At 41.6% G+C, this 72,089-nt stretch overlaps 1 protein-coding gene across 1 annotated transcript; it reads left to right on the top strand.

Annotated features, from left to right (window-relative positions):
* Positions 1 to 24,646: 24,646 nt before the first annotated feature.
* LOC148023206 (translation initiation factor) lies at positions 24,647 to 59,947 on the top strand. Its single transcript, XM_087695191.1, has 6 exons — positions 24,647 to 24,975; positions 25,048 to 25,371; positions 58,747 to 58,793; positions 58,906 to 58,992; positions 59,180 to 59,309; positions 59,396 to 59,947. Exons 1-6 carry the CDS (start codon positions 24,780 to 24,782, stop codon positions 59,452 to 59,454), a joined length of 843 nt encoding a protein of 280 aa, XP_087551317.1. The 5' UTR covers positions 24,647 to 24,779; the 3' UTR covers positions 59,455 to 59,947.
* Positions 59,948 to 72,089: the final 12,142 nt, after the last annotated feature.

Genomic DNA, 72,089 nt, shown 5'->3' with positions numbered 1-72,089 from the left:
GTTAGACCTGTCACCCTGACCCACTTGCACAATTCTCTCTTGTACTCTGCCTTAGTACCATTGCAATCAGTGGTGGTAAGCACCGCACGATTGGCCATGAAAAATGCACCGTCCTCATCAAGCGAGTCCAATAGCTTCCAGCTACCAAAAGTGCGGTGTCCCTGTATTCAATTATGCTACGTCGTGCAGTCACAATGCAAAGGATGTCTCATATACCTTCACGTGTACTTCTTCTCAACATGGACAACTTTGCTTCATCCACGCATTGTTACGAGAAACTAGCCTGCGGTCTTCTAACTACGTAATATCTAAGTATGCACGAGCACTCACATAATATCTGCACCGGAGTATATACACAGTTTGGGTCCTCAAGTGCAGGACAATACTCCAGGCTTGCTTAGAGTTCGACCTATCTCCCAAACTAATCAAAATATGTCTTGTGCACGATAAGAAGACTAGCACTACCCCTTAAGGAGAGACCACATGAGAGGTTTTCCAATTGCATGTATTGAAGACTCCAATGAAGGTGTTGTTCGCTCTTCATCAATACTCAACTCTGAATTCCTATCCTTATCACCCTGTAAGCCTTCCAAGAATCATCATGTACAGAATCCCTAAACAAACCACCACTTGTACTCCATCAGTGCAACCCCCTCAAAGAACAGCCCTACCATCAACTCCCATTGCCCTACCACCTACCACTTAACCCACCAACGTGCCCCCAACGACCATCCTCGTCACCACTACCAACACTCCATCATGGCAACCACAGACGTCCTTGCCACCCACGTCTTCGGTGCATGCTAACGCCTGCTACCTACGACGGTGAGTGCCATGGGACTGGCACTCGTCTAGGAGGGGGGGTAATGTTAACCCTCAAATGAACAAAGTTGGAAAATCCAGAAAAGCTAAAGCAGAAGACAAAGACAAAGGCCAAGGCAAAGAGAAATGGAAGATAAAGACGCATAAGGAGAAGAGTCCTAAATAAGGGAGAAAGGCACACAAGGAAAAGCGCAAGTCCAACTTTTGTAAAAGAGTGCAAGTGCATCATGGTTTAATTCAAGGAGCACCGGCGGGCTCTCACCCGTGCAATTTGTAAATGTAGACGGGCGGTGGAAAGGAAGCTAGGAAGATAGAAGCACAATGGGAAAAAGGGCCTAGGCTACGGCCCGTCATGTAAAAAAGGGGAAAAGGGGATGACCGCCCAAAAGGGATTTAGGGTTTTGTATATAAAGTTGAAAAGTGAATGAGAAGCTCATTCTTGTGTGTGGGCAAAAGTAGCTCTCTTCCTCTTCTTCTTTTTCTTGTTCTTGCTTGCTTGAGCTTGTGCTTGAGAGAGGGAGTGTGAGAGTGTGAGGGAGTGGGTGTGTGAGGGTGAGGGACCAAGGAGGAGAAGCTCTCCATCTTCTCCTCTCTTCTTCTCTTCTCTTCTCTTCTCTTGTCTTGCTCGCAGCAATGGAGCTTAGAGCTTGGAGCTTGAGGATGGAGCTTGCTTGAAGCTTGCACTTGGATCGTGGAGCTATCGGAGTGCGCGGGAGAGGAGATAACTCGAACGGCATGGAGGTAAGCTCCCTACACCCGTAAATATGGATGGTGCGTCAGTTATGTGAGAGGTAGCCATTAGTGCTCGGCTTGGAACGATTGAAACAATAAGCGGTTCGTGGGTCTTGGCGGTTGAGTGAAAGCTCCCACACAAAGAGTAGCATTACAAGAACTAGCTACAAGTATGTACTCCCCATCGGAGTCATCAGTCTACATGACATTTATCTCCTCGATTTTCACACTGGGTTTTGCAGGCATAATGCTGCAATCGGAGGACTTTTCCTATACTTTGTCTTTCCCCTTCTCTTTGTGCTTCTCATTGCGCAACTCATGGCAGTGTGGGCATATGTGACCCTTCTTGCCCCAGTGATGACATGTCACATTAGCATTTCTTCCATGAGACTTGTTGCGCAACTTACCACATGACTTAGACCTAGACTTTTGTGAGTTTCTGCCACGTCCATACCATGGTCATTCTTTCCATTACCAGCTCCTTCTCTAACAGCCAAAGCATGCGATACACGAGAGGTATCCAAGTTCTTACAGTTGATCTCTTCATGCAAAAGAGCACTCTCTACATTAGGCAAGTTCAAAATAGTAGCAGGAACACATTAGGTAGTGTGGAATGCATCCCATGACTCACTCAGAGTCCCAAGAAAAAACAATGCAGTAACCTCATCATTAAAGATAATGCCCTGCGAAGTCAAGTTTTTGAGAATAGCATAGAACTGGCTCAAATGAGCAGACATTGTCATATTCTCCTTCATGCGTAGGTCCATAGGCTGCTTCTTGACTTGCTGGACTTTTCTTGTCATAGAGGTTCTTAATTTTATTTCAAAGCTTCCAAGCACTCTGTGCTTCCTCAATCACATTGTAATGCACCTATTCAGTGAGAGACAAGATGAGGGTGGACTTGTTTAACTTATGAAGCTCATCCCATTCGTCATCAATCATAGTTTCAAGCTGTTCGCCATGCATCCTTAGTGGCTTGATATGAGATTTCTGCACCAATACCTGCCAAACTTGGCTCTTCCAATAGGCATAATTCATACCATCAAGCTTAGTGATGTTGAAGATAGCACCATCAATGGAAGAAGATGCCATACTGCAGTCCAAAATGGTGCAGACAATTCAAAACTACTTGATGTTTTCTACTGGAAACAACCAAAATACCACCAAAACCAAGGCAAAATGACCACGAACTGATAGCTAATGATGCTGCCCACCAAGAACCATCAAAAGTACATAAAATCAAGATGATTCAACATGAAAATTCCATGTCAATCCATGCACAGTCCATGCATAACTGCTTGCTGTAATAAATTACAACAAAGTACAATGAGAGCAAATTATAGGCAAAATGAATACTCCAAGTCAACCACTGACTGTCAAAGCATAACCAACATCAAGCGGACATAAATCAACATGTGATATTCATACGGACATCAAGCAAACACCCAAGCATGTCAAATGAATCCGTTAGTAAGCTGGCACACTGCTTGTGTAATAGGGCAAAGTGTACACAACACTGGCATGACCTGACACAAATAGGTGTATGCTCAAGAAGTGCAAAGCCAAATCATCCCAAATACATTTGTGAGGATCACAGTATATCAACCATGCAGCATCCAAGTGAAGATCCCAGTCTCAAGTATCCGAATGCTCAAGTAGCATAAACCACTCAATGTCTGTCAAGTGTATTAAGATGCTCCCACCGGCAAAAAAGCCATAAATATCAAGCAAAGAAGCTCAACAAGGGCATATGATAGCACCAGTGCCAGAAGATCCGGGATGAAGCATCAATAAGACCTCATGAGCATATAGGCCATGTAGCATCCGTACATAGCATCCATAGACATCAAGTACATCCAAACCGTAACTCTGGCAAGCTGAGAAATAGCCAAAGTAAGCTCCGGGCAATCAAATATCAAGCCAAAGCAAGGCTTAGTAGCATCCAACTCCAAACAATGTAACGGGCATGTAGTAGTGGCATAGGCCAAGCATGTCAAGATCGGTCAGACATAATCAAAGTACATGCCATAAGTACAGCAGAGATGAAGATCCAAATGCTATGTGAAGCAAGATCAAGCTCAACCAATGATTTGAGAGCAAATACAAGCTCTATGTCGATCCCCGAGAGTCACTACATCAATGTATACATCCAAGACATAGCGCCCAAATGCAATAGGCATATCCAAACATAAGCAAAATAGCTTCAACCCTAAATATTCCAGCAGCAAATAAATGTTCAAAATTGAGTAAACAATGGCTCAATCCAAGGTCAAAACCATAGACAAACCATAGGCATACTTTCCCACATGTATAGGCACCAATCGGGCATAATCATGCATCAAATGACTATGTAGCATGAGCATAAAGTGTAATGGCAAAGGGCTGCCCTAATTTTGGCTGCCTAGGGACTATGTAAAATAGTCAATGGCTGAGTAAATTTATCCCCAAAAGCATCTCACATCATAGGTATACATTCCCCTAGCATTCATGGTGCATTCGAGACCCCAACCAAGCAACCAATGTCAATGCCAACCAAGCATAAACATAAAGTTCTGATGTAACACTATTTGTGGCTACTTGTGGACTTTGGAAAATAGTTCTAGACTGAGGTAAATCTGTCCACAAATCAATGCCAATGATAACTACCAATGTTGAGCATCAACAAGGGGGTGTTTTCAAGTGCCAAATGAAGTATTTTCAAGCTGCCAATGAGTACCAAGGGAGGGATGAAGTAAAAAACGAATTTTTTGCAGGTCTTCAAGCTGGCCCAAACTGATGCACCATCTTTGTGGACTAGAACGTCCACAACCACTATAGTAGGATCTACCCCTATCTCTAGGCATAAAGTCTCCAAATCAAAAGAGCTTTGACCACATGCAAAGCTATCTCCATGAACATATGAAGATCCTCTAGCTCTAGATGAGCTACCACAGCCTCTCTCATGATAAAACACACTGTCTTGGCTTGCATTTTTCCCACTTCTAGATGTACAGTGGCAGGTACTGTCAGTGTAGTAATACACGGGCACTATGTAGAGGCGCCTTTAACCCCAACATTTGATAATACAAATTATGGATTCACGATCACACAATGGACGTGTATGAAGTTGCATTAAGATGCTTTGAGGTTTAAATGGGTTAAAAGTTCATTCTTCTTCTCATTTTCACATCTTACTTTCATTACTTCCTCCATTCTCACATCCCTAATCTCTGTCTCTCCTCCATCCTACTCTCCACGAGCTTGCTTGGCACTCACCAACCAAGCCACTTGCCATTTTGTCCTAGACACCATGGCCCAGTGCCTAGAGCACAAGGTGGATCCTCCTCTGGTGCAACAACAGGTGCTCCCTCTCAACCACAAAGACCACTATAGAAGAAGAGGAGATGGAGACCAAGGATTGTTGCCCTTCCAAAGATAAGGAGAATCCAGCATGGATATGACATTCCCATCCCAAAAAGATCCTTCCAGAAGATGGTTCGAGAAATATCACAAGACATGCAACTGAAAGGGTTGGGAAGGTTTTGGGCACAAGTGCTTGATGGCCCATTGCCATACAAGTGGACTGCTATACCATGGAGGTCTTGTAAATAGTTGCAGAAGGCTTTCTCACATCAACTTGTTTGATGATACATAGCTAGTGGCCATCCATACAAAGCGCATTATAATCATAGATAAAGACATCAACTTTATTATTTGGCCTCAACATGGCAAGGGGAGTGCTCCGCAGGTTTTGCCATGAGTGCTACAATACCATCATATCTTGAAAAGCCAAAATGTTTTATATACTATGTAACATCGAAACACACACACACCCCTCATGTAATGTGTACTCAATTCAATTGGTTTAAGTAAGTTTTTTTTTTCTTGAAAGGTATGATGATTATTTTTTGTTTAATGTATGTGCACATCAACAGTAGTAATAGGTGCGGATATGAGTTACATTATCACCTACACATGATTGTGAGTATATGCACTACAAATTTATATAATTAAATAAGATTATATTAACATATGAAAATGCATCATTAACATACCACACATTATCGTCACACTTACATAAACCACACATATATTCAATGAATATGTATTTATAGGGACAAAGCAAAATGTCTTATATTCATCAAGAAAAATACGTGTGATGGCTAATAAGAATGATAAATACAAAGAGTTGATAGCCCGTAAGAACTCTTATTCATTCCTTATCTTTTTCATCAATGGAGAGGAGGGGCCAGCTTTTGATAAAAATAGAAGCTCCTTCTTTGCTTTAGCTCTTCCTTGAAGAGAAGCAGATTTGATGCTTTTGTAGGCTCACCTAATGTAGCAAGCACATATATTGCTCCACCATGCACTTGGTCAAATAAGGGAGAGAAGCTTTGATCACTTTACTAGTACCACCTTCTCCAAGTTAGATGTCAGAGATATCACTCAAAAAGGTCCAAACTTGATCAAGTCCTGAATTTTCATGATTGTTTTCTCTCCTCATGGTGAGTAGTTCTTGTAAAAGACCAGGAAGTTGGAAACAAGGTTGCTAATGTACTCCTTTAGAGTTGAATCTTTCTGTCAATCCACATGTCAAGTTTCTCCTTGCCTCGATGTAAATACATCTATATATAGTATATCTTGAATGGCATGGACAAATCAAATAACATAATTAGTAATAACTAACGTAGAGTTATCGAAATGCAATGAAACTTAACCATAGGGTGCATTGGGTGCCCATGAGTCTAGTGATGAAATCTAGGCAAAAAATGATGTATGCAATTACCTTCTTAGAAGTCTAGCATCTAGGGCCACTTTACAGGCATCATTTTTGCCAAGATTTCATTGCTAGACTCTGAGGGACCTGATGCAAGCTATGGTCAATTTTCATCGCATAAAAATGTACGATATGTAAAAATCTCACCTTTTCAAGATCATCTTATACCTTTGTTTCATCGTGTGTTAATGAGGCACCTCTCTGGGCAAACGGATCCACAAAGTCCTTGGTAGGAATTTGAGGCCTTAGTCCAAATAGATCATGCTATAGTAATTCAAACTCAAAAGTCGGCACAAGGTAATCTTCTTTAGATAAGGTAATTTGCTTTTGTGTTTCTATGATGGTACTCACTATATTTAAGATTGTGTCATCATATCTTCTAGCCTTTTCCATCATCGGATGCACATCCATGTAATTATAATCGATGAGGTCTTCTATTGAATCCTTGACTAGAACAAATCTTCTTCCTTCATTTCTAAGTATTGCAGCACATCCGATAGAAGCAACTACTACACACCATCTACTACAATGGATGGTAAGGAGGCGAGGTTGGGTTTGTTGACTTGTGGCTCTTCTGAAGTGGACAACACCGTGAGAGCCTCTGCCACCATTTGACATTTCTCTTGAACATTTATTTGCTCTTCAATTGACTCTTCTCCCTTGTATGTGATAGCAACAACTTATTAATTTGTATATTCATTGCTCTCCTCCTCTATGGGTGTATCCAACACAAGGAGGTAAGTCGCTATAGAGGTGAGCTCAATCGCCAAGACCCATGGACTGCTTATTGTTCAAGCGTTTCAAGCGAGCACTAATAGCTATCTCTCACATAACTGACGAACTATCCCTCTCTACGAGTGTAATGAGCTTACCTTTGTTGATAAACACGAGATCTAGAGCATGGCAGAAGCTATGGAGGATGGAAGATGAATGTACAAATCATGATGACATAGACTTAAATAGACTAATTGTTACACAAGTGAATTAGGTTCCAAGATAGATTAGCTTGGACTCATAAACACATTCTTTTGTAAGATGGACAATGACATTGACAATGACTCGAACTGATAGTTCCATCTCCTTGTTATGAGTGTCAACCAAGTACATGCCTTTATAGCTTTTTGGATAGTACCATTTACCTCACTGTGCATATGGGATTCTGAACATCTCTTCCTAGAGCATACATCATTTTCTATCTTCCATACAAAGCCACTTATGGGCCAGCCTCTTTTGGGCAAACATCTAGCCTCTATGGGCATACATCCTTTGATTTATCAACACCCCCTCTCAAATGATGAGTCTCTACCCTTGCTGGATTTTGCCCCCCTTGCATAATGACATGGTCCGAGAGACTAGCACTTTGGCAGCCTAGTCAAGTTAAGGCTTGAAACTTTACATTTTTGATAGGGTTTTTTCAACATCCACTATGGGAAACAAGATCCACTAAGGGAGATTCATTGTTGTCAGCAAAACAGAAATTTCTTTATCTTTTTCATGCTTCCTTGGCATCCTTTGCTTTTCTCGATCTTCTGGGTGTCTTTGATCTTCTGGGACTCCTTCTTGGTCTTCATGCTCTTCATCTTTGACTTATTCTTCATTATCTTGTGCTCTGGTCTTCTTTGTGAGGTCCTTTTGGTCTTCTTTCTCAATGAGTTTGAGATGGGTACATTTCTGTGACTTGACATGACTCGTTAAACTATTACATAAATCTTGGGATACATAGCTTTTGGGATAGACTCATGGCTTGACATTACATTGAGTTTTCTTCTGAGATCATATAACATCTTGTCCTTCATTTTGCTTGCTTTGTCACTCTTTACTTTGCTTGCAGCTTCTTTGACCTTGACTTTCCTCTTCTTGTCCTTCGACTTGAGTCCCTTTCTTGCTAGTAAATCACTTGAATGCTTACTGAAATGAGGTTGTGCTTGCTAAGGACTAAGCAATTCTTAGTAGCAAAGACTTGAGTTTACCAAGATTGGGCCATGGGAAATGAATCTTGAATGTTAATGGCTATGGTGTTGATGCTTGTGGTCCTCAAGACTTCAAAAACTTCAAGAACTTTCTCTCTTTGCTGATTAGATCTTGCCGAACAAGGCCAGTGAATCAGAGTGGCATGAACTCCACTAAGCTTGGAGGAGTGAGAGAATAAAGTGAAAAATGAAGCTTTAGGAAGTTAGCTATGGCTCCCTATAATTAGGGTTAATAGGCCCCCGACTGGTTTTTCTCCATTTCCAGTGCACAAAGTGACTATTTTGGTGAGTTGCTTAGTGAGTATGAAGCTCTTTGAGTGGGCTTCCATTGCCCAAAGGTCATAGGAACAATGGCATGTTGTGTGCCTGGTGGCAACTATACAACCAAGACAGGCGCAATTTCAAACAACGAGGATGAAATCATTCAATGGTGAACCGATGAGTAGTCAATGTCATGATGCAACCTAATGAGAAGTTGCGCCCTGAGCTTGGAAAGAATCCCCCAGAACAAAGCAATTGAAGATATTCCCTAGTTTGAGAGAATCAGGGGCTCCAAGATGGGTTGGTCCTACTTTGGCTATGGCAGACAGGTAGAGAGAGTGTGATTCAAGTGAGGAGATGAAGTTAAATACTTAACTTGAGCTTGGATTGAGTTGGAAAGGGACTAAGAGTGAGAAGAGACCAAAGAAGCAGTGTCATGCTCAACTAAGCTCTGATACCATGTTGATAAACACGGGATCTAGAGCATGGCAGAAGCTATGGAGGATGGAAGATGAATGTACAACTCATGATGACATAGACTTAAATAGACTAACTATTACACAAGTGAATTAGGTTTCAAGATAGATTAGCTTGGACTCATAAACACATTCTTGTGTAAGATGGACAATGACACTGATAGTGACTCAAACTGATAGTTCCATTTCCTTGTTATGAGTGTCAACCAAGTACATGCCTTTATAGCTTTTTGGATAGTACCATTTACCTCACTATGCATATGGGATTCTGAATATCTCTTTCTAGAGCATATATCATTTGTCTATCTTCCATACAAACCCACTTATGGGCTAGCCTCTTTTGGGCATACATCCAGCCTCTATGGGTATACATTCAGTCTCTATGGGCATACATCATTTAATTTCTCAAAAACCTTGATACTTGATTGAGTTGCTTCCTCTCTCAAGCACTCCAATAGCTCCACGATTCGTGATGCAAGCTCAAGCATCCTCAAATCTCTTCCTCCAAGCTCCATCCTCCATAGCCACATGTGAGACAAGAGAAGAGAAGGGAAGCGAAGAAGAAGAGAGGAGATGGTGGAGGGCTTCACCTCCAAGATTCCTCACCCTCACCCTCACACGCTCACTCCCTCAAGCACTCACAAGCAAGCAAGCAAGAGAAGAAAAGGAGAGAATAAGAAGAGTCCACTTTGCCACACACCAAAGAATGAGCTCTCATTCACTTTTTGAACTTTATATAAATGCCCTAAAATCCCATGGGTAGTCATCCCCTTTTTTACATGGTCGTAGGCCCTTTTTTCCATTTTGCTCCTATCTTCCTAGCTTCCTTCCTATCGCACATCTACCTTTACAATTTGCACGGTCGGCACTCTTTTATAAAATAAATCATGATGCCCCTTGCACTCTTTTACAAAAGTATTGAATTGCGCTTTTTCTTCTACACCTCTCTCCTTGATTTAGGACTTCTTTGCACTTCCTATGTTTCTAAATTTTCCTTGGTGTGCCTTCATCTTCCGTTTCACTTTTTCCTTGGCCTTGTGTTTTGCTTTAGATTTTCTAAATTTTCCACCTTGTTTGTATGAGAGTTAACATTACCCCCTCCTAGATGAGTGCATGTCCCATGGCACTGATGCAGAGTGGTTGAAAGGAGGGATGGATGTAGCCAGATGGCTTTTTTTGAGTTTGTATACAAGCTCATCTGGGGGTTGGACTAGCCCTTGAAGTTGGGGTGGGTCCCTCTTTGATGCTAGCCTTGAGGAGAATTTTCCTTTGAAATTGAATATCGTATTGGACAAATCCGTGCCTGGAGGTAGATTGGTGGGTGGATCCATCTTTGAAATTCAAGATGGTGTTAGAAGGATCCCTGCTTGGAGATGATGGGTGGATGGATCCATCTTTGAAATTTAAGATGGTGTTAGATGGATCCGGCCCTCCATGACTACCTTCTCCTACGATGTTCCAAATGAGCTTCTTCATTCACTTTTTGACTGGGGCTACCTCGATCTCTGCCTCTGCCTTGGTTTTTCCTGCATGGGAACATTGTCGCATAAGATGGCCCCTCTCTTAGGTGGGTATTAGGTTCGAGACACTTGTAGTTTTGAGTTGATGAAGGTTCAATGAGAAAGGGCGGACGTGTGAGGCGATGATGATGGGGCCACAAAGGAATTGGGCTTGGGAAGAAATGAATCACCCAGTTAAGGTGTGTAGTGGGAGTTCACACTCAACAGCCAAGACCCACGGACCGATTATTGTTTCAAGCGTTTCAAGTGAGCTCTCATAGCTATCTCTCACCTAGCTGATGCGCCGTCGATCCTCTCGGGATGTAGTGAGATTACCTTGATGCCAAAATGAGTTGCCTTCTCTCTCGCACACACCGGTAGCTCTATGATCCTAGATGCTAGCTCAAGCATCCTCAAGCCTCCTCCATCTCCAAGCTCCATCCACCATAGCCGCGCATGCGAGAAAAGAGAAGAGAAGAGAAGAGAGAAGAAGAGCTTCACCCTCTTAATCCCTCACTCCCATATACTCACTCACTCCCTCACACTCTCACACTCCCTCTCTCAAGAGCACACACACAAGCAAGGTGAAGAGAAGAAGAGAGGACTCTTGTTAGCCACACACCAAAGAATGAGCTTCCATTTACTTTTTGAACTTTATATACAAGCCCTAAAATCCCAAGGGCACCCATCCCTTTTTACATGAGCAGCTATTGTGGCAAGGTCCCTTTTCCTAATTCTCTCTTCTTGCTTCATGCCCTAAGCATATACCCATCTATTCTTTTACAAATGGCACAGAGGGAGCCTCGTGCTCTTTTACAAGAGTTTTTTGAGTTTTTTGAGGTGCCTTTCATTTAAAATTAAGCTTTTTGCCTCAGCTTAGCTTTAGAGGCCGCCTCTACGCCTTTGCTCTTTTTCCATCCTTTTTTCACTTTTTCCTTCATTTTTTCGCCATCTCGAATTGAGGTTAACGTTACCCCCCTCCAAGACGGGTGCCAGTCCCATGTTTTCGATTGAGTACTAAAACCCTTCCAATTGAAATTCCTTACATTCAAAGTATCTAGAATATATTTTTGATTTTAAAGATTGGGCAAACCATTGATGAATTACTTAGTCAAGGTGGATTAGAGTTTGCATGAACAATAATCTTTAAAGATGTGTCTTTAGTTCTGTAATATACACATATACACTAGACAAACCTACCTTGATTGTTCTCTCTATGTATATGTGTGTGTGCATGCATGCATGGGCATATGTGTCTCATTAAGAACTTGTTTCTATCTCTCTCTCTTATTCAAAAACTATTGCCACTAAAAATCTCTCTTTTTCTCCCTCTCTCTCATTAATACATATACATATGTATGTGTGCATATTTCAAGTCTTAACACTCGTGCACACACACATGCACACACATGTGATTAGTTTAAAGAAGTATAACTATATTTTATAGCCTATGAATATTAATATTACAACAACATGATGTCAAGTTATCAAAGACATGCACAATGAGAGATCAAGATGATGCTCTCTCTCTCTCTCTCTCTCTCTCTCTCTCTCTCTCTCTCTCTCTCTCTCTCTCTCTCTCTCTCTCTCTCTCTCTCTCTCTCTCTCTCTCTCTCTCTCTCTCTCTCTCTCTCTCTCTCTCTCATTAAGTGTATTGATTGAGTATCGAATTTATACTTGTTTTCACCCATCAGTATCTCCTCTTGCCACCACAACAAATAACACAAATGTGCAAGCTTTACTGATGAGTTTTTATTTCTTAACCAATATTTAATGAGGTTGCTAGAGCCATGTATAAATAAAAATGTTTAGTGAGTATTTGGAATGGATGCAAATGTAGACCTATTTATACACCAACCCATGCTTACCGGAAGAGAACTTATATCTCATATTTGGAAAGAGAACTTCTCCAACATCGCCCATAGCATGACCAACAAAGCAAAGACTCTGCTAATTCTTAGAGCAAATGCGTTTCATTTTGTTGAGAAAATACAAATATACCTTGCTTTGCTTAGCTATAATCAAATTTAAGATTATATTTTACTATTATTGTCTATCAGTTTGTGAAACAATAGTAAACTTGCTAGAGGTCAATACAATACAAATTTGTATCCAGATTACTTGTTTTGTAAAAATTGTTTTGTATTGTAAATGTGAGAAAGAGAGAGAGCTATATATTAGTAAATAGAGAATGGTTCATTACAACACATGTCATAATCCAATATAATACAAGCTCTATCAATTTGGAGTGCTTGCATAAATGTTTCCATATTGCAAACATGAGAGAGAGAGAGAGAGAGAAAGAGAAATATTTGTTGGAATACCTTTCATGATACAATATAATACAAATTCTATCAATCTAAAGTGCTAGCACATTATTTTTGGATTGCGAGAGAGAGAGAGAGAGAGAGAGAGAGAGAGAGAGAGAGAGAGACTAAGAATGTGTATTGTGTGAGAGGACACAAAGACAGAGAGAGAGAGAGTGTGTGTGTGTGTGTATGTGTGTGTGTGAAGGTGGTAGCGAAGGTAGTGATGGCAGTGGTGGTGGTAAAGCTAGCGGTAGTGGTAGTGGCGACGGTGGCAGTAGTGGTGGTGGAAGTGGAGGTGGATACATCTAAGGCTAGAATAAGTGAACTATGTAGAACAAGAATAGAGGGGTTGCCAAAAAAAAACTAGCTCAAATGCTCACTCAAAGAACTCGCTTCTTGCCCTTCCTTAAGGGGGCTAGCGGCCCCCTAACGGGGGTTCCAGGGTAGCCCCCCTAGCCCAACAGTAAATAGAATATTTCTTAGAATATTCCATAGTCGACTAGGAAAGTTTCATAATATGGTCAAAGAGGCCGACTAGACTATCTTCCTTGTGCTATAAAAGGAAGACCCCTCTAAAGCCATTGTCGATTTATCTTTCCACCAAATTGGAGTTCTTCAAGTTATCCTTAAGCTCTTTGCCTATCACCTATCTGGATCGCCATCTTAGCTTCAAAGTGAAAGTACATGGGTGGACAAAGGCATTATCTATATTATTTCATTTAAAATCAAAGCAATTTCTATTCTTCTCATATTTGTTGTTTGTTCTCTACTCCTTACTCAGATTTTGTCTGCCATGCCATATAATTTCTACATAGCCATTGTTGAATTTAAAAAAATACTTGAAAATATAGGTATTCTATTAAATCTATTGGAATTGAGCTTACAAAAGTGACATCACTACCAATAATGCTTGACAAATATTATCAAAGATTGTTATGGAAAATAGACTTGTCATTTTGTGGATTTTTTATAAGTTTATAAGACTAAGAATGTGATAGGGATTAACTTACATAATGTGAGATCATTTAGTAGATATTATTAAAATTATATGATTTTATGTTTATTTATGTGTGAATTTTCATTGTATATTTGCCACATAATCATGACTTGTTACACACATATGACATTGGTCGCATTATGCTTAGTAGATATATGGAAGAGAACTAATATGTTTAGTGTTATGGTGAACATATCATTAGGTAGAATCAAGAAATTTAATGTTTTTGAAGAATTATCAAGTAAAAATAATTTTTAGATAAATCTATATAGTAAGAATAATGTATAACATGACCATCCTCTCTCAAGTTTGTTCTATCTCTTTAATCCTTTAACAAAAAACTCATAAGTCATATCTCCCTCAAGCATGATCTCCCTTTTAATTATGTCATTGCAACTTCAACACCGCGCCTCTCTTGATCACTAATGTAGTCCCCAATCTCCTAAAAAGAGGCCACATTAGAATCTAATTCTAGGATCTACACAAAGTTAAAGTGGAATTGATGTTTGGCATCTCTTAGCATGATTAAGAGTCCCTCATCACCTCTTAGCCCTATCTGGACCTTAACCTTGGGAATATTAAATCATGTTTTTCAATGCATATCTCCCATTTGACATCAAGAGGACATCCAATGTGTTTGATTTAGCCCATATCCTTTAGAGTGAGGTACAATTTGTGCTCTCTTGCAAAAATGTCAATACAATTTGAAAGGTAAGTTAGGGCATAAGATTTTTAGTGAAAGAGATGCAAAACATGATATTGCAATCGAGAGGCACCCTAGAATCTTCTATTTCTCAAATAAAACGAGTACAATCTAGCCTCCTCTATGAACCATCATTTTGCTCATTGTGACATGTGATAGTAGATTCACTATCTATATCCAAGGAAGTTGATGCTTTGGGACCACAACCTCCCTTTTATTTGTCTCTTCTTCAATCATATGAGACGATTCATTTATTCTATCCCCTACTTAATCTATCATGTTTTAATTCCCTAAAATGATGGATGTGTCAAAATCCAACTCGCTCCACATCCTTGAATGCCCTAATTGATAATAAAATAAAAGTTTCTATCATTCCAAACTTTCATTGGCCTTCATGTTGACACAGGTGAGCACAAGGGTGTCATCTTTCCATCTCATCCTAGATTCAAAGAAAACATCATAGCAAGAAAAGGGATACTTTGAACCTCATCTAATCCCAACATGGTCTTTGGCTAAGCCAATACATCATGTTTAAATCTTCTGGAAAGATTGAAGAACATCAAATCCATTTTATCATTACACATGCCTTGCACATCCCATAATATTAGCACAAGCTTTCTTGATGCCCTCTTGGATCTAAACATCATAGAAGTTTATGTCATAATTCATTGAGTCATCAAGTGCTCCATAGATGTTGTTTTAGAAACAAAACTTCTCTCTTGTCTCCAATCTTGATCTTTATCTCAAATTTTCTTAATATTCTTCATGACATTATTCTAAGTACTTTTAATTGATGTGTTCTTTTTCCATTATGAATCATATCTCCTTTGGCAGTGCCCTTCTACTTTTCCTTGTTGGTGTTCTCTACTCCTTGGTTTCTTTTGGGGCAAGATTTGACAAACTATCATGAGTCCCTTCTACTCCTCCTCATTGGCATTCTTTACTCCCTAGTTTCTTTTGTGGTAGGACCTAGCCAAGTGTCATGGAGCCCTTACCACACATAATAAAATGCAGAAAAAGCTAAGAACTTAACTTTTGTAACTACCTCGACAACATTCACATCGAAAATTTAAAAAAACTTTTGTAACTACCTCCAAAATGTTCACATTGAAAAGCTAAATACTTAACTTTTGTAACCACATCTAGAACATTCACATTGAATAGCTTTGGTAGCTACAAACATTTTGCTAACTAGAAAATATATGCAAAATGGGCATAAAATTTTGCTCATCATAGAAACATCTTTTGCATAATGGTTCTTTGTAGTTATGACTCTTGTCAAAAATTATTTATGAAGTAATGTAAAAGCATGGGCATTAGCTAGTCCACACATGTGTCACCCCAAGGCTTACTAAAATATTGTGAAAGGAAAAGGGAAATGTCAAACACCTTTATTATCCCATTTTGAAATTGAAGGGTCTCTAAGATCTTACTCCAGTGTATATAGTTGCAATGTTATAATGTAAGAAAAGGAAAAGGTGGATTTGTGCCATGGTTTTTGAGAAGGTAGTTGTTAAGTTGGTTACAACCTCTCTCTTTCTTTATCTTCTATGTCACTATTCATTTACCTCTCTCCCTTGTTTGGCACAATTGTTGTTCATTCTCTCTTATGCTTTCTTGCTTCATCTGTTTCATGGAAGAAGAGGGAGAAAGTGAGGATGAAGACATTGATTTATCTTTTGTGTGCCTTCTTCCTTGTGTATTTTGAGGCAATGGTTTATTATTGACAAAGAGTTTATTTCTTGCAAGTTTTGTGGCCAACAGGCTATCTATAGCCTCTACTTGGTTAGTTGAAGCTTTATTTTTGTGCCATGGTAGGGTGCTCTTTAGGTTCTTTACATCTATTGTAGAGGATGCATGCACACTTTTGCATGCATGGGGTCCCAAGAGATGTTAGGAACATGCAAGACTCTCCTTATAACTTTTGACAATGTGTGCATTGTCTAACCATCAAGAAAAGAAGGGGGGATATCCAAACTAGGGACTCTTTGAGTACATTCTCAAGAACAAAATTTGCAAATTAGGGAAGCACATAAACCTAATCCTCTCAAGATCCAACAATGCTCCCCAAAATGAAGTCTGGCAATATAGCAAATCCCACAATAACAAAAAAGGATCCCTTACCCATGAAGTAGTACTATTGGAAAGAAGCCTAAGGTTGATATATGGGAAAATCACATTATGAACTCCTTGCATGGAACTCACCCTATGAATAGAAATAGAAGCCACCCACCGCATACTATGCATATCTTTGCTCGAGTTGGGAGAGTGAGAAGGAAGCAAGAGCCTTGAAGACCCTTTTATTGGTGCCCACAACATCTTTTTTCCTTGAGTTATGCACTTGTAAGCTTTCTCAAATCTCCCTTCTTCATAGTTCTAGTGTCATCAACTTGATCACCACATAGACAATAGTAACAAAGTTATACTCCATGGGATCCACCATTGTTTTTTTTCCTTTCCCTCCATCACCAACCTCACCTCCATTCATTGTGCAAATATAGTAGCATCAACCAACCTCTTTAGCAAAGAACGCGAGTACATGAGCAAGCACAGGTGTAGTAGGTAGTAAAACTAAATTTGTGCACTAGAAGCATTAAACACCATGATGGCCAACTACTATCCTTGTCAACAATAGTGTATCATCATCTCTCCTCTTTCTCCAAAGAAGTCTTGTGCTAGACTCCAAACTCCAAAATCCACATTTACTACTTATTAGTTATCACACATGGTGAGCTATGGAGTTGCTTTCTCTTTGTAGTTTTTCACTATACTCTAACCTAACCTCTCTCTCTCTCTCTCTCTCTCTCTCTCTCTCTCTCTCTCTCTCTCTCTCTCTCTCTCTCTCTCTCTCTCTCTCTCTCTCTCTCTCTCTCTCTCTCTCTCTCTCTCTCTCTCTCGTGCACGCACACACACACACACAACCATTTTGGCATGCTTGTCTTGTTTTCCTTAGAGATGTTGCAAGAGAGGGACACATGCCTCGGAATAACCATCTTGCATGCATCTACATCCCTTACTATTAAACTTGGCATGCATAGTTGCTACTATGCCTTATGTCTTGCTAAGTCATTTATTTTAGCAATCCAATGATTTTTACTTCTCCTTGTGTGGTAATTCAAGAAATGAGCTAGCTTGTTACAATTATTCCTATGATGGCTTGATATTAGCTTTATTAGTTCTTGAGAGGGAAATCATGTACAATCAATTCCTCAAGAGATGAGCTAGCTTGTTACAATTATTCCTATGATGGCTTGATATTAGCTTTATTAGTTCTTGAGAGGTAAATCATGTACAATCAATTCCTCTAGTTCAAAATGCTTAACTTGGATTTATGTTTTGGGTCATTCACATAGAAACAATTCATGTTGAGGCATATCCTATCAAATTAGATGAAATTAGATGATGAGTTGAGCAATAGGCACACCATATCAAGGTACTAGAGAGAGATGTGGAGAGGTGCAAAATCTTAGCCTTGAAAAACAATAAGTTACATGTGTAGAGAGAGTTCTATTTCATGCAAGCTCTTTTGCTCAAATGGAAATGTGTATAGTTAAGGGGTTGGTGGTCTAGTCATAGGTCTTGAAAAGGGAGACCCATCGCAAGCATTTTCTTACAAAGCAAGGCTTTTCTAGATGGTTATAACCCTAAGAGAAACTTGCTAGTCCATGCTAAGAAAGGATTGCAAAGATGGATGCAAGTTTGGGATGGCATGAAAGCTCACATCAAAGACAACCATTAGATAATTAGCAAGTTCAATGTGAATGATAGAGAAGCTTGTTGCTTGTAGGAGATTCTTTGATAGAAAGAAAGAATCATGGACTTCATCTGTGGGGCCCATGATTCATCTCTCAAGTTTTGGGTTTATAATAAGGGAAGAAGATTGACTAAGTTGAAAGGGAGGTGTGAGTTTAGCAACTGATTACCTTAGATTGGGGATAAGGCAAGGATGTCTTGGTATCGTAGATCCTATTGGGGTAAAGGCACTTCTGCCTATGCCTCCTGCGTATTACTACACTAACAATACCTACACACTTGTACAGTGCAGGTGGTGGGTGCCCATCACTGTCACTTTATTCTTTATTCTTTTAATGACATTTGAACAAGTCCAGTCACACATTGCGATTGTTGGAGTTCCCACATATTGAGTCTCTCTCTTACTCTCTTGCTCCATCCGCCATAGCTCACTCCTCCATTTCTCTTAGGTTTCTTGTGCTTTCACTCGAGCTTCTCCCTTCAACTGATAGTAGAGCCAAGATCAAGGAGCTTCACGTGACATTGTCTCATAGCTTGGATTTGAAAGCTTCGACATCTCACCATTGGCAACCATGGCTTCAGCTTGAAGAAATAACCATTGCTTCTCACTCACTCCCCAACTTCTGTAAGCTTCTTCCCAAGATTGAGGAGGCTTGTTTGAGCACACATGGGTGCTTCTTGGGCTCCATTCACTTTAGCTTGAAGAGTAAGCCATCAATTCAGACCAATGTGTTTGCACCTATTTCCCAATCTAAGAGGACAACAACTCATCATTACTTGCCACTTGTTCGGTGGTCTCTAACACTTGATAAACATCTTGGAAATCATATAGCATCTCCTGGGCATTGGCATTGCATGTTTTGGACACCATTTGGAGCTCCCAACCTCAGTTACTTGCTATAATATGTAGGAGACATAATGTAATATAGGTCTAAACAGGGTCTTCTTTGTCATTGGGCCTCACTCTGAACTCTACTAATGCCCATATGCATATGCATTGATGCTAGGATATTTGACACATGTCTTGATGTTGAGAAACATGCGGGATCTAGAGCATGGCAGTGAGTTATGGTGGATGGAAGGAGAAGTGTGGACTCATGATGGAGAAGACAAAGACACTGTTTGTTACACAAGTGAATTAGGTTCCAAGATTGAGACTTGGACTCATAAACACAATCTTGTGTATGTGGACAATGACATTGACACTTCACTGAAAAGAAAAGAGTACTATCATTGCATTAAGAAAAGGATGCAAGTACAATGCTTTATAGGAAAGTAGGAAACTACAGTAGGCACCACTGTGCATATGGGATAGGTTAGCCTGCATGTCCTTGGCCCTGAAGCTCCATACAAAGAGGCTGTTTAGTGAGTGTAATTGCTGAATCTCAACACCCCTCCTCAATCACAACTAGAAAGGCACAAAGTGTGTAGAGGTTGTAATGAGAACCACCTGCAAAGTGTGGGCACACCACAAACATGGTAGACACCAGAGGCTGTCGCAGAAAAGGCTAAGTGTGGGCACCAAAACATGATGGACATCCAGAGGCTGTAACAGGGGCCTCACAAGGTGTACAGGGACTATAATGCCAAGTTACATGAGGAGTTTACAAAGCTTATGGCAGGAAGCATTAGGGCAAGGAAGTACAAGGCTTTTAAGATAGTCTATTAGAGTAATGAGAGTAGAAGGACTGATGAGTCTTGTCCTTCCGATCCTGGTGGTCTTCATCTTCATCTTCATCTTCATCTTTTGATCCATGGTCTTCTTCTTCTTTCACAGCTGCAAGATAGGCCTTTTGGGACCTCTTCCTAGCATGATAGAACTTCTCAGTATGTCCAGTCCTTTTGCAGAAGTCACAGAAGAGCGGTTCCTTTTTACCTTTGTATCTGTTGTTTACATATAACATTTGTTCATCCTTTGAAGTGCTGGGCTCTTCTTTGCTTTTAAGTTTCTTTTCTTCTTCTAACAGAGAGGCTTTAATATCAACAAGTTGAGGATCAGGCATATTGGTTAGAGTGGTTGATACATTATCATAGGCAGGAGGCAGACTTTTTAGTAAGACACCAATACAAACATCTTCATCCATTTTTAGCTTTATTCCTGCAAGTTGAGTAAGCAGGCTTTCCATGTAGTTCAGATGGGATGCCAGGGATGTATGAGGCTTCATATCAAGTCGGAAAAATTCAATTAATTGACCATACTTAGACGACTTTGATTGTGCACCAAATAGGGTATCCAATTTATCCTAAGTGTCATGGGACGTGTCACAGGCATCCACATGATGAATGTAGCTGTCGTCCAATTCCAGTTTGATGATGGCTTGTGCCTTGTCATCATTCTTCTGCCAAGTAACTGCAAGGTCCGCATCTCGAGGTTTCTTCTCTTTGCCATTTGTGATGGCCCAAAGACCCTTCTTCATCAGGATGAGCTTGATGCGGGTTTGCCAAGTGTGGAACTCGACTCCTTTGAATCGAGCATTTGGAGAGTCTTTTCCCATGTTGAGGTTGCAAGATCAGCAGCAAATCAACACCAGAATTCTGAGATTTTATCAATAGAAGAGCAGATTGCAATGTGTCAAGAGACACAGTTAATGACAGTGTGAAAACACACTATGTCAGTGTTGATGTTGAGCTTGATTCTTCTTGTTCAGGATCGTTCAGTCATTCTTCAATCTTCTCAGGTCCTTCCCCTCCTTGATTTGATGCTGGGTCAATGGATTAGAGTGGGCTTTAGCTTGATTTAGTGTCAGGAGTGAGAAAAATGAGGAAAAAAAGAAGCTTGAGAGATTTTGGCTATGGCTGACAGTTTAGGGTTTCAGATAGAGGCCTGGTTTTTTGCAGATTGCAGGAGCTATGGTTGATCATTTCCAAAACTTTTTTTATGGAAATGAAGCTTACTTCAAGCTCTTCAAAATCCCTATCCTCCTCATCAAGATCGCGGCCTGTATGGCGCGCGCAGAGTGGACGAACAGGCATGGCGCAGTTTTGGGCAGCGATGTCGAATGTTTGCAATGCCAGGGCTATAGATCACCAATGTGGTCGATTTTTGTGCCAGGAGGGAGCGCCCTAAGTAGAGGAAGATATGTCTAGAAGAAAGTTCATGAAGATATGCTCTACAGAGAGAGATATGAAGGCTCCATGGAGGGTATGTCCTGCACGTCACATTTGAAGACTATAGCAGTGACTGGGAATTTTCACAATGCTGAGCTTCAGATAGCCAAATGTCATGGATTGATGTGATACAGGGAAGCTTTCTGAGTAGGGGAATACTTTTCCAGAAGGAAGCTCCAAGAGATTTGACCTGTGGAGTGAGATATAAGCAGCTCAATCTGACAGGGTGCTGATGGCTATGGCTGCCATGGAAGCTTAAGTGAGGGTAGAGTTGGGAGATGAAGTCATGGGATGGAACTAAGCTGACCAGAGATTAACATGAGCTGAGAGAGGGCAGAGGAGAGCTAAGCCGAGCTGAGCCATGCCCGACTAGGCTTTGATACCATGTTGAGAAACATGCGGGATCTAGAGCATGGCAGTGAGTTATGGTGGATGGAAGGAGAAGTGTGGACTCATGATGGAGAAGACAAGGACACTGTTTGTTACACAAGTGAATTAGGTTCCAAGATTGAGACTTGGACTCATAAACACAATCTTGTGTATGTGGACAATGACATTGACACTTCACTGAAAAGAAAAGAGTACTATCATTGCATTAAGAAAAGGAAGCAAGTACAATGCTTTATAGGAAAGTAGGAAACTGCAGTAGGCACCACTGTGCATATGGGATAGGTTAGCATGCATGTCCTTGGCCCTGAAGCTCCATACAAAGAGGCTGTTTAGTGAGTGTAATTGCTGAATCTCAACACTTGAGATACTTTTGGCTTGACTTTGAGCTCAAATTAGGTTTGATTTAGCATAGTTTTGATTGTTGTATAGTATGGGTAGCATGTTGTAATACACATAGGGACAACATACAGTTCATTGTTTGGAGCTCTACTAATGCTTATATGCTCATATATTGATGCCAAATCATTGGGAGTTGTTATTTGATATCTTAGAATGCTTTTGGGAGCTTAAAATAGCTCAATTTTCACTATCATTTGAGTGTTGTAATAAGAAGGTATTACACCATTTTATCAATGCACCGTATGTCTCTTGCTCTCTCGAATGCTATTTAGGTACTCTATCGGATGCACTGATATCTAACATGGATGCAATATGCTTGCTTATGCTTATTAAGAGCTCTTGAGCTATGATTTGGTCTTGGTTACATCAACATTGGTTGTGATTTATGCTATTGGCTACTACTTTGGATGCTACAGTAAGAGCTTGAAGAAGATATTGGGTCTTATGCTCCCGAATGTATGTCACATGTATCTTGGATGTCTAGATGCTATACACATGATGTATTGAGCTTCTTTTAATCATCTGGCATTCACTCTTTGCTCTAGTTGGGAGCTTGCAAAAACATTTGGATGTTACATAGAGCTTTGGATATTTGCAATTGAGCTTGAGCTTACTTCAATGAGAATGTGGGACTTGGTTGAGTTATGTCTATGCTCTCCAATTGCTCTTTGATTGTAGTTGTTACCAAGTGGGTTGCTTTGAGCTCCCACATCTTGAGTCTCTCTCTCTCTCTCTCCATCCATCATAGCCCACTCCTTTATTGCTTTTGCTTGCTTTTGCTCTCGCTCGGTCCTCTCCCTCATATCCAATGACTCATTGTAGGCTTGGAGAAAGAGAATCAATGGATATTGGAAGGCAATACTACCTAATATGTCAATGCCTTATTATGGAAAGTCATGATGCAAAAACTTCCTACAAAGAATAATATCTCATAATAATTGACAAATTTGATGTGTGATGCTAGTTTCTATTTTAGCATAAAATGCAAAGCAAGTTTTGTTGGGGGATGGAGGGAACCCTAACACTGAGTCTTATTAGTTGTGGGCCCTAGTTAGAGGATTAACTATGAATAAAAATTGACTTGTTAGAAATTGAATTTTGCATGGAAAAGCTTGGTGCTCTAATGGGTGTATAGAGGATGCTTTTTTGAATCATCTTCTAGAGTTGTTGCATGTTACTAAATAAGAGAAGGCTAGTTACACATTGTGACTGTTAGAGTTTCCACACATGGTGTATCTCTCTCTTACTATCTTGTTCCATCCACCATAGCTCTTGCTTGGCTTTTGCTTTCGCTTGTGTGATTCTACTCAAGGCTCTACCTTCCAACCATGTAGACAATAGGAAGTCCATCTTTGGGTATAATTTTTAGCTATGCTAAAGGTATTATCTATTGGATGTCCAAGGTGTAGAAATGCACAGCCTTGTCTATTACTTAGGTTGAGTACATTGCAGCCACTATGGAGGCTTGCAAGGAGACCCTATGGTTAGGCCGTTTGGTTTGCAAAACTTGGTATCCTATGCTACATTTGAATTTGATGAGTGCAATTTAGTTGGCCCGTAATCCAATCTTTCGTGTTGTGAAGACAAAGCACTTTGAGATATGGTATCTCTTTAATAGGGAGGTGGTAGAGGGCAAGTCAATTGAGCTTGTTAAGATACCAATGGATACAAATCCTACAATCTGCTCACTAAAAGGCTCCCAGTGGAATGATATACCTTCCTTAGGAGGTTGATGGGTGTAGGATGAGATGACATCTTTCCTCGTCCAGTTATACTCTATATACATGTAGTACTTTTCTCATTTTTTCTTTTACTTCTCACTAAGGCACATTCGCCTCTAAGTGGGAGGGTGTGGGGCCTAAAGGCACATGTGTCTAACTACCCACATTTACTCACTATACATTATATCCACACATCTCTACACTATAGGTAGTGGGTGCCCATCACAGTCACTTTATTCTTTATTCTTTTAGTGATTATTGAATAAGGGAAGACTAGTCACACATCGTGATTGTTGAAGTTTCCACATATAATGTCTCTCTTCTCTTGCTCCATTGCTCCATCCACCATAGCATTTGCTTGGCTCTTGCTTTTGCTTGTGTGCTTCTACTTGGGCTCTATAGTTTAGCCCCATGTTTTGAGTGGCCTATAGGGCCTCAAGAAAATTCATTTAGGAAATGTACGAAGGTGAGGTGTGTATTTGATGAGCTTTGCCTATCAAAAGGATGGAAATGATTATCATCCATGTCTAATATGATTCATTGTGTTTGTGTCAAAAAAGAAAAAGAAATTAGTAGTAATTCTAAAACTTACATGATCTCACATCCTTTCACCTTCTCTAAAGCATGCATTTCATTTAAGACAAATGCTAACAAAGCAAGTGATTGAGGTTTGTTTGTGTATGTAGGCGGCAGGCCTATTCGCAGGTTATTGTTCATCTTGGCCTTCGAGATGTGGCTGATGGCACATTCATCCCAGACCCACGAAGTTTTCTTGAGGACCGAGAAGAAGAGGCAGTTTCAAGGAGCGACGATGCACGTTAAGGACCCTGACGCATGAACGCTTGCTTAATATTATTAGAACGTTCACACCATCAACTTCGACATGGGCGTTGCAGTTTTTGAAATTTCAGACTGTTTTTTCTTTGTGTTGCTAGAGGGCAGCATGGCCAGAGCCAGGAAAGCTGCTACCACTCGGAAGCCATTGGCACCCAAAGACACTAACATCCCGCAGCCCACCGGGGCGCGGCAGCAGCAGCAGGACGTCCATCAGCAGTTGATCGAGGCCAATTACAGAGAAGGTCGGTCTCAAAATTTACCCTCCAGTCTCCGCCACAGCTTCCAGCTCTGACACTTTGACATGCATAATGCAGCCGAGAGGCGCATCGCTGCCATAAGGGCTGTGCGCGATGCAGATGTCGAAGGGTTCCTGACTCAGCTCAGGGTTGCAAGGTCCATGCTGTCAGAAGAGGTGCTTTCCATGCGCATTGGGGATTTTGTTAAGAAGTTTTGCCCTGACAGGGCGGTGAGCAAGTCCTCAGAGAGCGGCATTATTGAGCTTAGACCCTATCACCATGCTTCCGCTGGTCCTGACTGTGCCCCCAGTGCTGCAAGCAGTTTTGAGTTCCATGATAATCATGTGCCACAGAGCCATGTCCAGCCTACACCACTCGGGTTCCCATTCTCCAGCTCAACAGGCACGTTTTCCATCCCCTGCAATTTCTCTACACCATCCATATAAAAAAGTACATTATCGAGTCATACAGTACAAGAATTACCACAAAACTTTGTTGCACATTCAGAACTGCAAAAGGGTATGCGTGAAATTTGGAAACAATACTTCATAATTTGGGTTGCTGTTGGGCATTGTTACCTACATTGCCTATGCACCCATAACGTTTTTTTAAGTAGTGGAGCATGTCAAAACGATTTATGCCTGCGATATACTATATTGGGTGATGCCATGAATATTATTTCCACCTCTCAGGGCATTAGAACTCGGTCATATGATGCTATGGATAACTGCACCTCAGCTTGCTCTTATTACAGGGTTTCAGGTTTTATGTTGGAACGGAAGAGAACTGGAAATGGGCTAGCAGCTCCAAGATACAGTGACAGAAGTATCAAGAGCATATATGTCTACGTGATTATTAGGGGTCTGTGGATTAGATACAATTGAGTCTAGGCTAGAAATTAGGTGTCCAACATGACTACTAGAACTGTACCGATGCGAAACTGTAGCCTTGTGGTGACATTTGTTTTTGTGGCTCCATTCCGACTTCCACCCTCTGTACAGTTCCTTGCTGTCATTTAGATAGATTTTTGAGGGTTATTTTCACCTTTATACCCTGTTACATTTCTCTGACTTGTGCATTTAGGTGGTAGGCATCTTCTTATTGATATTAGAAGAATTGGGCAAAGGCTCAATGGCGATCCTTTAATTTTGCATGAATGTTGACCACATGGTAGTAGCTCCATTCCAGGGGCAGGCCATGGAGGCTAACTTTAACGGCATGGAGGTGGCTTCTGTATACAAGAGTAGACTCCAGAGGGACAGACTTGTGGAGGTTAATCTCATGGAGAAAAACCTCTGAATGCCAAGAGATTACTCTACTTCAAGGTCAAAATTGATTTGCCTTTGATAGATCCTGACTTTGCAAAAAAATTGTGAAAACCTAATGGTGCTTTTAGTTTTAGACTTTAGTCCAGTTCTAGTGCCAAGGTTGGCTGGTTCCGATTGAGCCATGTTAAGCTATACAGAATCAGTCTAGAAGATTTACTCAAATTAAGGGTTATTTTCTCTTGCTCTAATACAACCTGAAATTTATTCTATTGTAAAACTCATGTAAATTAAAACTTGAGAGTTTTGGTGAGACAAATGGCTTGAAAAGTTCTACAAAAGGGTATTTGGTTCGTGGCCACTCTTTCATCTTGTACCATCCTTGATCATTCATCATCGTGCCCAGCTATCATCAGCTTTTGCCATTATCTCATTGTCATCAGCCTGTTGATTTGCTGTGCCCAGCCTTCATCAATGCAAACCCCGCAATCTCAGTGTCATCTCTTGTTGCCTTGGCAGGATGTTGTTGCTATTGGCAACATTAAAAAGGTGCATTACACATTAATGACTAGACCTTCATTAGCTCATTAGACAGCTCCAATATTCAAGTGCACTTTGAGTGTTCCAGTGTCCGATACGCAAACTCCCGCACTTTTCATTACACATTAATGACTAGACCTTCATTAGCTCATCAGACACCCCCAATATTCAAGTGCACCTAGAGTGTCCCAATGTCCCATAAGCAAACTCTTGCTTTTGGCTGGTTCCGCTCTATAAATAGAGAGTGTGCTAGGTCACTTGTATCCCTTGTCATCTCTTTCACTTCAGTTCCATTGTGTCCCATTTAGTCTACAACATCACATGGCTGCCAGCTCCTTCTCATGTTGTTGTTTTGTCCACCTACTTGCTCAGCCTTCATCATTTGGTGGTTGTTGTAATCATTGGTTCCAACCTGTTGTACTTGCCTTTTGGAGTTGTTGCCATCATCCTCTTGTTGCTGCACCAACTCTAGGTGGGAGCCACTTGCCTCAGGGCAAAATGCAATGCACTCAACCTACACAGTGTGAACACAATTAGAAACTAACTGACTAAGGTGGAAATGGAAAGGCAAACGCACAATGAATTATTAGAGCTCCTTTGTCTTGGTCAAACTTTGATGGGGCTCACAACCAACCAAAAGATGAACAACATGAAATACAAGAGATGCTAACACCCTCTTAGATCTTGAGAGTGGCTTACGACCTAAAATGTGCATGTGATGAAGCGTGGAAACCTAGGACAAAGGCTTCATGAAGATGTCCACTGCATTGTTTGCCATAGGAACAAGGCCAGTGTGTTTCAGTGCACCATAAGCAAAGTCCCCTACTTTTGGTTGGTTCCATCTCTATAAATAGAGAGTGTGCTAGGTCACTTGCGTCCCTTGCATCCTCAGTCTTTCCCCTTGAATGGTTGCTATCTTCTTCAATTGGCAGCTGCCTAGCTTGTCGATGCCATTAATTTGCTACTGTTTGAGTCGCCCATATGCTTTTGACCTGATTTGGTGGGATTTTTGTGCCGTTGTACTTGTCTTTTTTGTACCATCTCCATTACCTGTTGCCACCTAGTCTATCTTGGTGTCACGAGCTCTTCCAGCCTGTCAGCGTCAACACCAACCTGTGTTTTTGCTGTTCTAGCCGAGGTCTGATTGTTTGTCATCATTTGCAGCAACTTGCAGGTTGTTTTTGGATTTTCCGCACCTCTCTGCATCATCCTTTGCTCAAACTAGTGGTTACAACACTCGGGATTTGTTGTTTGGTAGGCTGCAAGAAAACAATTGTAGATGTCTTGCCTTTGTTGAAAGCACCTATAAAACACAAAATCTGTTGATTTTTGCAGCAAATAGCAGGCTGAAAATTTGTGTTCTCAGCATTAGGGTGGTTAAGCGATGATACCATGTGAGTGTGCAATGGAAGAGGAACACAAACACAGAGAGAAAAGAAGAGAGAAGACATCACGAGAGAAAGAGAAAACTGCACTGAATCTGAAATGAATGCCGAAAACAATGGCGGACTGATCAGTCTCTACATGCAGCCTAGAGTGTAAGTGAGGGCACTGGATTAGGCTAGAAAATGATGACAACATTGAAGACGGTGATAGTGAGAGAGACAGAGTGTGCAGCCAATAGTCCTCGGAGAAGAATGCTGCAATATGTGAGAGCATTTGCACAAGATAGGAATGAATGATTTGCCCCAACCAGCCAATGGCTAATAAATAGCCATAAATGCCGAAACCTGGCCAATCAACAACCGACTGCTGCCAACTAGCAATTGCAATAAATGCAATGTGATTGCCATTTGGGCAGCAAAAATGATGACATGTCAACTACTGGGTAGAATCGATGCAGTTTTTTGGAGCTGATCAATGCCATCTAGGGCTGATGCGGGAAAGAAATGCACACAAAACTAAATGACAAACATAGTTGGAGCTCCTCTTGTTGAGAAACCGCTTCTTTAGTTCACACACTTCATTTTAGGGTTTCACACCAATAGCCCCAAAAAGGGTTGGTGTCCACATTTTGGCCACTTTTTTAGTGAGTGTCCACACAGTGGTGTGCCACCCTAGATAGCTTATGCCTATAAATAGGTAGCCACTTCATTCATTCTTCACTACTTGCTTGAGTCACCACTACCACTTCCCTTCTCTCACCAGCCCCTTCCATTATCCTCACACCCCTTCAAGAGAACATTGTGGTTTGTGGCTCGAGGCTGCCTTCACCCTTCATCATCTGCTTCAAGCACCTTGTTTCATCATTAGGCCTTGCGTTTGGAGCATCTTCTACCTGGCGTCACCATTGTTTGCTTGGTGTTAGCACCTAGCTCCTTTAGGCTTCACCATCACTTGCGTTTTTCAGTCTGGAGGCCTTCTCCTTGCCTGCCGTCATCATCTCTAGCTTGGCGTCAGCATCCTAGTCTTTGACAACGGTCTCCATCACCGAGAGTTAGTGATTTCATCACTTGTCTATTATAGGGGTTGCTAGGATCTACGTTTTTGTAGCTTTGCTTCTTCTCCATCACCTGGTGTTACTTGTCTATCACAAGGGCTGTTAGGTTTTGGGTTTTTGTAGCTTGGCTTCTCCTCCATCACTTTGCATCATTTGTTTATCATAGGGGTTGTTGGGACTTGCATTTTTGCAGCCTCGCTTCTCCTCCATCACTTGGCATTACTTGTGTGTCACAAAGGTTGTTGGCACCTACGTTTTTGCAGCTTGGCTTATCCTATCATCTGGCTTCATCATTATCCACCTAGTGTCAACATCTGGACTGCTCTCCTTGCGTTTGATAGCTCCGACTCTTTGGGATTTGCATTTTGCTGCTGAAGTCACTTTTCGACATCAGAGGACCGCAATTTACTCCCTTGACAGTTGATGATTATCTTCCGTGTAGTTATCGTTTGAGCTTTGGCTCCGATATATTAGCTTTTCTTCTCATAGCATGATTTTTTTGAGTTTCTCCTCTCTTAGTTTTTGCCGTACACACTTTGTGTTACTTCTCGCAAAAAAAACTCTTTGCATTGTCGCTTATTTTGACATGGTATCAAAGCATACCTTTATTTTTGACATGGTATTAGAGCGTAGGAGCTTAGAGAGCTAAAGACCTTGTTTATCTGAGAAGGCAAAGACAGGTTGCGGATTCGGCATCATTTGCTAATTTTTCCCTTCATTTTCATTGCGTCACCAAGGGACAGAGATACTTTTCTCTTCCTCTCCCACCCACCCCACTCTTTTATAGGTTGACTCTTGGGTGTTATGACTACTCCACAAGCAGATGGACAGACCACTGGGTGCTCTTCTTCCGGCATTACCAGCACCTCCACTGCTGCTTGCTGCCATGGATCTTTGCTTCCTACCTTTCTAGAGTATATGTGTCTACTCCTAGGCACTCGTTGTGCCACCTCTTCCTTCTTGGCCATAGAGTCTGTTCTACATTGGCTATGTGCACTAAGTCCTTTCAAGCCACATGAGGATCGATTGGTACCATAGCCTCCTCGCGGTTGCCGCAATGCACTACGGAGGTTGCTTCTACTTCTTTTGGGGTTTTAGGAATGCCACCTTGACAATCCACGGTTTTGCAATTGTCTTCCTCGAGAGACAGTGATTGTTTGCTATCGTTCCCTCGACAGTCCATTCCTTCGAGAGGCAGTGATTGTTCGACCTCTTCTATTACTTCGGCTCTGCAGTCCCCTCCACTGAGAGAGATTATTGCCTACCTGCGCCTCACCTCTCCCCACTCTTGACTACTTAGGTTTGAGAGGCCACCTTTGGAAGTTCAAACCCCAGATATCTTCTTCGGCATGTTCGACGGTACTTTCTTCGTCATTTGATGATTCGGAGTTCGTGATCCATGAGTTTTTAGATTCCCTCTCTCGTTGAGAGGGATTCAAAGGGGAATGTACTTTTTTTGCCCTTTGAGGCGGCTCCTACTTCTTTGGCTTTAGAGGGCCCCCCTCTTCCACCACCCTTAGAGGAGGCACCTCCTCATCATGAAGTTTGTCACCCACTGTTTGCTCTTTTGGGATGGTTGTCCTTGAGCAATCATTTCTCCTCTTGATACCCAGGATCTTCAAAGATCGCCTAGATCTAGGCCTTGGAGGTTCAGCCGCAACTTGGTGATGAGACGTTCAAATTTCTTCTAGCATGAAGTTACGGAGCTAGTGGCTTCTCTCTCGAGGTGGAGTTGGGTTCTATAGTTCACCATCCCATTTATTGTTCCTTACTACAGGTTACCTTTTAGGTGGAAATCTTGGATCTCCGGGATTCTCTTCTTTTTCTTTGTATCTCTCTTTGCTCCTCTTTTTTCATCCGTTTTTGGGCCTAAGAGGAGGTGTTAAGAAACCACTTCTTTAGTTTACACACTTTACTTAGGGTATTGCATTGATAGCCCCAAAAAGGGCTAGTGTCCACATTTTGGCCACTTTTTCAGTGAGCCTCCATATAGTGGTGCACCACCATAGACAGCTTATGCCTATAAATAGACAATTACTTCATTCATTCTTCACCACTCTCTTCGGTCACCACTATCACTTCCCTTCTCTCACTAGCCCCTTCCACTGCCCTCACACTCCTTCAGGAGGACATTGCGGTTCGTGGCTCATGGTTGCCTTCACCCTTCATCATTTGCTTCAAGTGCCTTGTTCCATCATCAGGTCTTGTGCTTGGAGTATCTTCCACCTGGTGTCACCATCATCTGCTTGGTGTCAGTACCTTGCTCCTTTAGGCTCCACCTTCACCTACGTTTTTCAATTTGGAGTCTTCTCCTTGCCTAGCATCATCTCTAGCTTGGTGTTAGCATCCTAGCCTTTGGCAAGAGTCTCCATCATCCAGCATGAGTGATTTCATCACTTGTCTATCACAAGGGTTGCTGGGACTTGCGTTTTTGTAGCTTGTTCATCCAAGACAGAGACATTTGACCGAGAAATTGTGGACATTGTGTGCACTTGCCTCGGAAATTTTGGGGCTTTTCATGTACAAGTGAAAATTTGCTTAGTTGAGCCAATTTCATTGAAATTTGTGCACATTTGAACCTCGAAATTTGGGATTTTTGCAGAATTTGTGAAATTTCTGCAACACTTGCCTGTATTTGACACTTGCGATGATGTCTTAATGCAATTGGGGTAGATTTATTGCAAAAATTTTGGGGCTTTTCGTATCAATGATGTATTTTGAGCCGATTTATGCTTTGACAGTGAAATCACAGTAGATTCATTGCTGAGTGGGGGAAATTTTGGACTTGGGATGTATTAAATGTTGTAAAGGGGTAGCTTCTCTCGGTACATATATTGCTGAATGCTCATTATGCAGTGAAACAATGGTACATAGAGCACTTGGGTTATTGCATTTGGGTGTTATGGTGATGTATTATTGAAGTGGGAGTTGCCATTTATGCATATGTATCAAATTTGGTTCATGTACATGCTGTAATCAGTTTTTGGGACTCAAATTGCAGCAAAATATCTGTTCTTGGACACCTTTGGAAGTACAAGTGCGTGTACTTGTTATATTCTGCAACCTTGCTATTGGTTGAAAGTATTCAGTATTTTATTGCAGTTTTTATTGCTAAAGATGGTTGGCAGTGCATCTACATTTGACACAAAGAATCTTTTTGAGATTTGTAAATTTGAAGGCAATGGCTTTGATATTTGGAAAGATCATATGTAGGGTATACTTTTTTTAAAGGTTTGTGATGATGCCTTGGTAGATCATAAGCATGTTACTTTGTGAGATGAGGATTGGGCTAAAATGGAAAAGAAAGCATCAAAATGGCAGTCATAGATGATACCTTGGTTGATATCAAGGGACTCACCACTGCTTATGCAATTTGGGAGAAACTCAAGGCTATGTATGAGAATACGACTCCTGTCAATCCGGTACATCTTATGCGAAAGTTGGTCAACTTGAAGCTTGATGAGTCTAAGCCTGCCTTAGAGCATTTAAATGCATTCATTGGTATTTTGAGTTAGTTACAGGATGTAGGCTTGCTGACTTTTGATTCTAAGCTGAAGGCTATATTCTTGCTCATGACTTTGCCAAATTCATGGGAAGCATTGGTTGTGTCATTGAGCAACAACCCCAACTTAACATTTGATGGTGTACGTGGTTCTATTCTCAATGAGGAGATTAGACGCAAGGCAAGTGGGGGGAATAGTGGATCAGTCTACAATGTAAGAGAAAGATTTGAAAAGAGGTCAAATACTGTAAATAATAATAAAAATTGCAGCAAAAGCAAAGAAAAATAGTAAGATATCACTTCCTATCATTGTGGATGCAAAGGGCATAAAAAGCCCGATTGCAGGTGCTATAAAAAAAAGCAAGAACACAAGAAGCAGGTTAATGCATAAGGCAAAAAGAATGAGAAGGATGGTGTTAACGGTATTTTGAGAAGGCTACAGAAAGTACAATCGACTACTATTTCGAATTATCGACATCACCACATTATCATGGTTGTATTACTTTGTGAGAGCCAGGCTCACTCCCATGCAGATTGTATCTACTACCCACAGTTGTCTTTGATGCACCTGCAAGTGTCGCGCGGGTTGCGCACATAGATTCCTGATTAGATTAGCATAGACTTGGTCTATTTAGGCTAAGCTTTAAGCATGTTTCAAGGATTGACCGGCCTAGAGCCTACTAAGTGGGTAGGACGCCTAAGAGAGGGTGCAAACCCTAATTCATAGTTGTGGAAATTGTCATGAGGACATGTATTTTTGAAACCTCACTTAACATATGGATTAACTTTTAATCACATGATTAAGTAAATGTTGCACATGTGAGGTGCCACTGGGGTTAGAGTAAATTTACGAGCCTGGGATCCGAGGAAATCATGAGATGTCAAAGGCAAAAGTTGCTATAAGTTATGCCGCACATGTACTTGGTGGTATCTGGTGCCAGTTGTTGGCCTAGGTCATTCATTTGACCATAAGTGTTAGTTGGTGACACTAGAGAAGTGGTATTTAATGATATCTAATGCCAATCTGATTGTCAAAGATGGCACAGAGACACTCCAGAATGAAAGTTGCCTAGCTAATTTAGTTATTGGCTAGTCAAAATATTTTCAAGGAACTGAAATAATTATTAGATTAAATTTTAGTATTTAAAGACTGAAAATTAGTATTTAATTATGGCTAATGCTGAATAAACCATTTGGGAAGGTTGCCTCTTGTAAAAAATGCCCATGCAAGACTAAAAAACGTCTTTAGAGGTTGGAGAGGCATTTTTAGTGGATTCAGCTTACAAGAGAGAGGGAGAAGATGCTGTTGGTCTGATTTGCAGCCATTGGAGGACCTTCTGAGGCAGCCAAGGGCTGGAGAAGACCAATCAACAGCAGGTGATCGCATCTATACAGGTTGTTGAGACAAGGCAACAATAGTAAATGATTGATTTTCTTCAGTTCTTTGCATCTACAAGCTATTGTGGCAGGGCAACAATTGCATTTGACTGATTTTCAGTCATTCTTTGCGACAAAACTCTGAATTTTCTCTCTCATCTCCCAGCCATTTCACAACCTTGCTCATAATGACAGCTTTAGTCCAGGCTCCATTGGTGCACAGTCTGGCTTGCAATCCTGTAAGCCAAACTTCTCAAGAAGTTTGCCAATGTATCTTGATTATGATAACCCAATACCTCTAGCATCATGTATGAATTGAATGCTCAAGTGATAATGCAGAGACCCCAAGTCTGACATGTCAAAAGTTTGCTGCAAATTTTGTTTAAACATTGAAATCTGATCAGCATGTGTCTCTGTAAGCAAGAGATCATCAACATATAGACAAATGATCAGCATGGATCTCCCCTCTTTACATATGTAAAGGGTAGACTCAGGTGAGCTGTTTATGAACCCTTGGCTAAGCAAGAAAGCATCTATCTTTGCATACCAAGTTCTAGGAGCTTGTTTCAAACCATATAAAGCTTTTTTCAGCTTGCAAACCAAGTGTTCCGATCCCTCAACTGCAAAACCAATGGGCTACTGTACATATACTTCCTCATGAAGTTCTCCATGTAAAAATGTAGTTTTAATATCCAATTGATGCACAGTCCATCCATAATGAGCAACCAAAGCAACCATAGACCTGATGGTGGTCATGCGGGAAGTAGGAGCAACTGTCTCCTCATAGTCAATGCCTTTCTTTTGTGCATAGCCTTTAGCTACAAGCCTTGCCTTGTATTTGTCAATGGATCCATTTGCATTCCATTTCAGCTTGTAGACCCATTTTGTTCCAATGGCTTTCTTTCCAAATGGCAAAGACACTAAATCCCATGTTTGATTCTTAGAGAGAATCCAATTCAGCTTGGATTGCTGCTATCCAATGCACACTCTGTTGTGCATGCTCAAAACATTCAGGCTCCTCATCATCAAGGGTGATTGCTGCCATAACAAACTCCATGGTATGTGTAGTATCATGCATACGAGCTTGCCTTCTAGTACGACCAGTCATGGGTGCATCCAGATGACTATCTTTCTTAGTCTGTAAATACCATCTAGACATTTGTCTTGTCTCCTAACTATGCATAAGCTCTTGCTGAATTTCAGTTTCAGCACTTTGCTGAATATTCTGCTGTGGAGTATAAGCAGTAGTGTACTGATGGACAATGCCCTTTTGCTTCAAAAAAGAATTCAGCATAGAGGACATGTATTTTCCTCCTTAGTCCGAACGGAGAGTCTTAATTTTACAACTAGACTGGTTTTCAACAAGTGCAATAAAAGCCAAGACTGGTTGTTGCTCTAAAAGCAATATCACGGGGAAACGAAAAACAGTGCATTTTTCCCAAAATACATCCTTTGCACAAGTGCTCAGGAGGTCTCTCCAGTAGAGGTAATCCATCTAGCATCTGTGTACGCTGTAAGAGTATCAAGCTGCCAAAGTTCGTTTGCCCCATCCTAGCATTCCATAACTCTGCCTATATCATAGTAGGAGTAAGAGTGGATGCCAAGTACGCTGTCTGATCAAGTGAAAGAGTATCCAACTCGTATAACCCATGACATAAAGTGCCTGTCAAGACCAAAGTCATGTGTTCTTTGTCTCTCACCATGCCTCTGTCATCATCAAATGTGACTTGGAATTCACAACGTGCCAAAGAAGAAATGGAGAGCAGATTCTTCTTTATGCCTGGTATGAACAAAGCATCTTGTAGGCAGAGAATAGAGCCATCAATGGCTGTGAGCACAATCTTCCTAATACCTCTAACAGGGTATGATGCATTGTTGGCACATTGTACAGACTTGCCAATTGGAGTTGCACCAACAGAAGCAAATAAATCTCTGAGATGTAATATGTCTAGAAGTACCATTGTCAAAAACCCAAGTGCTTGCATCCTTAGTAGAGCTAAATGCTTGATCAGCCCAAGAAGTGTCATAACTGCATGTTTAAAAGCAATAGTCCCTGTCTGCAACAAAGGACCGGACTCCGTAGCTGTGGAAGGAGCATCAGAAAGAGACATTCCCGACTCCCTTTTTTCTCCTTGGCAATGCGCTTCCTGCACTCAGTAATGTAGTGACCTGGCTTCTTGCAATAATGGCATTTTCCCTTTTTGGCTTGCATGCCCCCTTGTTTTTTACTTGCCTGTGATGTGCCAAAAGTCCTAGAACTCTACGGAGCATTCTTTACTTGGTTGCCTTTGTCTTTCTGTCTAGCCATAAAAGTCAGCTCAGAGGCTATGGCATCCACACCAGTATTTCTTCTTGTTTGCTTCTCCTCTAGAAGCAAACTCACTAGCTGAAGAAAAGTGATTGGCTGTGCGGCAATCCTCATGGTGAGGTTTAAGGCTGTATGAAAAGCCAAGTACGAAGGAGGTAATGAGTTCAAAGTGGTAGATATCATATGTGCATCCGAATAGTACTCATCAACATTCATGAGTTGCTCTCGCAAGTCCTGAATTTTGTTCAAGTGATCCTGAATAGAATCACTTTCATGTCTCTAGCTCTTTCTTTAAGAAAGAGATGTGGTTCTCATTTTTGCTTACAAACATCTGCTCCAAAGTTAGCCAAGCTTCTCGTGAAGAAGCCGCTGAATGAATGTGGGGGATGATTGATTGCTGAATTGTCAATGCAATTAGTGACAAAGCCTGTGCATCCCGACCCATGCTTTTTGAGCTGCTATTCTTTGGGAAAGTGGCTGAAGTGGAGTAGGCTGAGGTGCCCGTTGTGCACGTCCTCCTAGAGGAGGAGTAGCTGGAGCCACAACTCTAGGTCTAGCTTTTTCTCCACTGACATAATGCCAAAGATTTTTCGCCACAATTACATTCTTCATCATGAAGGACCAAAGTGAATAGTTATTTCCATCCAATCTGTTCTCCTTGGATACATAGGTGAAGATATCTCCTCCCTGATTTGCCATGATAATCAATTAGCAAAGGAAGCAAAAGAGCAATGTCGAAGCAGGACTAAACTGGAAATCTGAAAATTTCCAGAAATTGCAGGAAATAAGTTTTTGCAATTAGTATAAAGAGGTACACTCTGTCAAAACTGTCTTTAATGCATACAGTCCAAAATGTAATTACTGTTCAGCAATACTGTATCAACAAAATCCACAAAATTTCTTGCCTCATATTTGTTCAAAACAGTGTATCAATGACTGTAACTGCAGTACACGTGCCAATGTCCTCAAAAAACATAAAAGCCTCAAAATTTTTGATGAATGTGTCTAGAAATTTGCATCCAATGTGTCCCAGATACATATCCTGAATGCTATGCTTGCTGCGCAGGAGCCCCCCTCTTCTAGAATAAAAGGATAAAAAAATAAAAAAAATACATTTGTGATGATGAGGATAAAAAATGTAAAAAATACATTTGTGATGGCGGACTGTTGTTGATGACAGGCGGGTGTTAGGGGGGTGACGTGGCTGACATGAGGACAGTCGGGTTGGACGTTGTAGGCGAGTTGGCAAGCGTCAGAGCTGTGGCGAGCTGGCGTAGTAGCGAACGGACGGTGCAGAGGACCAGTCTGCAGAGGCGTCGCAGCTGGCAAGGCTGCTGATGGGCGGCATTGGCGAGACTGATGGGCGTGACACGTCTGGCGGGGCAGACTGGACTGGCGGGATAGTTGACGTCTGACGCTTTAGACTGTGACTCACGGGCGTGACGTCTGGCGGGTGGTGTGACGTCTATCGGGTGATGTGACGTCTGGCGCTTCAGACTGTGACTGACGGGGCACTTGGCTTGGCGTGTAGCACAGGGTCGGACATGAGGTAGTCTGGCGTGTGGTGCAAGAAGCAAGTCAAGCTGTTGCAGGTCGTGGCAAATTTGACGGGGCAGAGTTGAACAGAGCCAAAAGCTCCCAAATGCTGAGTGGAGTTGAGGAGAACCTGAGCTTCAGCTGAACAGAGTCAATGTTGCTCTGATACCAAATGTGAGAGGAAGGCAGGTTCGGAGCTCAACAGAGAAATCAGTAGACAATATGAGAGTGAAGCATGACACCCAATACAATAGACTGAAGAGTGTAAATTGAAAGTACAAGGTACAACCCTTAAACCTTAGGGTTGTAGGGGGTGTTCACACCCGAACACGGTAAGTGCTTGTAAGTATGTGTCATAAGCACATACAAAATAATACCTTAAGTCTGGGGAAAAAACCTCTTCTACAGAGAGTAAAAAGTGTCCCAGCGTCCTATTGATCACTGACACTCCTATGTGAGCATAGACATAAGTGAGGCATGAGTGAAATACCCAACACTTCGAAGATTTTAGCATTTGGACCCTTGGAGGCTAAGAAATTGCAAATTTCTCTGATGTAAATCCTAATTTACAGCATAACTTAGGGTTTACTAGCAGCCTTGGGAAGTGTGCCAGAAATTGGAAGCTCCAAGACTTGGATTTAACAGGGTTGAAGGTGAATTTCAGCTAAATTCAAGTGGAGGACTAGCCAACCATTGAATTTTGGGCATTTCCATCGTCTATGAAGTGGGTGAAGGCCAATCAGGTGCTTGAATCAAGGGGCAAATCAAATTGAAGACTTGCTTGTCACTTTGGACAGCAAGGGGAGTTTGGATTGTGAAGGAGATCGGGAGAATCCCATTGTAAATCAACTTCTTCTTCAATAAAGCTAAATAAATACTGAAAGGGATGCCAATTTTGGGGCCAATCGGGTGTGCATTGTCCAAGATCAGTAGGTAAATTTGTGTATTCAGATTTGCATTAATTGTTTGTTGCTGTAATTAAGTTGTAATAAGGGATTTACCACCCATCCATGGAAGGAAGGCTGGTTACATGGTTCTGTTTCCGGGACACCATCAAGTCTTTTGAATTGGTGGGCCCGTGGTACTTGATTGCAACTTGGGACTATTGCATTATTGTTGAAATTGTTTTCAGCAGTGAATTACAGCAAGCATATCTTCACATGGTGATACGGGATCAAGTGGAGAGGATACATTACTCCTTGGTTAATCACGTGGTGAAGGGGGAAATGCAATGACTGATGTTGGGCATGGTTCTTAGCATGGACAACATGCTGAAAATGTGGGAAATGATCCAAATGTTGGCACTTCAATTCATAAAGAGGTTGATGACCAGCAAGGGGTTGAAGAATTTGATGATAGTTTCAAGGATTGAATGCGTACAATAGCAAATCTTTTTGTTGAATTGGCAAAGGATCCCCAGTTTACTCGATTCTTGAATGCCCCAAAGAAGGACAACAAAGGCAAAGTGAAGAAGACACCTTCTATAGCTTTGGGACAGCCACAAGAACCGAAGGAAATGCCTAAGCCTTCTTTAGAAGTGCCCAAAATGCTTGATGAGCACAATTGGTTGGTATCTGTGGGGCAGCAAGTGCAAATGCATGGCCAACTTGGTAGTGCCAATCCATGGGAACACGAGCAACAAGGCAATTATGCACATGCAAGCATGGGACAACAAGGATACTTTGGTGATGGTACCATTTTTCATGCTATGGTTGGACAGGCACCACATATGGGAATGTATGGCACAAATCCCTATTGTATGTAGCAGCCAATGCATGGCTCACAAAACCCAATGTATCCGGGTAATGCAAGTGGAATGCCTAATCCCATGTATCGCAACATAGGCTGCCTGGGGCATGAAGCGGGCTATATGGATATATATCGGAACCCCCAGGGACTATTGGAGCACAAGGATTTGGTGCAGGTCATGTAGGTGCTTCAGATAGTGCTGGTTTTGATGCAAATACAACCAATGCACCCTTTTTGCAGCAGCCCATTTATGATAACTTGACTCCCATAGGTCCGTCGAAGGACTGATGAAGGTGGAAAAAGTGTGAAGTTTGAGCCTTTCAGTGGTGCACAAGATAGGCTGAAAGCACTTATTTTTATTTAGCAGTTTGATGCAGCCTATTCTAGAGGCAACTTCATAGAGGCATCTAAGATACGCAAGGTAGCCACATTTTTGAAGGGAAATGCATTGCAGTGGTGGATTACACACACTTCTTATTCAAGGGAAGGCACCTACCACTTGGGTCGAGTTTAAGTAAATGTTTGCTTCAAATTGGTTGACAAGTACTTTGAAGTAGACATTATGACAACTTGGAATTAGTTGAATTCCAAAGATTGCAAGAACTTGGATCAGTATAATAAGAAGTTTTGGGATGGATTGTGGCCAGTTACTTCTTATCGCACGGTACCCCTCTATGAGCAGGTGGAGAAGTATATTTGTGGTTTGCCAAAGGGTATTCGGGATTTTTGCATTAAGTCCACTGTTTTCAGCATGTCTCAACTTATAGAAATTGCTACTACAGCCGACACATTAGAGGATGCAGGATTCCACGATGATGATGCCAGGTCACATGTCAAAGAGGCAAAGGCTAAGAAAAAGGGTAAATCTAAAAATAAAGCTGAAAATTAGGGCAGATTTGAAAAATAGGGCTGAAAGAGGAACAGATCGCAGACAAAGAGTGGGAAAAGTGATGCACTGTCACGTAAACCTCAGTTGTCGGCTGTCAATATGGTTTATCACACTGAGTTGGATGCCATGAAAGAGCAATATGTTGCTGATTCGAACTTTGCTAATGTTTATGATCAGCTTTGCAATGCCCAAAGGCATGGACACTTTGTGTAAGAGATGGATTTCTGATGATACATGGACGATTGTGTGTCACAAAGCAGTTAAGGCTTAGAGTTATCATTGAAAGTCATGCTCCTCCGTATGCAGGACATAGAGGTATTAATGCCACAATCAAGGCAGTGGAGCATTTCTTTTATTGGCAAGCTTTGAGGTATGATGTAGAATAGTTTGTTAAGACATGCATCGTATGCCAGAAGATAAAGCATGATAGGCACAATATGCCGGGTTTGTTGCAGCCCTTGCCTATTTCAGATAGGCCTTGGTAGAGCATTGCAATGGACTTTATTTTTGAGCTTCCTAAGACACCTACAGGGAATGATGGAATATGGACTATCATTTGCAGGTTTAGCAAAGAAGCTCATTTCATTCCGATGAGAAAGAAAATAAAGGTTGATCATATGACACGATTGTTTTTGTAGCACATCTTTAAGTATCATGGTATGCAAGAGTCGATCATTAGTGATTGAGACCCCCGAATGACCAATTTATTTTGGAAGGGCTTGTTTGAGAATATGGGTACCACGTTGAAATTCTCATCATCCTTCCATCCGCAGACAGATAGTTAGTCTGAGAAAGCAAATTCTATAGTGTTAGATCGTTTGAGGTGCTATGTTTCAGACCACAAGACGCAGTGGGAGCAATATTTGCCCTTGGTTGAGTTTGCTTACAACAACACAATGTATAGTTCTACGGGCAAAGCTCCATTTGAGGTGGTAGAGGGTGGTAAGAAAGTACCCCCTATTTTGCATACAAAAGAAAAGATATTTGAGTTTGATTGCTATGTGGAAAGCATGGATGGAGCTTAACAGAAGGTTAAGTATGCGCTTCAAAGATCACATGATAAGAAAAAGAGAGCAGCTGATCGTCATATGCGTGCTTTGCACTTTGCAGAGGGCGATTATGTATTGCTGCGATTTGAAAAGGCACAGCTGAAAAAGATGAAGGGCAAAGAGCGATTGTATCCAAAGCTGTGTATGAGATACTATGGGCCATTTCAAGTGTTAGAGAGGACCAATGATGCATACTATAGGCTGAAATTACCTCAACACTGGCAAATACACAATGCCTTTCATGTGAGCTTGCTTAGACCTTTTCATGGAGATGTTCCAGAGGATGTCTTTGCTGAAATTTAGTCGGAGGTTGAAGAGCTCCATGAAATACTGGTACCAGAGTAGAAAGATTAGAGGTAAGAGTTCCAGAAGGTACTTGGTGAAGTTTCAGCAGAATTATTCACCAATGGATGCCAAATGGATGGAGGAGGATGACTTGGCATACCATCCTCAGTTGTTGCAGCTTTACCTTGATGCTTTCCAGTTAGAGCCGACTCTAGTTCGGGCTCAATCAGGTTCAGCAGAGCAGAGATACAGGGTATTACCTAATGCTTGTGAGGGAGCTAGCATCTCTACTTCTCAGCAATGGACAACTCTAGAAGTAGTGGATCTCGAATGTATTCAGCATACATTTAGGGTATTGTAGCTGAACAATATGTTTGCCAGGGGATCACTATTCAGTGTACTAGTCACTTGTGAAGAAAACTGCTAGGGTTTGCACTAAGGACACACAGATTATACGACCATGACAGAAACACAAAGAGACAGACACATACACAGAGGGAAAAACTCAAACCCTAAACGCAAAACTCAAAAACTCAAACCCTAAACACAAAACTCAAAACTCAAACACAAATAGAAGAAGGGAGAGAGAGAACACAACTCTAAAGTGAATGAATGCTGTAAATGAATGTAAGGGTGTATAGTGTGCTCAAGGGTAGAGCAATGTCGGAGTGTGACGTCCACCGGAGATGTATTTCAAGTCTGTTACCACTAGTCGGAGTGTAGGAGTGTTGAATAGTGAATGGCAGTAGACTGGTCACCAAAACGCAACAGTTTGGAGGCTGGAAACTGGAGCAGTGTACCACCAATCAGAGGCTGAAAACTATGCACAGTTTGCTGTAAACAACAAGCTGAAACAGTGTTTGATATGGTTGGCGATGATTGGATGATTAGATCGCAGCAGATGATGATGTCGCCAGTAGCTGATGTCAGCATGGATGAAGGCGCCAGTAGCAAGAGCAAATACGGATGGAGTGGCAGTGGTCTCGAGGGCTGGACAGCTACGTGGGGGAAGGCTGATGGCTGAAATCTGCACATGGAGTGAGAAACGTGCACAGATGGAATAGGGCTAAATGGGGGACAGCCTGTCTATTTATAGATGTTGAAGAGTGCCCCAAAAATTAGGGTTTCCATTGAACTCTCTCGAACCGCTCCGCATTTTAGGGTTTTCATTGAACTCTCTCGAACCACTCCTTGTTTTAGGGTTTTTACTCTAAAAGAGCATTTTTTAGTGTGTTTTGGGGCTGCTTAAGAGGCTAGTCAACAAGTAATGCATATTTTAGCTCAACACCCCCTCTTAGGCCCAAAATTGAGTCGAAAGGTTAGGCCAACCACTGTGATGTTTATTGACCCCAAAGCCTCCCACCCCAAAGCAGCCAGGGCATCGGACAAAGGGTGCACGTCGGCTGCCCAGTGGCCTACCAAGACTACAGAGGTGATGATTATCTTACCAAGGGAATCCAAGTAGTCACCCCAGAGAGGATAGGGCAGCGAACAAAGGGTGCACGTCGGCTGCCCAGTGGCCTACCAAGCCCTACAAAGGCGGATGGAACTACATGGAACTTTTTTTTTTTTTGAATAAGTGAGGTAAATTTTATGGGATGCGGCCGATTGAGTAAACTGTAATAGTGACCTAGAAGATGGGAGTAGGGAGGGTATATCCAACACATCACAAAACAGTACAAGCTAACCCATCCACTCAGGGTGTTGATGACGAGGAAAAATAAGTGATGAGGTATCCACGTGATGGAGGATGGTGGTGTGGTAACAACAGCGGTTGGTGGAAACAACTTAGGATCTGCTCAAGTGGTGCTTTGCACAATGAGATGCAAAGTATGCGACATGTTGAAGAATGCTCATGGCAGCAGGTGCCACTTGAACAGTGTCCCTCATTGGGAAAATTGTTCACTTGCCCAAGCGCCCTAGTACAAAGATAATGAAATCATGCAATGCAAAGGGTAAGGTACAACAGGGGGAAAAAGATGATGTCGAAGACAAAGTGCTGAAGCTTGTAGAATACCAAGAAGGGTAGGAACCCCCTCTCAACATGGATGTAGATGCCGAAGAAGGAAGAGGAGGCTGATGTCGGTCTTTGGATGGTGCCAAGAACCATAAGGAATGAAAGAAGAGGAAGTGGATGAAGCACCCAGCTAGAAGAGCAAAGTAAAAGTCACCGCAATGATAGCATCGAGAGAGATATTACACGATCCACCTCGGGAGGGGAAACCGCCATACTGGAAGAAGAGCAAGCACTCCTAGGATGATGAAACCATGAAAGGAACGGTGCGTATCCCCATGTCTTTAGCTTAGGTAGGATCAAAGCAGTCTGCAAGTTAGCCCTACACTGAAAGACAAAACCCTGCAAAAGAGACGAGAATCTGTAAACACAGAGGTTAGTGGTGAGATGCTCTAAAACAAAACATAATAGAAAAAAAATCTAACTAAAAATAAATGCAATGAATGTGTATATGTGTAAGTAAATGCAGTGGAAGTAAAAAAAAATGGAAAAGCTAAGGACAATGAATCCTATGGGTCTGACTCTAAGAGTGCAAAAAATGAATGCTAGACTGACCTAGGGTATTCGAAAGGACCTAGAGACATGCTAGTTTAAGAAGGTGGCTACCATCGCATACGTCAAGTAGCAAGGCTTTGCCAAGGGAACGCTTGACGAGGTGAGGAGGAAGGTGAGATAGATGCATGAAGTGCAAGGGGATCGAAACTTGCAGACCAATCAGCTAGTCCCTCAGGAATAGTGAAAGAGATGCGTTGTTGAGGTTGTACTCGAGCCACATGTCCAGCACCAACGGCGGGTGCTGAAGGAGCAGATGAAGCAGGAGCGGAAGGTGTAGCTCCACTGGACTGTGCAGTTGCAGTGGTCTAGAGAGGCTTTTTAGATGGAAGACCTTGGGCCTTGAAGCGACACTCCTCGTCTACATGGCCTGCTCGTTGGTAGTGTGTGCAAAACCGGTTTTTCTTAGAGAGTTGCTGCCAGATAGGTCTAGATTCTTTGGTTCCATCTAAGGAAGAGGAGTCACCCTTTGATTGGCTTGCCTTCCCATCTTGCGAGTTTGTGCTAGTGGTGGTTTTTCCTCCCGAAGAAAAGGCAACCAATCCCCTCTGCTCTGAATAAGGCTGTGATGAGGATTTCTTGTGGACTTGATCATGCAGCCTCGCGTAACACAAGAATTGGAACTAAAACTCGTAGAAGGTTGGCAATCGAGGTTGGGAGATGATGTGTTGATGAAATTAAAGTATTTTTCAGGCAACTTATTCAAGAAGAATATAATCTGATTGTCATCTGACTTTAGAGAGCGAGTAGTGGTGGACTCGGCAAGTAACTGTTTATATTCAGCCAGCTTGACTTTCAGATCATCCCCTTCCTTAATAGAGAACTCTTGAAGCTCAAAGTCAAGATTGATGCGCCGAGTATAATCACGAGCCGCATAGCGGTCGAGAAGGTGATTCCAACGCTCTGACGTGAGCGGGAAGTGCGGCAACTAAGAGTGAAACTCAGGAAGCAATCCTTGCATTAGCTCAGTATTGGTTGTGGCATTGCGGGCTCTCCATTGACGGATGTAATCAGGGTGAGCTAGTCGAGGGTCCGGCATAGGCTCTAGACCAATGACGAGGTCCCAAAGACCCTGAGACTCAAGCACTTGTTGTATGAAATTAGACCAAGGGGGGAAATTTGACCCGTTAAAACGTGTCTTATCTGTGAAGGCATTCTTGACCGTTGCAACAGGAGTGGTAGTGCTCGGAGATGAATAGTGTGAAAAAGTGTAATGGGGGTAGGATGGGGGAGTGATGTACACTTGGAAATGGGCCCCAAAATGCCCACTAGGCATGCGGGTAGTGTACAAGGTGGATCCATAGGTAGGGATGGGCTGACTAGGCATGGGCATGGTAGCCACATGAGGAACCCAAGGAGGTGGGACGGGAACACGTGAAGCAGAAGACGAGAATCCCTGCGTAGGTGTAACCCAAGGAGAGTGTGAAGACGCACCATAAGCTGAGGATGGAAACCCTTGCGTATGAGTGGTCATGTGAGATGTGAAGCTGGGGATAGTGAGGGGGATGCCCATCACAGTTGACCCAGGGGTTATGGGGGTGCTCTTTTGCTGAAAGGTGAGAGGCACTGTGTTAAAGGGTGGCATTCCCCTTAATGAAGTAGCATGGTGCAAAGAGGTAGAGAATGGGGTGGAGAAGGAAAAGGTGCTAGGAGCGGAGATGGAAGATCCAATTCCTAGGGTGTGTGATGTAGATATGGAGTGTAATCCAAGGTTTTGGAAAGATGATGAGAGGTGATCAAGGTGTGACATAGAAGAGGGTGGGATGGGAGGGAAGTGAGAAGTGTATGTGATATGCTCAAATGAAACAGAAGCTGTAGATGTACTTGAATTCCGTCTGCTTCGTGAGCCCCCTCTATTGAAGTTTCACATACGCAAAGCCATCCGGATCCTGTACCTCAAAAGAAGAAATAAGCGAGGGTTTTGATTCATGCAACACAAAAGAATTATACAAACCTGACATTGGACTTGGTTGAGATGATGAAGATGGATCGATAAACGTTCCGAATGCCGTATGTCCTCCATGATCGGAGAGGTGGCTAGCCTCACCAATCGGTCCGGATGTGGTAGCAAAACTGGTAAGAGGGGTGTGAACATCACCGTACTTGTTGCGATAGTACTCTTCAAAGTCCTCCTCTGTCATGTTAGTGAAATTTGGTGAAGGTGGAGTGTTGTCCTCCTCATCGAGTCCATAATGCCGTCTTAGGGCCTTCAATGATGGAGAAGCCTGATAAGACATCATAGGAACTGGAGAAGAAGGTGTCTGGGACATTGTGATTCGGTTACGAGTCGTATTGTGTGCCTCGCACAAAGACTAGCTCTCCACAATATCCGCAGAATACTCTTTACAAAAGCACCAACTCTGATACCATGTGAAGAAAACTGCTAGGGTTTGCACTAAGGACACATAGAGTGTACGACTACGACAGAAACACAAAGAGACAGACACAGACACAGAGGGCAAAACTCAAAACTCAAACACAAACAGAAGAAGGGAGAGAGAGAACACAACTCTGAAGCGAATGAATGCTGTAAATGAATGTAAGAGTGTACAGTGTGCTCAAGGGCAGAGCAATGTCGGAGTGTGACGTCCACCGGAGACGGATTCCAAGTCTGTGACCATTGGTCGGAGTGTAGGAGTGCTGAATAGTGAATGACAGCAGGCTGGTCACCAAAATGCAACAATCTAGAGGCTGGAAATTGGTAAATGTAGCAGTGTACCACCGATCGGAGGCTGAAAATTGTGCATAGGCTGCTGTAAACAGCAGGTTGAAACAATGTTTGATATGGCTGGCGATGATTGGATGATCAGATTGCAGTAGATGAAGATGTCGCCAGCAATTGATATCAGCATGGATGAAGGCGCAAACAGTAGGAGCAAATATAGATGGAGTGGAAGTAGTCTCGAGGGCTGGACGACCACGTGGGAGGAGGCTGATGGCTGAAATTTGCACGTGGAGTGAGAAACGTGCACAAACGGAATAGGGCTGAATGGGGGTAGCCTACCTATTTATAGATGTGGAAGAGTGCCCCAAAAATTAGGGTTTTCATTGAACTCTCTCGAACCGCTCCCCATTTTAGGGTTTCCACTGAACTCTCTCGAACTGCTCTCCATTTTAGGGTTTTTACTCTAAAAGAGCATTTTTTAGTATGTTTTGGGGTTGTTTAAGAGGCTAATCAGCAAGTAATGCATATTTTAGCTCAACATCACTATGTTTGGTATGTAGATTGGTATGGTTTTCATTGCAGCTCTGAAATTGTACATTTGCATCCGTTACTCAGTGTGTAATCGGTTATGCTTGGTGTAGTATTAGTTAATGATCATCAAGGGCTGATTATCGAATGTTGGTTTTCAGCATATGATCATTAATATTTAGTGGTATTTAGCTTAGTTTTTGATTAGCTTGAGAACCGTTTATGGTCACTTTTTGGATCAGTTTTGCATCAGTTTTTGCATTGATTGTTGGTCAGTTTTGCAATGAGTTTGTGATCAATTTGAGGTCACATTTGCAGTAGTTTGTGATTAGTTCTCATATCAAAAAGTGATCAGTTTATGATCAAATTATGTTTAGTTTTCAATGGTTTACATCAAGTTCCATGGACAACAATATATGTTATGATGCCATTGATGTTTTAGCCATGGTTTATGCTTGGTTATGCTATGCTGTGGTTTGGTTTTGCCGGATGAGTTAAGCTCATGAGAAATAGACATGTCACATGATAATCTTGCAATGTTTTTGAGAATCTTTGTGAGTCTTATGCTATGTTATGTTGGCTAGTAATTTTTGGTATACGTTGGGCATATGGAATGGTTGAACAACAACGCGTAATGTTGTGTTGACTATGATACCCTATGGAAAATTCCAGTATAGTACTTTGCTTTTGATGCATTTGATAGTGCAAACGAGGACGATTGCAAGGATTTCTAGAGAGAGGGCTATCCTAAGGACATGTATTTTTGAAACCTCACTTAACATGTGGATTAACTTTTAATCACATGATTAAGTAGATGTTGCAGATGTGAGGTGCAACTGGGCTTAGAGTAAATTTACGAGTCTGGGATCTGAGGAAATCACGGGATGTTCCTAATGTCAATCTGATGGTCAAAGATGATACAGATACACTTGGGAATGGAAGTTGCCTAGCCAATTTAATTATTGGCTAGTTAGATTGTTTTTTAGGGCATTGAAATAATTATTAGATTAATTTTCAGTATTTAAAGACTGAAAATTAATATTTGATTATGGCTAATGCTAGAAAAACCATTTGGGAAGGTTGCCACTTGTAAAAAATGCCCATGCAAGGCTGAAAAACGTCTTTAGATGTTGGAGAGAGGTATTTTTAGTGGATTCAGCCTGCCCAAGAGAGAGGGAGGAGATGTTGTTGGTCAGATTTGCAGCCATTGGAGGATCTTCTGAGGCAACCTAGGGCTGGAGAAGACCAATCAACAGTAGATGATAGCTTCTACAGGCTGTTGAGACAAGGCAGTAGCAGTAAATGACTAATTTTCTTCAGCTTTTTGCATCTACAAGCTGTTGTGGCAGGGCAACAATTGCATTTGACTAATCTTCAGTCATTCTTTGCGACAAAACTCTGAATTTTCTCTCTCTACAGCTTTCTCTCTCATCTGCCAACCATTTCACAACCTTGCTCCGAAGATCTTAGCATTTGGACCCTTGGAGGTTGAGAAATTGCAAATTTCTCTGCTGTAAACCCTAATTTACATCATAACTTAGGGTTTAGCAGCAACCTTGGGAAGTGTGCCAAAAATTGAAAGCTCCAAGACTTGGATTCAACAGGGTTGAAGGTGAATTTCAGCTAAATTCAAGTGGAAGACTAGCTAACCATTGAATTTAGGCATTTTCATCGTCTATGAAGTGGGTGAAGGCCAATCAAGTGTTTGAATGAAGGGGCAAATCAAATTGAAGACTTGCTTGTCACTTTGAATAGCAAGGGGAGTTTGGATTGTGAAGGGGATCGGGAGAATCCCATTGTAAATTAACTTATTCTTCAATAAAGCTAAAGAAATACCGAAAGGGGTGTCAATTTTAGGGTCAATTTGGTGTGCATTGTCCAAGATCAATAGGTAAATTTGTATTTTCAGATTTACATTAATTGTTTGTTGCTGTAATTAAGTTGTAATCAGGGATTTACCACCCATCCACGGAAGGAAGGCTAGTTATAGAAACCCTAAACGCAAAACGCAAAAGGGGTGCAAACCCTAACCCTAACCCTAATTCTTGGTCTATATAAGGATGGGAGGTCTCAGTTGTATTTACCCTTTTGGTCTTGGTCATACGCTTTTGCATTGCTTCACTTTGACAACTTTTTCTCTATGTTTCATTTTCAGATTGTACATATTAATAGGAAAACACATGTAGTGGCTAATGCATTGTCACGCAAGCCTTAGTTATTAGCCGTCAGCATGGTTCACCACACCGAGTTGGATGCCATGAGAGATCAATATGATGCTGATTCAGAATTTGGGAATATGATTAGCTTTGCAATGGCTAGAGGCATGAGCAGTTTATGCTTAGAGAGGGTTTTCTAACGATGCATGGACGATTGTGTGTCACAAAGTAGTTGAGGGCCAAGGTGATGTTTCGTATGCATATGGTATGGTTTATTATTTGTAGCTTTGGAAGTATACATTTGCATCATTGTATGCTTGGTGTAGTATCAGTTATGATCAGCATTGTATCATTGGTTTTTGATCACTACAGATTGTTTATCTAAATGTTTAAGTATGTGTTGCACATGTAAAGTGCAATTAAAACTATTTCATATTTACAAGCCAAGGACTTGAGAAAATCAGTGGATATCAAAGGCAAAAGTTGCCTTTAGTAATATTGCATAGATACTAGGTAGTATCTGGTGCGAGAAATTGGCCTAAAACATTTCATTAGCCAGAAGTGTTAGTTGGTGACATTAGAGAAGGCATTTAATGGTACTTAATGTTAATCAAGGGGCTAAAGAAGACTCAAGAACACTTGGGAGATGAATTGGCTAAGCCAATTTAATTTTTGGCGAGTTAGTATAAATTTTTGGGCACAAATAATTATTACAATAATTTTGCAGATAATGTTGGAAAATGGGATTAGAAGGTTGTCACTTGGAAAAATTTGCCCATGCAAGTGGGAAAGACGTTTTTGAGGTTGGGGGAGAGAGAGTTCCAACATTGTGTAAGCTGAGAGAGAGAGAGAGAATGGTGCCATAGTTGCTACAAGAGTTGATAGGCCATGTCCATCTAGCGAGAGACCCTTGAGAGGTGGTGATATGTCTTGAAGAGACTAGATGACAGCAGTTTGATGGATGTTTCAGTCAGCCAAACATCATATTTTGTGTGTTCTATGAATGGAGATAGCTTTCATGGCTGTCTAGACAGGGTAGGAATTGATTTTTTCCATTTTCTCATGATGGAAGCTTGAATTTTCTCTCTATTCATCATTCTCTCTCATTCTCCAGCCATTTCCGAACCTTGCTCTGAAGATTTTAGCATTCTAATCCTTGGAGGTTGAGAAATTGTATTTTTCTCTATTGTAAACTCTAAAATACAACAGAAATTAGGGTTTGACAGCAACCTTGGGAAATGTGCCAAGAGATTGAAGCCTCAAGACTTAAATTCACAAGGCTAAGAATTAATTCTCAGCAAGACTCAAGTGAGGGAGCAACCAACATTCAAATTTGGGGCAAATTTTGTTTCCCAGGGAGTCAGCTTTTGGATGGCGAAGGGGATTGAAAGAATCCCATTGTATTCAAATTCAATTGCAATTAAAGATAAAGAACCGAAAGGGGCGCTAGTTTTGGGGCCAACAAGGTGTCCAATGTTCAAGATTGAGTGGTAAATGTTTGTGTTTCAGCATTTCATTAATTATTGGTTGCTGTAATTAGGCACATTGTTGAACATGTGGCATATGGATAGCCCTCTGCCCTTGCTTGTTAGGAATCTTAAATGTTTGGTTGATTGGTTCGCCAACCGTACGCTCTTAGATTTCTCACCATAGGCACATTTGGCCATTGTTCTCTAGTCTCCCAATGCACCCCCCACTTAAGAAATACTTTCTCATCTAGCTATGTGTTCCATTGGCAGAGACTTGGTGATGGTCGTGTGTGATGGTGGCCCCACCCCTAGGCTCACCCCTCTAGGTCCCTTAGGTTACACTAGGTGAGTCTATTACCACTTAGTACTCTTAGTTCATTAGGCTAATGAGTCGGATGCATAGGCCAACTTATCCTTAGGCAATTTTGCTTTAGAAGTTTTTTTTTCATGTCTTTTGCTACATCCATACGTTGATGGATATGGAGCTTGTGTTTGTCACCAAAAAGCTATGGCAGATGGAACTCCATATGAGAGAGAGAGAGAGAGAGAGAGAGAGAGAGAGAGAGAGAGAGAGAGAGAGAGAGAGAGAGAGAGAGAGAGAGAGAGAGAGAGAGAGAGAGAGAGAGAGAGAGAGAGAGAGAGAGAGAGAGAGAGAGAGAGAGAGAGAGAGAGAGAGAGAGAGAGAGAGAGAGAGAGTCAGTCGTCTGAGCGCCCCGCCTTGCCACCGGCCGTCTGTCCTGCGGGTCTTGGTCGCAGCCGTCGCCCGTCAGCCTTGCGAGTCGGGGTCTCTATTGTTGCCGTCAGACCTGAGCGTTGTGGTCCCTGCACGTCGTGGTCTCTGCGCTACCTGTCAGTTCTACGAATCGTGCTCCTAAACCTGCATCGTTAGGGTTACGCCCTGCCCTATGTGTCATCTACACTCCCTTTGGAGAGGCCATGGTTGAGGCAGACAGGTAACAAATAGGTACATAGTACTTAGGGGAGTGTGCAGCAACGTGGAGAAGCCAAGCAGTGTTCACACTGCACATGTGACTATGGACAGGGCCACCTCAGACAGTGATTAACAATGCATGCAGTAACTTGTGCGTGCACAAAGAGAGAGAGAGAGAGAGAGAGAGAGAGAGAGAGAGAGAGAGAGAGAGAGAGAGAGAGTTGTTAAAGTGGTGATACAACATGGCTGGTCTGGACATGGACTTTATTGACCAAACGGTGGTAGCCCTTGGTCCGGATTCTGAAACAGAGGAGCCAGAGGATATGGTTCCTTGCACAAAGGAGATACCACGTGCTCCTGACTTTCAACGTGCGGGCAAACGCATCAAGCATACTTCGGAAGATACAATGGATCATTTGGTTCCTCAGGGATGTTCTTATACTCAGGTTGCTTCTGATTCTGTGGATTCTCAGGATGTTGACTGGGAGCATTTGTTGGAGTTTGCTAACACTTTGCTTGAAGATTATATTCAACATAATCATGAAGCGTTTTTTGATTTTGAAACTGAAGCTGTTCTGCAAGCTACTGTGGATCCTAAAAATGTTTTGCGCTCATTCTCGGTGTTTTATGAACGTGCTGTTATACTCTTCTTCACTGGTAGGATCCCAGTGCTTTCCTATATTCGCCAGTGGCTGCAAAGTCTACTACAAGGGGAGTGTGTTGAAGAGATTTTTGTTGGGCCCCGAGGCTTTTATGAGGTGCTGTTGAAATCTGAGAAGCATCGTGCCGATTTGCTGTCTAAACTATCATTGTTCTTTGATTGCCGTTTGGTCCATGTTGTGCCATGGCGCCCAATGGCAGATTTTTAGCGCTTGTTTTAACACGAATGCCCGGTGTGGGTTGAAGTGGAAAACTGTCCGGCTGTCTATTGGCCACTGTTAAAGGATGCTATGGCCGTTGTGGGCACTGTTTTGGTTCCCCTGAGCCTAAGGGCCACGAATTGTAATCGTTTGTATATGTTATGGGACACTGCTCGGAAAGGGCCAGCTTGGTTATGTCTTAATTGCTCTGGCATGCATCCTTTGCACTTTCGTTTGAAATGGGGTAACTTTGCAGGGCATTGTTTTCCGTGTGCAAAATTGCGGCATTTTATGGCCGAATGTCCAGCGAAGCAACTGGCTTCAGATGCTAAGCATGTTTTGCCTCCTATGGAAGATATGGTGCTTGATGCTCCGTCGCAGGATGCGACCCAGCCACCTAAAGTTTTGGATAAAGGCAAACAACATGTTTCGGGTTTGGATTCTCGTGACAATGACTGGGTAGATGTACGTGCAAAAAAAGGTAAAAGGTTTGATGTTGGCATGGCAGATACTGTGCCTAATGCTTCACAAGATTCCTTGCGTACTTATACGTGCAGGAAAGATATGTTGTCTTCAGAGCACACTACTCATGCTAGGGTTTCTTCGGCTCCTCACAATAAGCCTACTAGGAAAGTATATATGGATGGTCCGAAGGGCCCACCTGCTAAGTTGGCTTTTGATGCTAGAGGTAATGTGATTAACCGATGGGATCGTCGTTATCTCTGTTCCATCCCCAAGACAGTGGATACACCATCTACCTCTAAATCTGGCCGTCAGAACTCTTTTGCCGTGTTAGCTGATTTTTTGGATGAGGGAGTTCTTGACACTCTGGCAGAAAAGGTTAAATCGAGGCAAGCCTTGCCTCGTTCCTGATTTTCTTTTTTTTGTATACACATGAAGATAGCCACGTGGAATGTGCGAGGCATTTGTTCTCGCAATAAGCAACATGCCATGTGGAGTTTATTGCATGAGAATCAGTGGGATGTCGTGTGCTGTTGAGCACAAGAGTCACGGTGAAGCAGGAAAAGTTGCGGATTGCCATGGGTTTCGCTTGTTTTATGCAGGGACACATGCCATGCATTATTCTGGTGTGCTTATGATTGTACATGAGAAATATCAACCTGTTCTTATTAAAAATGATGTACATGGTCGTTTTGTGGTGATTGAAGTTTTATTTGAAGGAGAGATCTTATGGTTACTTGGGCTCTATGCTCCAAATGACCCTTTATCCCGCCGGGATCTTTGGAATACTTTGCAGACCTCCTTGTCACTTGGCAGTTGGGGTTTTTTGATGGGGGATTTTAATGTGTGTTGATCCTTCACAGTCCACATTAGAGCATTCAGTGATGGACGCTCCGGAAAGCCGTGTGTGGAATGCGTTTACTCTTGCCGTACTTAAGTAAGATCTCTGGTCATGGCTACACCCTTCTTCTACAGGGTTTACTTTTCATTCGGCACAGTATACAACTACATGGTCGCGGTTGGACCACATGTACATCATGCAGGATGATGCTTTTCTTCTTGAGATGTTGGAAATGAACGTGTTGCAGCAATATGCCTTGTCGGACCATTTTCCTCTACAGCTTGAGATACTTGTTCAACCTATTGCACCTTTTAAGCAATTTTTGGATAGACTCCCTTTGCGTTTCAACTCGTCTTATTTGAAGCATTCAATCTTTCAGGGTTATATGCAGCAATTGATTGATAGTTTTTTATTGGACTTATTCTCTCAGGGCAATGCTTCTTTTGAACGATTGCTCTCTAATGTCGTTCTCTATTGGTGGAGACTCCAGATGATGTATTCCTGCTGCCATTGGCTATGCGTTTGGCTGATCTTATTAAAGAGTTTCAGTTGAAATCTTATCAGTAGGCCAAATTGCAAAATTTGACTGAGAATTTGCAAGACAATGCTTGTCAGACTCATAAGTTCTTTCGAGCTCTCCATGCATCTCCTGCTCGAGAGAATATGACTAGACTCCAGGATGTAGAAGGTCAAATGGTCATTGATCCTTAGACTATTATGAATATGTACAGGAATTATTTTCTAGACCTTCTTGGTTCTACTCCTTCACCTTTTGACCAAATTACTCATGCCCGCTCAGTTTTCTATGATTTGGTCCGCAATGAGGTTTCACATGACATGCAAACTACTTTGGAGACAGATATTCGTGAGGTGGAGGTTATGGATGTTTTGTTACTTGCCCAAGGATAAAAGTCCTGGTTGGGATGGTCTCACCAATGAATTCTTTGAGGTTTTTGCTACCCAGCTGGTGAAACCATTGATGGCTATGTTTCAGCAGGTTTGGGAAACGGGATTCATGCCTTCCTCATGGAAAGAAGGACTTATCAAACTGCTTCCAAAAGTTCCGTCGCCGTCTATGTTGAAACATTGGCGACCAATTTCTTTGATGGGTTCTATGTATAAAATCTTTTCCAAAGTAATGGCGAATCGGCTCCATAAGCATCTTCTTGCCATTGTGCATCCTCTTCAATATGGTTTCATTAAGGGCCGAAACATTCTGCATAATGTCTTAAATGTGCAAATGGCTATTGACTATGCAAGGCACTCTAATCAGGGGGTGGTATTAATTCAATTGGACCTGGAAAAGGCTTTTGATTATTTAGACTGGTCTTTCATTGTAGAACTTATGTCTACTATGGGCTTTGGTACTCAGATGTCTCATTTGATCTACGCCATTAGTGTTGAGGCTTCTTCGCGAGTTATGCTGAATGGTGGTGTTACTGAGCCATTTGTCCTTGCACGCTCTGTGAGACAGGGTTGCCCTTTGAGTCCTCTCTTTTTCGCTCTTGCGACTCATCCGGTTCTTTCGATGTTATCTCATATGGTAGCTTCTACTCAGTTGGCGGGATTGTCTCTTCCTTTTGGACAGCACTTCATTAGTCAATCCTTGGCTGATGATAGCTTTATGATTTTGCGTGCGGACAAGGATAATCTTCGCAAAGCATTGGATGTTTGGACTCTTTTTGGTCATGCTTCTGGTCTTCGTATCAATGCTTTGAAATCAGCCATTCTCAGTTGCACGGAGTCAGATTTACAGTCATTGGACTGGCAGGGAATGGTTGTTCCCCGTGGTTCCATTGTCAGGCACCCTGGGTACCCGTTGGGTATTGATGTTCGGCCGAAGCAACTCCTACAGTGGATTTCACAGAAACTTGCAGCTAAGTTTTTGTATTGGAAGTCGCAGGCTTGGCCCTTCCATGTTCGCCTCAAAGTGGCTCAGACAATTATGTTGCCAATGCTCATATATTTCTTGCCACCGCTGCCTTGGACTACTACTACATTGAATGCTCTTACTCAGTACATTCGTTTCATGTTATGGAAGAAGGACTCCTTGCATGCAGGCATTTCATGGATTTCTTGGTCGCATGCATATACCCCCAAACGCATGGGTGGTGGGGCTATTTTGGATGCTAAAACTCATATGCTGGCACTCCGTTGGTCTCTTTTTCATGCCATGTGCTTGGATCATCACCTTGGGTCTTTATAGCTCGTTATTTTCTTGAGGATCATAGGCTTGTGCATGGTAATACCCAAATTCGGAGCTCCTGGTGGCATGTTCTTAATGCAGACTCTCGGTTTTCTAGTCCTTCATCATCCCTGCTTGCTCATTTGGTATGCTCCTGGAAATTGGTTCTCCAGAAGGCTCAGTGGCATCCAGCGGAGGACCGCTTAGCTACTAACTCTTTTCAATTGGAATTGTTGGCAGCCTCGCGATTACTTTCTTAGGAAGGTAAACATGAGCTCAGACCAAAATTTAACCGCAAGGCACGTTTGGGCTTGACTTCAGCTGGCAGATGCCACCCTTGCCAGTCGCAATGCGTTGATATCGTTTTGTACAGCCAGGAGGCTTCTCAGGATCCCTTGTGGATACCGTGATTTATGGGGTCAGCTTTTGATGGTGCTCCAGAGCAGACAACCCTTTCCTGCCCTTGCTTTGGATCGTCCCTGGTAGGACTGGGACCTTGTAGGCCGATTGAATTTGGAAAAGGCCTCAGCGAACCAGGTGTATCATCTTTTGATTAAAGATCATCAATGGCTACTTACTAAAGCTAATATTGTATGGGGATTGCGTAAATCTCAGTCATGGTGGAAGGTAACTGTGATGGAGGGCTGGTTGAACAAGACACCTTTCAAATGCAAGGTCTTTTCTTTGGAGGGTGATGATTGGTGGTCTTTCTCTTGCTTCAGCCCTTTTCAAGCGTCGAATCTCCAACGGAAATTGTTTCTTTTGCACCACCAGTGTGGAATCGGCCCGTCATCGATTTATTTCTTGCCCTCTCGCTAAGAAAATCTGGTCACTCTTGTCAGCGGTTTGGCGAGCAGTGGTTGGCTTCTCGCTAAGCCCTTTTGATTGGGTTTTTGTGCGGCCCAAATACCCCACACCAGCACAGTCGCATATGAAGATCTTGTTTCACTTTCTTAGATACTGGGGCTGTTGGCACAATTGGACCATTCGGAATGCTTTTCTTTTTGATTCAGCCTCTAATGTTCAGGGACATATTGTTAGGCTTAAAGGTCTCTTGCATTGGCAGATAGATCTCATTCGGCACTCTGACTTACTCCCTTGGGAGGACTTACTTCCTTGGCATATGGCAATTTCCTCTGCGTCTTTGCCATGACTTTTGTAACTCTTTTGTCGTTTAGTACTTTATCAATATAACATCCATTACGAAAAAAAGAGAGAGAGAGAGAGAGAGGAGCTCTTGCAAGTACACAAAAACTGAATGAATAAACTAATAATGATAATTAATATGAAAGTACAAGAACTACAGCCTCGTTATATAGCCTCAGGGTCTCGCTCAAATGTTTGACCCTTATTTTTAATGTTGGGAGGTACAAAAGGTGTTCACATCTTTAAAGCGCGCGCGCACACACACACACACACACACACACTTAACACCTAAAGTTTGTTCATTTCTTGCAAAAGGATGCTAACTTATCCGGTATCTTCTCCAGGCTCCATCTTGTTGATATGGTCCTTCATAGCTGGGGACTCATCTACAGACAGCTGATGCAACCTCATCTAGAGGGTCATGTGATGTGCAAAGTTACAGACTCAGTAGAGGGATGCTAATTGAGCAAGACTCTTGCAGTCCTGCAGGTAGCAGTGGTCGAGTTCACCGAGAGCCTTGAGGGCTGAGCCCCCAAAGGTTTTCTCAACTGGATAGCAGTTCTATCAGTAGATACATAGAAGTGGTTGGAATTCACTCACTTTGAACCAGGATCTTGGTGTTTCTTAATTCCAATAGCCCAGTTGCATGCCCTCATATGCTTATTTCCTGCTGTTTATATAGGGTGTGAACCTTAAACAGCTCCAGACTGGTGGGGACTGCTCTAGAGGGCCTCAGTATGTGTCAAGGCTTCAATTGAGGGATGTTTCTGTCTTTATGCTTTCTGCTTGTATATAGAGTGTGCACTTCGGTGTGTTTCCATCTTTATAGGCAAGTAGAAAGCAGTTCCCACTGTCTATAGACTTTCAACTTCTGTATAAATTGTGCAGCAGGGTGTGTTTCTATATTTACACCTTATTTTACTCTGAAATGTCTATTTAGGTGGTAGGCACCTTCCAACAATTTATGCTTGTTACATTGGTCTGGGATTGAAATAATTTTGCTGATTATACTTTTGTTCTGATGGCAGTAAAGGAGCAGCTTCTTCAAAGTGTGGATAAACACACATACAGTGAGGTATTCTTATTACTACTTGCTTGCTCTCCAGACAGGCTTTTATCAGGAGTTCCAGGTGTTATTTAATAGCCTGTTTTATTGATTTGTTTGAGTGCACAAGCTGCTTTTTCAGATTGATGATGAAGAGTTTTTAAAGATGCTGGAGACCTTCAAGGATTCAAAAACTTGGCAAAGTGGCTTATCCACTCCATCCGCAGCCGTAAGTCCATGCCTCACAGGATTTTGTGTTGGAATGATCTTATTATCATGGGCCTGGGAAGCCTGTTAACATGCAAAATTTGTTGAAGAGCTAAGCAAACATTCTTTCTTTATATACAATAACTGAAGCACCCTCTTCTTTTTGATGATGTTATGCAGAAAATGTGACTGCTTTGGTTATTTTGCAGCATGATAGCCATTTGATGGTGGGAGCGACACCTAAGACAATAAGATTACCTCAAAAGGGGGAAGTTTTGATGTCAGTGAATGGATCACCTTTGGGGGTTTTTGGAAAGGAAGGATTCACTGCAATACCTGGTTAGACCCATCTTTAATCTTTCTCTTTTGCTAACTCAAAGTGCGCTACATATTAACATTCTGTCAAATTACATGTTGTATGGCAGAGGAACGTCCAAGAAAGGCTAGAAGAAGATTGCGTGCTTCAGCTCAGTCGCATTTGTAAACATATTCATTGTTATCCCACCATTTCAAGGATATATGTATCTTTTAGGTTTTCCAGCAAAAAGAAGTTAGTGTTGTCAGCTGTGTGATTTCTTGCTGCCTTCCTGTACTCAAAAGCTCTGTAAATCCAGGATTAAGCATCGGGGCTCTAAATGTGCCTCGGAAAGTAACAGCATTGTCTTCAAAGGTTGTGATGCTTTAACAGTAGCTTTTGTATCAGTGTTCTTATCTGCTATTGCCTGGGCTTGGGTTCCTAATACAGCTTGAGTCAGCAGAAGTATGCATTAAGCGTTACCAATTGCCTGGACTAGAATTGTTTCTATATATACCTGGGAGGAAAGAGCAAGTCAAAGCACAGAATTTACACCTGCACAGTTTGTGCTTGCTCATGCTTTTGTTAGCATTCAACAGGGCAGAGACATGACCAACAGGGTTTGAAGATCATAACTGGTCAAATTTTGTAAGAAAGAATGGTGCTTGCTTTTGGGTTATTCAAGCTGTTTGAATGTGCTCAGTCTTTCCTTCCTTGCTCTTTTACCAAAAAATAAAAGTTAAGACAACACAGGTACACATGATAGCCCCTAGGCATTTGAAGTGTGTTTTCTTAGATTACATAGGAATACCATTGGTGTTTCACTTTTTGCCTTTCCCCAAGATAAAAGAAGCTAGTGAAGTGTTTTTGCTGATCTGCAGTAGCTTTGTTATCCTTTTGTATGATTACATGCAACTGCTCATCCATGTCTTCTTGGATTTGCTGGAGGCTTTACCTAAAAGCCTTTACCTCGATTGCAGGATTGTAAAAGCTTAGGAAGTCCTTGCAAAAGAAAACCTTTTTGCCTTTCCCCAAGATAAAAGAAGCTAGTGAAGTGTTTTTGCTGATCTGCAGTAGCTTTGTTATCCTTTTGTATGATTACATGCAACTGCATCCATGTCTTCTTGGATTTGCTCGAGGCTTTACCTAAAAGCCTTTACCTCGATTGCAGGATTCTAAAAGCTTAGGAAGTCCTTGCAAAAGAAAACAACCTAATATGTTGTCCACTTGATCTCAGGGATGCCAAGTATATGGAATTTGCACGGTTCACTTCTTTCAACTTTGTTTCTTTGGTGGGGGAGTGATCCCACTAGCTCATATCATTCTAAGTTTTTCTTGATTGTTTGCTAGAAGGTGTGTTTTTGGTGATTCTCTCATAGAATTTGTGGATTATAAATTTGAATCAACTATGGGAGTGATGATCTATCTTGTAAGAATCCTTAATTTATTTATGATCTTGTGAGACTCCTTAATTTACTATTTTGTATGTAGATAGCATTGAGAAAAGATTCCAAGTTTGAAGTATCTATAACAGCAATCTTTGTTGACTCTTAGTTTAAGTTGTGGGTTGAATTCTTAGATGATATAAATGTGTCTCAAGGTTTGGTTGAGTGAGGATCCAAACAAAATGCCTATTGTTAGCAGCGAGTTTGAATTTCTTACCTAGTAAATAGTTCCATCCAAGCTTTAATGCATTTATAAAGGAGAAGTAATTTTAGATTGTGAGGACATCAATTTCTTGGATATGATGATCTTATAAGCCTTGAAGTAAGTGGTAGACACTTGGATTCAAGTCTAGTGCTAGTGGGTCTATATGTGGTTGACAAATAAGTGTTGGTGAGCATTTTGTATTTTTTCGTGTATCTTCAAGTCTCAACTCTCTCTCTCTCTCTCTCTCACATTAAAAAGACATGATAGGCACAAATTTTTTAGTAATTAATGAAGCTATATTGTAATAGAAGATTGCATTCCATGTATGTTTAGGAGGCCTTCTTGAGGGATGGCATAAAGGAACATAAGAGGAACTAGCTAACAAAGAGCACCAAGGATGTTTAGAGATGTACACGCTAGATAGAGATTGAAATAAGACCAATGTTGGAAAAAAAAGGGCTCAAGTGGATGGTATCATTGAAAAGCATCAAGCAACTTGTGGAAGCATGGAAATGAAGATGAAGTGATAAAGCAATCAAAATGTTTTGAGGTAACCGAGTTATGGACCATAGATGAATTTACACTAGCATAACTCAAAGCAAACTAGGTGGAATTGCAAAGATGGAGGTGGCTCAAAAGGAGGGCAAATGGGTAGTATATACGAGTTTAGAGATCTCAAGAACTAAGACTTTTTTTTTTGTTTTTTGGGTTTTTTGTTGTGGATGTTAGTGGCACCTTGGGTTCTTTTTGTGTCAAAAATGGCACCTTGAAGTGGATTTTTTTGGAAAACAATGATGAATATCTCTTTGTCCTTTATGCCTTTGAGGCGTCTAAAAGGATGTTAATATAAATATTTTTTAGGTGTGTAATATCTTTTTTATTCTTGAAATGAGTGATTCTCTTATAACATTTTTTACCATTTTGATTGCCGTGTAACTATTTTTAAATCAATATTCTTAATGCTTCCAAGGGAGAAACTTTTAGAAATTGCCTTACTTGCCATCTTAATTTTTTGAAAACCATTGTACTACCATTAGACTCTTTGTTGTCTTAATCTTTTGAAAACCATTGTATTGCCATTATACTCTAAATGTAGAAGAAAACACAAAATTTAATAGAGTTGATATGGAATGGGAGTTTTTATTTGAAGCATTTGAGTTGATATTTTAATAATATATCACAATTTGAAGGTGAAACATCTATATCACACTTTGAAGAAATGTACGAATGACTTGACAAGTGGGTGTTTATAAGACGTTTTTGTCATTTCGTAAATTCATGTATTATTATTTTAAAATTGTAGATGGATCTTGAAGATCCAATAATTTTATTGTAAATGTAAATGATTGGATTGCCATGTTGTCTTCATGCAAGGGCTTCCAAAATGTTGAAAAAGTCAAAGATGTTTATATTGTTACTTACAAAGGTGCATCTCAATGATGGGTTAGCAAAAATTTCATGCACTATTCAATATGCTTTCATAAACAGAGCATTTGATTAATAAATTTGAAATAATTTTATATACTTAAGTAAGCATAAAATGTTGATACATAGATCATTATAAGGATAATAATCTCTATTTATAGGAATGGTCTAAAAAAATTATAATTAAATGCATACAACCCATGCTTTACTATATGAGTAATATTACAATAGTTTTAAACTCATGGTAGTTTGATCTTTGTTTTTTGTTACGGTGTTTTTGGCTTCATCGGATGAGTAGAGTTTGAGTCCAAGTGTATATGTGTTATTAAAGACTAACTCAATATATCTCTCTATTCTCCATTATAGGTATGTTTTAAGATATTACTCACATGTAGCAAAGCCTAAAACAAGTCGGTTGTATAGTATGAATGAAAGGTGAGAAGGATCGAAGCTTTCTTGGAAGAGCTATGGCGGAAGAGCAAGAGCAAGAAAGAGAGAGAGAGAGAGCAAATGGGAACTCGAATAATCACAATGTGTGATCGGGCCTTTCTTTATTTAAACTGTCACTAAAAGAATAAAGAAAAAAGTGACGGTGACGAGCGTCTGCCACTTGCAATGTGCAGTGGCGGGTACTATCAGTGTAGTAATACATGGGTGGTTAGGCAGAGGTGCCTTTATTCCCAACAACCTTCCACTTAAAGGTGAATCTGTCCCAGTGCGGACTGAAAAGAAAAAGAAAAGATAATACAATGGACACATGTACAACAGGATGAGGAAAAACGTCATCTCATTCAACACCCATCAATCTTATGAGGAAGGCAAAGCGCTCAATAGTGAGCTTTTCATGAGCAGATTTGCAAGATTTTTGTCAGTGGAGATCTTGACAAGGTCAACAGACTTGTCCTCCACGGCTCTACATATGAACTGATACCTCACCTCAATGTGTTTTGTCTTCGCATGGAAGACTAGATTCTTTGCTAGTTGAATAACACTCATAGAATCCGAATGCAGCGTATGTATAGCATCAAATCCAAGGTTATGAACCAAATAGCCCAACCATATGGCCTCCTTGCAAGCCTCAGAAACACACTTGACCTCAGTGTGCTAGATAGAGCCGTATACTTCTGAATCCTGGACATCCAAGAGACATCACCTCCAACATAGGTGAATACATAGCCAAAAGTGGACTTCCTACTATCTACATGTCCTACATAATTGGAGTTTGTGTACCCCACAACTCTTGTATCCTTAGCTGCCATCGCAAATACACATATCTGCTCTGTCCTTCAGGTATTTCATGATACCCTTCATGGCATCCCAATGCTTCTTGCCAGGTGTAGCCATATAGCATGTCAAAACGCCAACTGCAAAGGCAATATCTGGACGAGTGGCTATCATGGCATACATCAAACTACCCACGGCTGATGCATAAGGGATCTTGGCCATCTCGGCCCTCTGCTAATCTATCTGTGGATAATTGGCATGTAAAACCTTCACATAAGAAGGTAATGGACAACCAATAGGCTTAATGTCTTGCATGCGAAAACGCTCAAGGAATTTATGAATGTACTTCCTCTATGAAAGGCAGAGTAGTCCCTGATGCTTGTCACGCTTAATGCGCATACTAAGAATGTGAGAGGCTTGTCCCAAATCCTTCATCTCAAATCTCTTCTTCAGTTGAGATTTAAGAGCATCCAACTAATCATGAGCTTTTCCTGCTATCAGCATATCATCCGCATAAAGTACCAAAATAAGCCATGAGCTATCACGGGCTTTCTTCCTGTAAAGACACGAATCCATAGCACTCTTGCTATAGCTATGCGACTGTATAAAGACATCAAACTTATGATACCACTCTCTAGGTGCCTGCTTCAAGCCATAGAGACTTTTCTTCAACTTGCACACTAGGTGCTCCCTGTGATTGCATAAAGGCATTAAACTTATGATACCACTTCCTAGGTGCCTGCTTCAATTCATAGAGACTTTTCTTCAACTTACACACTAGGTGCTTCCTGCCAGGTTCCGCAAAGCCCTTAGGCTGCTCCATGTAAATCTCATCATGCAAATCTCCATGTAAGAATGCAGTCTTGACATCCATCTGATACATGTCCAAGTCAAGTTGCGCGATTAAGACCAAAACCAAGTGTAGGGTGGTCATCTTGACCACAGGAGAAAATACTTCATCAAAGTCAACTCCATGCTTTTGTTTAAAACCCTTAGCAACAAGTCTTGCCTTATAAGCCAGCTTGGGGTGTCCAGGGGTACTTTTCAACTTGCACACCTATTTGTATGGTAGAGTTTTCTTACCAATAGGCAATGAAACCAAATCCCAAGTCATATTCTTATGCAAGGAGTTTATCTCAGACTGCATAGCCCTCTCCCAGGAGTGAGTGTCACCCCTGTGCATAGCCTCATCATAGGCGAGAGCTTCTCCTGCATCTGTAACTAAGCATAACGCATCGAGGGCTCAAATTTATCAAGTGGATGTCTATCTCTAGTAGACCGTCTCACGGCAGGCTGCTCTGCTACCCATTCAACACCCTATCTATGTACACCAACTACTGCTGTGCAGAGGTTGTCCATCTGGCTGTGCAGGTTGTACTAGAGCATGGGGCTCCTCCTGGAATATAACCCTGCGTATCTCTACCACCTTCTTAGGTTGCCTATGCATCTTGCCTTCATGGAAGACTACATTATAGTTGCAGATGACTTTCCGCACTTGTGGATCCTAGAGGCAGTAACCAATCTTGCTTGCAACTCCATAGCCAAGGAAAATGCATTTAGCACTCTTAAGATCCAACTTACTACGCTTGTCCTTGGGCACGTCCTTGGGCATATGGCAGAATGCCTCACATCCAAAGACACATAGATGTGCATAAGACATCCATACCTCCTCTGCAACCTGGAAATCCAAACCATTGGAAGGTGATCTATTTATGATATGCACAGCTATACTTACTGCCTTAGCCCATAAGCTCTGTGTGGTAGGCCTGCATGGCTAAGCATACTGCGTACACGCTCCTGGATGGTTCTATTCATTCGGTCAGCCAAACATTTTGGCGTGGGGTATGGGGGGCATTCAACTAACGCTTAATACCCCTCTCATTACATAGCTCCTCAAATGCACGTGACACATATTCTCCCCCATTGTTAGTCCGAAGGCATTTCAGCCTATGCCCAGTTTGGTTCTCAACCAATACAAGTCATCTCTGAAACACAACCAAGACATCTGACTTAAGCTTAATGGGATAAGTCTAAACTTTACGCAAAAAATTGTCAATAAACGTCACAAAATACTTTGCACCACCCATAGATTGATAGGGCATGGGCCCACAGACATCCAAATGTACCAATGCCAAGGACTCACCCATGCGTGTCCTACCAAACTTCTTATGTGTATTCCTAGTCGATCTATCATAAAGACAATACTCACATGAATCAAAATATGAATAGTCAAGGGGCACTAAGTACTGCAAACTAGAAAGCATTTTCATTCCCTTCAAAGACATATAGCCTAAATGGGCATTCCAAAGAGATACATGTGGGATGGAACCCACTAAAAAAACATGGTCAACAGAGAACCCATCAACTACAAGAAGATAGAGGCTGCTAGCCTTGGCACCTCTAGTAAGTACAAGTCTATCCACGTGTGATCTTCCAGGCAGAATCCCCAAAAGGGACATGAAACCCAGCATCATCAAGCTGCCCTATAGACATAAGATTGCGTGTAAGCGCAGGTACATGACATACATCTTGTAACAAAAAAGTACTGCCAATAGAGAACTACAGCCGTACATCCCCAATGCCAACAATAGCAAGTGACCTGTCATCACCCAAGCAAACTGAACTAGAGGTAGTGCGGTAGAAATGGAACCACTCATCGCATGGTGTAACATGAAATGAAGCACCAGAATCCAAAAGCCAACACTGCGGATACATAGAGTGAACCTCGATCAACAACGTAGCATCACAAGAACTAGCTGCAAGTATGTACTCCCCATCGGAGTCATCAATGTGCATGACATTTATCTCCTCTATTTTCACACTGGATTTCACAGGCATAATGGTGCAATCAGAGGACTTTTCTTGTACTTTATAGCATAGTGGTGCGATCAGAGTTTTTACGGTTGATCTCTTCCTGTGCAAAAGAGCACTCTCTAAATTAGGCAAGTTCAAAATAGTAGCAGGAGCACATAAGGCAGTGCAGTTCCCAAGCAAAAACAATGGAGTAACCTCATCATTGAAAGTAATGCCCTGCGAAGTCAAGTTCTAGAGGATAGCATGAAACTGACTCAAATGAGAAGAATCATCATATTCTCCTTCATGCACTGATCCATAAGTTGCTTCAGCCAATACATTTGACTTGCCAGAATTTTTTTGTGAGAGAGGTTATTGATCTTATCCCAAAGTTTCCAAGCACTCTGTGCTTCCTCAACTACATTGTAATGCACTTGTTCAGTGAGAGACAAGATGAGGGTGGACTTGCATATCTCATCAAGCTCCATCCATTCGTCATCAATCATGGTTTCGGGCTGCTCTCCATGCAACCTTAGTGGTTTTATTTGCGATTTCTACACCAATACCTGCTTAACTTGGCTCTTCCAATAGGCATAATTTGTACCATCAAGCTTAGTGATGCTGAAGATAGCACTGTTAGTGGAAGAAGATGCCATACTACAAGCTGAAATAGTGCAAACAGTTCAAAACTGCGTGCCGTTTTTTGCTGTAAACAACCAAAACCAAGGAAAAATGACCACGAATGGATAGCTAATGATGCTGCCCATCAAGTACTATCAAAATTACATAGAATTAGGATGATTTAGAATGAAAATTGCATGTCAGTCCATGCATAATTGCTTGCTGTAATAAATTACAACTAGGTATAATGAGAGCAAAGTGTAGGCAAAATGAATGCACCAAGTCAACCATTGACTGTCAAAGCATAACCGACATCAGGCAGGCATAAATCAGCATGTGACAATCATACGAGCATCGAACAAACACGCAAGCATGTCAAATGAATTAGTTAGTAAGCCAGCACACCCCTGTGTAATAGGGCAAAGTGTACACAACATTGGCAAGACCTGACACAAATAGGTGTATGCTCAAGAAGTACAAAGCCCAAATTAGCCCAAGTACATCTGTGAGGACCATGATATATCAACCATGCAACATCCAGGTGAAGATCCCAGTCTCAAGTATTCGAATGCTCAAGTAGCATAAACTCACCTGCTCTATGTCTGTCAAGAGTATCAAGATGCTCCCATTGGCACAAAAACCATAAATGTCAAGCAAGAAAGCTTGAACAAAGCATGTAAGAGTGCACCGGTGACAATTGTCCAAGATCAAGTATCAGTGAGACATCCTGAGCATATAGGCTTCGTGTAGCATCCATAGACATCAAGTACATCCAAACAGTAACTTTGGCAAGCCAAGAAATAGCCAAAGTAAGTTCTGAGCAATCAAGCCAAAGCAAGGCTCCAGTAGCATCCAACTCCAGACAATGTAACGGGCATGTGGTAGTGGCATAGGCCAAGCATGTCAAGACCGACGGTCAGACATAAGTGAAGTACATGCCATAAGTACATCAAGGATGGAGATCCAAATGCTATGTGAAGTGAGCTCAAGCTCAACCAATGATTGGAAGAAATATCAAGCTCAAAGTTGATCCCCGATGATCAATACATTAAAGTACATCTCCAAAGCATGTCTCGATTTTTCCAAGAGGCATAGGCAAACACGAAGTAATAGGCTTCAGCCCATTGTTGTATATCAGTGATTTACTGTTCAAAACTAAGTTTTTTCAACCCAAAAATTAGTCCAAGATCATGGCAAAACATATATCTTGCATTCCCCAACAATCGGTCATCAATAGGCATCAAACCACTTAGTTAGGAATCTCCAAACAAGCATAGTCATTAACTAGTGTGGCTGTTAACCCCAACATGAAGAAAGCAAAAGGAAGTAGAAAAGACGCAGGGAAAAGGCGGAAAAAAGGTAGCCCGACTGAAGAAAGAAAAGGAGAAAAGGCCAAAAGCGCAAGGGCAACCTTAAAAGTCCAAGGCAAAGGCAAAAGGGGAAAGGCGCATTTTAAAATAAAAAGGCGCACCCTGAAATCTTGTAAAATAGCATCGGGCTCTCACCCGTGCAATTTGTAAATGTAGACGGGCGGTGGAAAGGAAGCTAGGAAGATAGAAGGGCAATGGGAAAATGTTATGAAGGAAAATACAACATTAATATTTGCACCTTGGATTAATTCCAGCCTTTGTAAATTCAGCCCTAGCCTACGTGTACATGTGTGAACAGCCCTTAAGTTTGGAAAGAGGGTTAGAACAAAAGGGACTAGAGGCCAAAGGCAAGACATCTTTTGATCATTAAATAATCTTGGCTTTTCCATCTTCTTGGAGTTAGCTTCTTCTTAGCCTATGAAGCACTCAGCCATGGCCGTCATGTATTCTTGAATCCCCAACCATTAATACATGATGAGGATGTCTTGGTGCAATAGACTTGTTAATTCTTTGTTGTTGCTTTGTTAATTTTCAATTTCAGTTAGATTTCATTCCATGGTTGATTGCTTTCTTACATTGGTATCAGAGCAGTAGCTTAGATCCTTGCAGAAGTCATTTTCAAGTACTAGATTCAGTTTCCTAGGCTAGGGAGAGCAAACCATAGTTAGGAATTTGAGTGACAGGACTTGACAGGACATGAAGGCTTCAAACCGGAGTTACATGTGAAGGTCTGCTACAAACAGGGATGAAGATGGTGATTCTTGGCATTACTAATGGAAGAAATGGCGGGCTCCAGCCAAAATAGCAGGTCGTGACCAAGATTTGAGCCAAAAATTGGGGTAAGTGGACAAACTAATGGTTACAGGACTTAGAGGAGGGAAAAGTTAGAGTTACTTTTCATGAAACAAGGGTTTCTTCTCTTTTCCTTCAAGCTGTCCACAAGAATCCATGGCCAAGACAAGATCAGATCTTCTCTCTCTCACTCCTATCATGAGAATGGATTACATGACCTTCTTCCCTGCTTCAGGAGCTTCATTTGGAGTAGCTAATATAGCTACTTAGCATTGTCTTGGACTTTTCATACATGAGTATGTCCTCACGCTGTTTGCGTTGCCTGCACACACTCCCCTACTGCGTGGAAAATTCAGAAATATGATGGCCTTTGAGCATTGCTAATGATCCTTCTAACCCTGGGCAAGAGGTCTCTCACAAGCTTCTTCAAGATTCTTAGCATTTTGGAGTTTTCCCTCTTCTTCAAAACCCTAGCTATGGCAGTTTGGGACAGCATCAAAGATTCTTGAAATTTTTGAAGCAAATCATGGGGCTTTTGTGGGCAAAGCATCTCTGAAGCTTCCTCAACCATTTCCCCTCAAGAATCCATCAACATTGGACCGACATTGAAGGAGATTGAAGCCAATGGAGGTCTAGGTATTCAATGGACAGCATGAAGCTTTTATGCCATTAAATTTTGGCATTCCCTCTCAAATTTCGGGATCTCTTGGACACATTGAAGCCCTCTCTATTACCTATTGCAACCTACTTCAAGTAGAGAAGGTAATCGGTCTTCATCAACCCTCATTTGGAGCAAATTGGAGCATTCATGGAGTCATGGAGCTTTCATGGGATTAATGAAGCTGAAGCTTATCAAGGAAGGGATTATTCTTGAAGATTGAAGATCTCTTGGACTGATTTTAGAAGGATTATCAAGCTCAACTCACCTATGTCAAGCATTATGGATTGAAGGTCATTCCATCAACAATGCTCTTCCCAATCAATCAAATGAGGTACTCTAATCACTCTTAATTTCTCTTTACATCCAATTGCTGATCTCATTTCCAATTGTTGAAGAGAAATAAGAGGATTAATGAAGCTTTCATTCATAGCCTAATGCATTACATGAAGCCTATAGGTTATGTCAGTCATTGTCTTTACTAAACCTCTTCAATTTACTGAAATGGCCATCTCTAAATGTCTCAAACTCTTCCATAATGAATGAGCATTACCCATCTACTTTCATTCACTGAAATCAGTAATTTCTTGAGCTTCATTACTCAATCTTTATTGCCTAACCCTGACATGAAATTGATTGCCTATTTTGCCTCTTGATCATAAGAAAATCATTACCCAATTGGTAAGTGAGAAAAGCTTTGTAAGCAGTGAGTCACTGCTGAGGTAAATACCTCTCCATTTCTCATTTACATTTCAGCCTTTTCAATTCCAATCTTGCATATCATGAAAGGGCAAATGAAAGGCAATTGTATTTCCTTCCTATTCCATGCATATCATACTGATTTTTAGAGCTAGAATTCACTTGCCATGTACATGCCCACGAGGAAAAGTGGATGCCGGGTGAGTTGGTAGGACAAAAGAGAGGTGACCCTCCCCTACCGATGAGGACCCTGAAGGGGAGCGCAACCCGGCTCGAGAGGGAACTTTGCAAACCCCTCGGGTCTCGGATCCCACGCATTTTCAAGTTTAGGTGCAGGTACAAATCTCAAAGGCACTTGAAATCAGCCTACAGCATGAGTTTATGGACAGTGAGTTCTTGAGATATTGGCAAATGTATGGTACTCATGGATGTATTGGCAAATGTATAGTACTCATGGAAAGTATCAATGTATAAAGGCAAATGCATTCAAGGAAGGTAAATGTATGGCAGTTTTGGAAGGCAAATGTATGACAGTTTTGGAAGGCAAATGCATGACAGTTTTGGAAGGCAAATGTATGGACAAGGCAAATGTATGTTGAAAGAATGCATGGGAGAATGTATGGAAAATGTATGAAGACATATGGCTGCAGTAAAATGTATGCATCCTATGGTAAAGACACTATGGTTCAGCATTAAAGTTTGGGACAGAGTATGTATGCATACCCTCATTAAAGATTGCAGTCTACATTGAGTTAGACAGCCATTTTACTGATTACAGAGGTCATTTTCAGTATGGGCAGATGTATGAGACTCTCCTACAGGTTTATGAAGTTGGTACATGCTTGGTATTGATGGTACAAGTCATTAATTGACTAGAACAGGGTATTCACTGCCTGCAGGAATTTTCAGACAGCAACAGAAAATCCCTTACAGAAATTTCTGTACTCATCCATTTTCTGCACTTGATAGCTCGTTGGATAGAGGACTCTTCAAGCTTCGAATAGAGCCAAAGACCTTGTAATTTGGAGCTCTAGAAGTGAAGATAATCAAGTTTTTCTACTGCAGGAAATTCAGGACAGAAATCAACCCATGGCTAGGAATAAGAAGAGAGACCCTGTTTTGGATACTATCAATGAAGAATTGAGGGAATATCAACAGGAAAGGGGTGAACATGACACTTCTCAAGATGCCATTTACCGAATGCACTATGAGAACGAAGAGGTCGATGCAAGTTCCACCCACTCCCCTACCAATCAACCCATAGAGATGTCTCATATCTCAATGAATTCAAACAGTTTTCAACAATTGTCAAATGACATAAAGGATATGAAATCAGGCTTCGAGGGTATGAGGTTGGGTATTGACAAGCTTGTAGCACTTCTTGGTGAGAAAATGTTGCCTACAGCTGGTCTTAATGTCCCACATCCTCATATGGCTGAAGAACCACCTAAACCACCTACTCCTAAGGTGGTAGGTCAATTTGAAGTTGGAGAGTCATCTAAAGCTAAGGATTTTGTTCAGCCCACTTCACTTCAGCCACAATACCATCAACAAAAGGGTCACTTTCAGCCACATGGGCAAGATCCTCAAGA

The sequence above is a fragment of the Lygodium microphyllum genome, chromosome 16, assembly GCF_053477565.2.
Source record: "Lygodium microphyllum isolate KBCC chromosome 16, Lygodium_microphyllum_v1.1.10, whole genome shotgun sequence".
NCBI classification, from domain to species: domain Eukaryota; kingdom Viridiplantae; phylum Streptophyta; class Polypodiopsida; order Schizaeales; family Lygodiaceae; genus Lygodium; species Lygodium microphyllum.
The sequence above is the reverse complement of the archived record's forward strand: the minus strand, read 5'-3'. Positions and strand labels throughout refer to the sequence as shown.

Coding starts and splice junctions, on each gene's coding strand:
- LOC148023206 (XM_087695191.1), top strand. CDS start 24,780: ATGGGCGTTGCAGTTTTTGAAATTTCAGACTGTTTTTTCTTTGTGTTG. Junction 25,372..58,746: donor CCCATTCTCCAGCTCAACAG/GCACGTTTTCCA, acceptor TTCTGATGGCAG/TAAAGGAGCAGCTTCTTCAA. Junction 58,993..59,179: donor TATCCACTCCATCCGCAGCC/GTAAGTCCATGC, acceptor GTTATTTTGCAG/CATGATAGCCATTTGATGGT.